Genomic DNA, 72089 nt, shown 5'->3' with positions numbered 1-72089 from the left:
TCAATTTCATTGAGGGCCACATCAGCATTGTGGTTGCCCTTGGGGGGCTGGGTGGGTGTGGCTGGGATGGGTGTGGCCTACTGGGTGGGCATGGCCAGCTCGACATCATTTGTTTCAGGGATGCCTGGGCAGGACTGGGGCAGATCTGAGGGTCTCCGGTGGAGGAGGATGGGACCAGGGCGTGTGCTGGGACATAGTCCCTCCCTTCCTTCCTCTGTTCCTTCCTTCCTCCCTCCCACCCTCCATTCCTTCCTCCCTCTGTTCCTTCCTTTCTCCCTTCCTTTCTCCCTTCCTTCCTCTGTTCCTTCCTTCTTCCCTTCCACCCTGCACTCCTTCCTCCCTGTTCCTTCTTTCCTTCCTCCCTTTCTCTCTCTTTCCTCCCACTCTCCCTTCCTTCCTTCTTCTCTCCCTCCCTTCCTTCCTCTCACCCTCTCTTCCTTTTTCCCTGTTCCTTCCTCTGTTTCTTCCTCCCTCCCTCCCTTTCCCCCTCCCTCCCTCCCTCCCACCCTCCCTTCCTTCCTCCCTCATTCCCACCCTCCCTCCCTCTCTCCGTTCCTTCCTTTGCCTTCTTTCCTTCCCCCGCACTCAGGAAGGGGTGCTGAGAGGGGGAGAGATTGCCAGCACTAATATGCTACTGCCGGCCATTTCTATACCATGTGGGCGGGCAGAGGTGGTCCCGTTGAAAGGGATGCCTTGTGGCTGCAAGGCTGCAGGTCCTGGTGGTAGTGGTATTGCTGATCTACAACCTGGTTGCGTCCATCAAAGCCAGTATGCGCTCAGCCTAAGATTCACTGGAACCAGTAAGGAGCTGCCTCGCCACCTCTGTCCTGCCCCCTGGATGTGTGCACAGGAGACAGCCAGCGCCAGCATCCTAGGTGAAGTCAGCCTGTGGGACAAGACAGCCAGCAGGGATGCCAGACTCCAATTATGCATGCACCCAGGGGGCGGGGCTGGGTTGCCCTGTGGATTTAACACTAAGCATGTTCTGGCTTTGATGGATGCAACCAGGTTGTAGATCAGTGCCCGGTCAGCCTGGGCTGGGCTGAGGCAGCCAAGGTGCGGCGGGCTAGTCCTTCGCTCTTTCCAGAGCAGGTCCCCAGACCAGACGGAACCACATATCGGGCCGCATCCGGCGCGTGGGCCTTGTGTTTGACTTGTCTGCCTTAGTACTATGCCCACCTCTGACATTCTGGAACCACCCATTAGCTGTCCCATTTCCCTTTTCTTATAAAAAACAATAAACATGTGACTTTCTGGAACAGTTCCTTCACTGATTCCCTTTTCTTGGAACTGACCACTGTGTTAATTCCCTGTCCTTGCTTTGTTACCTTGGCTACCAAGCCAGTTTCCTGTTTTTCCCTTTCCAACCACTACTTTCCTCACTACTGTTTTTACACGTGTCACTGCAAAAGGTTTATCCATGAACAAGGTTCAGTTCCTTAATTCTCATACTTTCTTGTTCCTTGTTCTGCTTATATTAAGAATTGTGTGCCAACCAAAATCTTTCACCATCTACTGCAAAGGTCACAGTTCTTTCTTTTGCTAAGTATTTCTCAGCAGACACTGGCCTGTATTCTAATTGACTATCAAAGAAATATGTTTAATTTATACAGAAAGAATTATTAAGATTTTTTTCCTTTCACAAAGCATAAAAAGTATTTCATTATCTGAGAAAACTTAATGTTAATATAATCTGTCTTCAAGAAACACATATTAAAAAACAAGATGAGAAATATCTCATAAACAAAAGACTAGGGAGGAATTTGTATCTGCTGGATCAAAAAAAGATCAATGGAGTGGTTTTATATATAAAACCCCCTTTTAAACCTAGGCCTCTTTTATCAGAGGAATATGGTAGATTTGTAATAGTGGAAATTGAATTTAAAGGAATAAAATCCTAGTGATTGATCTACATGTGCCAAATGAGGAAAAAAGGAAATTCTTTTGGTATCTTATGGACCCACTCCTGCCTTTTTCATATGAAAATTGGCTTATGCTGGGGGGTTGGATTGGAGTGACTTCACCACTGTGGGATAGAACATCTACTAAGGAGATCAAACCATCCTAAGGCAAACTATCAAAGTCATTTTTTGAAATGATGGACAATTTTTTCAGAAAGGCACAAAACTTTTTCCAGGATCAACATGATATGGATCTCTAAAAATGTACCAAACAGAATTTTGAAAGTTGATACCCTACCTAAATCTTTTTCTGACCATAATCCAGTTGTTTTGGTTTTTAGAAAAAAAGAGTTTGAGTTATAGATGGAGATTAAATGAATCTATTTACAAAAGGAAACAACTATAAAGGACTGCAAAAAGAAATTACAGGAATATTTTTATGTTAACTTAGACAAAGGCACAGACCTAACAATGGTCTGGGAGGCTAGTAAGTCAGTTATGAGGGGCTATTTTATAAAATATAATTGGTTAGACAAGAAAAAATCTTTGGAGAAGACCCAAAAGATACTTGATGCAATGAGACAGGAAAAAAATAGAATTGCAAAAGTCACCTATGGATCCCAAAATTTTACATCATTTTTTTATTTTATTGATTTTTTCCATACATTCAATAGTATTTGTTTAACAAATGTGCTGTCTGAGTTAACGTTTGCTAATATATATTTAGTTCCTAATCCTTTCTTCTTTCCTTTAGCCATCGATAAAAAAGTCCCAAGTGTACATTCCTATTTCATTTCTATCTATCCCCTCTGACCCAAAATCAAATCATACCTTTCCCTGGTTTCTGCCGTAATCCCAAGGGGGAGGGGGGATGTGCCCACGGGGTTATTGCCTTTGCTTCCTCTACCCGCTAAAATGTAACAATTTCCTTCCTGTGTTATCTCTCTCTCTGAACTTTATCTCCCTAAACTGTCAGCTAGAACAAGGGAGGAAATAAGGAACGTAACCTCAGTGCCTGGTTTATTTCTACACTCTCAGAGGAAGGTGTGAAGAAGCTGCTGACCATCGCTGCATGAACTGGAAATGGGCCGATGTTATCTCCCCTTTTCCCACGATGGACTTAACACCCGGGGAATGGCCGTCCCATACTGGGCGGGCAGACTATGGTGTGGGGTCTTGTTTGGGGATACTTTAATCTATCGCTCTGCATGGGAAATCTCAGATCCTGTCTATTATGCCTGCTATCAACTATTCTTAATAAAAGTTCCTGTTGGAAGAAATTGTTTCCAAGAGTTCTGCTTTCTTAAGATGTGGGATTGAAGTGGGTCCTGACACCAAGTTTGATAATATTTCATTTCTTCTTTTTCTTTCAGTCTCAGAGTCAGTCTATCCATCTCTGCACATTCTAATATTTTTTTAATTATTTCTTCATCTGATGGTATTCCTTCATTTTTCCAATACTGCGCAAATATAATTCTTGCCATTGTTATAACATGCAAAGTCAAATATATGCCTTGTTTACCAGTCTTTTCTAGCATTATACCTAATTAAGAAGTTCAGTTTTAAAATCTAGGTGTTCTCCCAACATCTTTTCTAGCCAGGGATTTTTTTTTCCAATAATTCTTTGCTTTGCACATGTCCACCAAACATGGTTGTTGTGTACTGGGTTTGTTGCTGGAGAGACGAGACGAGATGAGTGAGTTTAGTCAGGAACATTCTTTATTGGTTGCAGGAACTGAACTTGGAAACAGTAGTCATATTTGCAATTGGAATAACTTCCAGCCATTTAGAGTGGCTGTCGACCACTATAAAAAATAGCTGTCCCTGAAAGGACCCAGTGAAGTCAATGTGAATCCTTGACCAAGGAGTGTGTGGCATTTCAGGCCTGGACTGTTGACACGTGTAACATCCATGTACTTGAGCCTCGATAGCCTTATCTAACCCTGGCCACCATAGGTAGCTTCATGCCAATACCTTCATCCAGACAATGCCCGGGTGTCCCTCATGTAGTGATTGCAGTACCCTGTCTCTCTCTTTTTTTTTCTGCCCAAGATGGCGACGGTTGTTTTCTGAGCTCTGTGCTCTCCGTGACGAGCTCCAAATGTGATATTTGGGAAGCCCAACCATGGCGTGGTGACTCGATGGAGAATTGGAGATGCTAGCAGCAGCCGGGTGTTGCTTTCAGCAGCGCGGAGGCTCCCCTCTCCCCCCTCGGAAATCTCACCAGACTGAAGATCGGCCGAGGCGTGGCCGTGCCGTTCGGACTGCCACCGGTATTGCCGGGTGCTTTTTGCATTGCGGAGACATCAACAGCGGGCGGGCTCCACTCTGGAGTGGCATGGAGAGCTTGGCCGTTTGAACTGCTGCCGGATGCTTTTCTAGACCGCAGAGATATGAACAGCAGATGGGCGCCGTTTTTAGTGGCGTGGAGGCTTCCTTTTCCTCTTGGAAGGCCTGCCGGCCCAAAGATCGGCCAAGGCGTGGCCTTGCCGTTTGGATTGCTGCTGGGTGCTTTTCTGCACCACGGAGATATGAACAGCGGGTGTGTGCCATTTTTAGCGGCGTGGAGATTCCCTTCTCCTCTTGGAAGGCCTGCTGGCCCGAAGATTGGCCGAGGTGTGGCCTTGCCATTAGGACTGTGGCTGGGCGCTTTTCTGCTGATGATGGTGGTTTGATGGCTTTTGAACTCTCTGCGGCATGGCCTTCATGCTTTGTTGGGTTGGGGGGGCTGGTTTGAGCCCCCTAGATTGGCTGACTTACACTGTTTTGGCATGCAGGACTGTCTTCTTAACGCCCGGTTGGTTGGAGCAAGGCAGAATACGAACATTTGTCCCTGCTCCCATGGCTTCCCATTATCAGTCCGGTATGGTCCCGGGATCAGTCCGTGGTGAGAGGGCAGTCTGGATTGGTCATCAACCACCCACTGATGTGAGAGATCAGTGGGATGGGTCTTCCCTGTACTCTGGACCCAGTCCACCCTAGGTGGGTTTCCCTCAGCGGCGGTGAGAGGGTGGCTGCGGTTGCTCTACTTGGCTGACTCGGGTGAAAGCCGAGTTGAACTGAATTGGTGGACTGAGATATATTCTGGACTTAATTAACATCATTATTGTCATCTAACTATCCATTTGGTTTTATCGCCCTATGCGGTTTTTATTATGCTATGGCCCGTATTCGGTACTCTAGCACAGACTTGTATGCTCTCAGGGGAGCTCCTCCCTCCTGGATATGACCTGTTGCCATGTCCCTCACTTCCCTTAAGGACGGGCCCAATTGTTGGCACCCCGAGAGGTGGTTGGGCTTAGATAGGGGCCTCTGGTGGAAATGTATTAAGAGGCCCCTGGTATGTTTTTAGCCGGTTATTTTAAAGGGTTAGGGAGGGGGGTGAATGGTAGGGTGGGGAGGGAATCGGGCTGTGTTTCACCAACCAGCTGTCAGTCTGGGCCTATAACAGTTCCCGGTGAGATGGGGTTGGGGGTATGGACTTTTGGTTCCGCTTATACTGGGGTGGGGTTGCAAATCCCCACGATGATTGGGAATGGCAGCAGGTGGTTACACGGAGGGCCGTATCAACATTTGGGATTGCGCCCACACTGTCTTCGAGCAGTGGCGTGCTCCGACCCTTCGGTTGGCACCCTTTTTTTTTATTAAAAAGTTTTAACATACAATTTTTCCTTTAAAAATCCCCCCTCCCCCTCCCTTCTCCCTCCCCCCATACCTCTCCCCCCTCCCCCCTCCCCCCCGACTTCCCAAAGCTAAATACAAGGTATATAAAAAAAACAATCATAAACAACCATATACTAACAACCATAAACTCTAAAACCCATCACTCTCTAGCTTATATAGGATAAATATATATATATATATATTAAATATATATAGAAAAACAAAAATAAAAAAGAAGAAAAGAAAGAAGACTTATTCAAATGCTACATGAAACTTCTTAACCCTATACTTGTTCTGGATAAACTCAATCCATTTTCTCCATTCCATAATATTGCGTTCTTGCGAGTGATCTTTCAAATAGGCCGAAATCTTCGCCATCTCAGCCAGGTCGGAAACCTTTAAAGTCCACTCTTCTATGGTCGGCAATTCCTCTTTTTTCCAATATTGGCCTATCAAAAGTCTCGCTGCCGTAATTAAATTCAACATCAACTTAGTGTCCACAACTGTAGCATCTGTAATTATTCCCAACAAAAAAAGTTGCGGACAAAACTTTATCCTCTGTTTAGGGCACCCTTTTATCCGGGGGTGAGGGGGATCAGGACCCTGAGCTCAGGCTTGTGTATTTTAATGCCAGATCCGTTGTGAAAAAGGTTCCCCTCGTTCAGGATTTGATCGAGGAGGAACACGCGGATCTGGCATGCATTACAGAGACCTGGTTGGGCCCAGAGGGCAGTGTCCCTCTGATTGAGTTGTACCCTCTGGGTTTCTGTGTGCTGCACCGGCTGCGGGCTCAGGGTAGGGGCGGTGGGGTGGCAGTGGTTATTCAGGAGACCTTATGTCCGCAGGAGACCACCGTTGTACAGATAGGCGGGAGTGAGTACCTCCTCCTGAGATGTGGCCCTTGGGCTCAGTTGGGCCTGTTGCTAACATACCTGGCGCCCAGCTGTGTGGAACGGCCCTGCCCGAGCTGCTCGAAACCCTCTCAGGGTTGACGGTGGAGTTTCCCAGACTCATAGTTCTGGGCGACTTCAACCTGCCTTCCCTGGGAGGGTCGTCAGAGTTAGCTCAGGAGTTCATGGCCTCCATGACGGCCATGGACCTGACCCAAGTAATTCAGGGTCCGACTCATGGGGGGGTCACACTCTCGACCTGGTTTTCTTATCTGGACAATGGTTGGATGATCTGGGAGGGGGCTTATCAACTGTTGTCCCCCTGTCATGGTCCGATCATTATCTCCTGCGGCTGGTCTTCCGCTATGTCACGGCCCGCCACTGGGCTGTGGAGCCGACCAGGTGGTTCCGCCCCAGGCACCTAATGGACCTGGATAGGTTCCAGATGGCGATTGGGTCTATTCCTATCTCCCTCACTCACAGTTTGGCTGATGCCTTAGTGGATGCCTGGGAAAGGGCTACCACTGAGGCACTCGACCGTGTTGTCCCCTTGCGACCCCTAACCTGGTGCAGATCCCAGTGGGCTCCATGGTTTTCTCTGGAGCTCCAGGAGATGAAGCGTCGGAGACGGGGTCTAGAGAGCTGTTGGAGATCCAGCTGGTCTGAACCTGACCGATTGCAATTAAGAACCTTTATACGGTCTTATCTCGCTGCAATGAGGACGGCGAAGTCTAATTACTTCACTGCCCTCATTGCATCTGCAGATAATCGCCTGGCCACACTGTTTCGGGTGACTCGTTCCCTCCTTCATCGGGAGGAGAGGGAGGAGCCCTTGCAGGGGCAGGCCAAGGAGTTTAGTCATCATCTGGCAGATAAAATCGCTCAGATTCGTGCTGGCTTGGACTCTGACTGGACAGAGTCTGACGGAGAGGAATTGAGCAGTCTTTAGAGTGTTATCTGGACTGAGTTCAATCCTGTGACCCCCAATGAGGTGGACAGGATCATGAGGAGACTGAGCTCTACCACCTTTTTATTGGACCCGTGCCCCTCCTTGCTGGTTTATGCAGCCCGGGAGGAGACACGAGGCTGGTTCCAGGCAGTACTAACTGCTTCTTTGAGGGAGGGTGTTTTCCCTGCCACCTTGAAAGAGGCGGTGGTGAGGCCCCTCCTCAAGAAGCCTGCCCTGGACCCGGCGATTTTGAACAACTATCATCCTGACTCAAACCTTCGCTTTTTGGCGAAGGTTGTCAAGAGTGTGGTAGCGCATCAGCTCCCTCTGTTCCTGGAGGAAACTGATTATCTTGACCCGTACCAATTGGGTTTCAGGCCCGGGTATAGCACGGAGACAGCATTGGTCACGCTGGTGAATGATCTTTGGCGGGCTCGGGACAGGGGTTGTTCCTCTGTCCTAGTCCTATTAGACCTCTCAGCGACTTTTGATACCATCGACCATGGTATCCTACTGTGGTGTTTCAGGGGGTTGGGAGTGGGGGCACTGTTTTACAGTGGTTCTCCTCCTACCTCCTGGGCCGCTCGCAGTCGGTGTTGACGGGAGGGCAGAGGTCCGCCCCGAGATCTCTCATTTGTGGAGCCCCTCAGGGGTTGGTCCTCTCTCCCCTCCTGTTCAACATCTACATGAAGCCGCTGGGTGAGCTCATTTGTGGTTTCAGGGTGGGGTATCACCAGTACGCTGATCATACCCAACTTTTTCTTTCCACCCCGAACCAACCCAAATGCAAGGAAAGTGTATATACTTTTCTAAAATGTCAAACTACTTAAATATAACAATTCCATATGTATTCTTCAAATGGCTATAATTTTATTAGTACCTACTTCATCTGTAAAAGCAGAAGTCTTCAGCTGAAACAGGAATACAAATGTTTCCATTAAGTTTAATTCTCTGTGGACTTTCTAGTCATGTGTGTATATGTTTTTGTATTTACTGTACATTTGTGATGGTAGAAGGAAAGAATCTTTATTTATTTTTTAATAATAACTTTTATCAAGTATTATACTTATGCATATAAAAGAATACAAACTACTAAAAGAAGAAAAAAGTACAGAAAAATCTGTAATATAACTTTCATTTTTCTGTTGGAATAATATTGAAATACAACTATTTTGCTTATTTTACTTCATTTCTCCAACTCTTCTACAGTATATCTATCAGGGCTTTTTTTCAAAAAAAAAGGTGCCAGAACTCTCATCTTGTTAATCTTTTATTTATATATTTATATAATTAAACATATATTAAGTTCTTAACATAAATTTAATTTATTGTATTTAAGGCAAATGTTCATAGAAAATTCCAAACTTTTGTCCAATTCTCGTCTGGCAAATCTTCTTGACTTTTTTCCTTGCTCTTAGTATCTATGGCTGAATGTAATCCTCTGAGTAACCACAGATCAACATGCTTTGAAGGATCGAAAAGTCTCAGAGGTGGTCCAACAAGTTTGATGAATAAAAGTGCTGAAATTGTCTTAGTCTTTAACAAAGCTCTTGTTGGCATGGCAATTAGATTCATCTGTGAAAACCCATGTTCACATTCACTTGAAGAAATAGGATACAGAGTCCATATCAAATGCAACAGTTTTTCTGGATATGTCTTTTCGGGAATGTATTCACGGAATCCACAAATCATTTCTCTTTCATTTAGTTGCACTCTGATTGATAAGTTTATAATTTCCACTTTCCCAAATGTCAGTTGAGTATTAACATCTTCAGGCCAGTGTTTTTGATCAAGTACGCAAGACCAATACGCCAACTCATCATCTTTGCTATCAAGTAATCTTTTTTCAATTGACTCTTTCAATTTTGTATAAAATATACTTGGGTCAATGGGAGGATCCGTTTTTGAATCTCTTTTGTGAAGTAAAACTCCATGAAAGCAAAGATCACTTACAGCAGCAACAGCACATTTATAATAGGGCCCAAAGTTCTGTCTTCTTTCTTCAAAAACTTGTACCAATATTTTTATTTTCTTATTTGCCTTATACAAGTCGATGTTGCGGTCCTGTAGATCCAAACTTAAATCTAACAATTCTTGGAGAGCATCACACATCAATCCTAGGTCCAATAAAAAATCTGCAGATGTTATTTTTCTTTACAAGCCATCATAAGTGCATTTATTATTTTTATCTCTTGTAGGATCATGCATTGCTTGTTCAAAATGATACACAAGGGATTCAAAATTATTCCATACAGCCAAAACTGTACGCAAACTAGATGACACCCATTGGGTACTTAAAATTCTTCCAATTTTCAGCAGCTCAGTCCCCAATAATTCTTCACGTGAATGCAACTCTCTGCTGTTCTTTGGTGAAGCATGGTATATGACGTACAGTTTATCAATAAATGATTGGAATCTATTTATTCCTGAAGTTTCCTTGGCAGCATCACCTACTGATAATTCTAGTCTGTGATTAGCACAATGCCAAACTATAATAGAAGGAAAATGTTCTGACAGCAATTTTTTCACTCCACTTTTATATCCCATCATCACAGCGATGCCATCGCATGCCAGAGAAATCAAATATTTTTTTCAAATAATCTTCTGTCATCCTGTAAGAGTAAAGACATTGGAGTAAGGAATCAAATATTCCTTCTGCTGTTACTTTTTCAAGTTCTACCAAGTCAAAAAACAAATTTACTGGTGAATTCATTCCCATACCTTTGCCCTCGCCGTGATGTCCCATTGCCTGGAGGTGGTCTGATTTTGGATGGGGAGAAACAGGCTTCGACTCAATCCTGCCAACACTGAGTGGCTGTTCATACCGGCATCTTGGACTGACCAGCTTTTTCCATCATTAACAATAGGGGGTGAGGTGTTACCCCCCCGTTGATAGGGCTCACAACTTGGGCATCCTCCTGGATTCGCGGCTGAGTTTTGAAGATCATATAGGAGCCGTGACCAGGAGGGCTTTTGCCCAGGTTTGCCTGGTGCACCAGTTGCGGCCCTATCTGGACCGAGATGCCCTACGCACAGTCACTCATGTGCTCGTGACCTCCCCGTTAGACTACTGCAATGCCCTCTACATGGGGCTGCCCTTGAGGACCACTCAGAGGCTTCAACTGGTGCAGAATGCGGCCGCGCAAGTTGTGATGGGAACTTCCCAATACTCCTGTGTAATACCTCTTCTCTGCAAGCTGCATTGGCTTCCGGTTGCCTTCCGGGTGAGATTCAAGGTGACCTATAAAGACCTAAATGGCTTGGGTCCAGACTATCTAAAGGAACACCTGCTGGCGGCATCATCTTCCCATTGTCCTGTGCACTCCCACAGGGAGGGCCTTCTCAGGGTACTACCGGTTAATGAATGCCGGCGGGTTATTCCCAGGGGAAGGGCGTTCTCTGTGGGTGTGCCTGCCCTATGGAACCAACTACCTGCTGAACTTAGGACTGTCCCCAACCTTCACTCATTTCACTGGGACCTGAAAACTTGGCTCTTCGAGCTGTTTGGCCCAGACTGAGGGGTTTGTAATTTGAATTGGGTTTTAGATTTACTTTTGGGGCTTGAATTTAATTAATTGTTTTAATTGATCTTAATTTTTGTATTTCATGGTTTTAACTGCCCTGTAAACCGCCCTGAGTCCTACGGGAATAGGGCGGTATACAAATTCAATCAATCAATCAATCAATCAATCAATCAATAAATAAATGGGGACAATGATCCTGCTCCCCCATAGAATACAACTCTTGTGAGCTGAAAGCTCATGTATACGTTTGAAGTAGCTCTGGAACTCGAATCCAGGACTGTTTTCCAGCCACCCTGTGTGAATCCAGGATAGCACCCTGCTTTAAACCTTGTCTGCAGGAGTTTCTGCAGCCACATCCCCTGTGTGGAGGTGAAACTCAGGCAAATCCTGAATGGACAAAATGCAAGCCGCTGGAGCCAGATCTAGCTCTATCTGTGGCAATGGCAACCAGCTGAGGCCATCTCCATGACCCATGTCTTTGCCTGGTTTGTGAACCAGCCTGAAGCTGTAGGCTGACAAGAAGATGGACCATCATAACATTCTAGGGGACAAGATGTGGGGTGTCTGTCTGTCAGTAGTGAATAACCCCAATAGTGTCTTATGGTCTGTGAAGACCATGAATTCTCTGCCATACAAGTAATCGTGGAATTTTTTTACCCTGGCTACAGTGGCCAAGGCCTCTTTGTCAATTTGTGTGTAATTACACTCAGCAGAGGACAATGTCCTAGAGTAATAAGCAATTGGGACTTGAATCCCATCACTCTCCAAATGGCTTAAAACAGCCCCCACCCCATAAGGGGATGCATCACATGCAAGGCACACCAGCAAAGACTCTTTAAAGTGTGTGAGCACTGAACTGGAGGACAGTAGGTCCTTCAATGCCTTAAAACTGCTGTCATGGACCTTGGTCCATTTCCAAGGAATGTTTTTATCCAAGAGCTGGTGTAACGGCTCTACCACTGCGGCCTTGTTAGGAAGAAATGCATGGTAAAAATTTAGGAGGCCCAGGAATGCCTGAAGCTCTCCTTTTGTCTTGGGGCTAGGTGATAGATGAATGGCCTTCAGCTTGGACTCTGCAGGGTGGATGCCATCAGCATCGATGTGGAAAACCAAGAACTCAGTTGAGGGGACCCCTATACTACACTTGTTTTTCTTAAGGTTAAGGCCCGGTTCGCGGAGCCATTGAAGGACAGCTTTGAGCCTCCTTGCAAGCACCTCAGTGGACTCACCAGTGATGAGCACATTGTTGAAGTAAGGGCAGACCCCTGGAATGCCCTTGAGCGTGCGCTCCATAATGCTTTGAAGAATGCCAGGGGCTACACTAACCCCGAATTGGAGGTGTTTTACTTTAAAAGCCCCTCTAGGTGTTATAATAGTCTGTGCTGCGTCCAGAGGTAGCTGTTGGTAGGCCTGTGCCAAATCTAAATTTGCAAAAACTGTACCCCCAGTGATGCCAGGATATGGCTCACGACTGGCACCGGGTACGCATGCTGTTTAAGTGCACAATTAATCGTGCAGTTGTAATCAGCACAGATCCTGACCTCTCCATTGGCTTTTAGTGGTGTGACAATTGGGGTTTCCCATTCACCCCCTTCTACGGGCTGTAGTACCCCCTATTCAACTAACTTGTCAAATTCAGCATCTATCTTGTGTTTAAGAGCAAATGGCACTCTATGAGGCTTGATCCTGATAGGCATTATGACAGGATCAAGTTTAAAGGCTATCGGAGGGCCCTTGTGTGATCCCAGGCTTGTGTCAAAAACATCTGCAAACTCCTAGCATACTGACGGCTAGTTTGCGGCTAGTGTCTGGTTGATTCTGGTGACTTGGATGCCTAGTGCATCAAACCAATCAAGTCCTATCAGGTTCGTTCGCTGACCCTCTACTATAATAACGTCCAGAGGCCCAGAAAACCCCTTGAATTTGATGGCTAATGTGGCCTCGCCCTTGACAGCGACTCTAGCATTTTGAAAATCGGTCAGGATAATATCAGATGGCCTAAGCTTGGTCCACCTCTTGCTACGTTTGTAAACGAATCGGAATGTATCGAGTGAAATGATGGACACGGCTGACCCAGTGTACAGTTCCATCTTGCAAGGGACCCCTTGAAGCTCGACCTGAAGGCAAAATTTTGGCTTAATGGGATGGCAGGATCCCATGCAGCAAACACTCTGGCGGCTGGAGCAAAACCCTCACTAAATTGTCCTGGGGCCCTGGTACCGCTCCTGATTGGAATGTCCGATTGGCAGTTCGGTTGGTGGTCCCTCTGGCAACCTCTACAGACTGACACGATGTGGCCGGTCTTCCTACAGGCCTGACACATGACTGTTTGGAACCTGCAGTTTGAGCATTGGTGGCGGCCGCCACAACCTGGGCACCTCAGGAAGGGACCTGCCTTGTAAGTTGTTCCATGTTGATTGTTGCTGCGGCGCTGCTGGTCATCGTGCGATTGCAGCTTGTCCACTTCTTGGCTGCTGTCGGAGTCTTCAGCGTGTGCGGTGTCCTCATGGACGGCCTCCTCATGCTGTGTGTTTTTGGCGGGCCGCTTGGCTTTCACAGCTCCAGCGGCGGCTTTGTCTGCCATGATCTCCTTCAACGCATCTCGGAACGATACAGTCTCTTTGGTGAAGAGCTTCTGTTGCAGCTCTCGGTTTCGGAGGCCACAGAGGAGCCAGTCTCGAAGCCTCTCTTCTACATTGGAGAACTGGCACAGTTGTGCAGCCTGCCTCAAGGCCGCAATGAATTCAGAAGCCGTTTTACCCAGCTGCTGAACCCTCTCCATGATGTCGAATGTTGCTGAGCTGCAAACACACAGGAGCATTGTGGCCTTCAGGCCATCTTTGGCGACTTGATTGGCACAAAGATAGTTCTCAACCCTGGAGATGTACAAAGATCATCTTTCTGGTTGAGCTACATCAAATTCTTCCAGCTTTCTGACCTTCACCATTTCGGTGAAGTTTTCGCAGCTGGGGCTCGTCGTCTTCTTGTCCTGCTCCTCTGTAGGCCCAGGGACTGATCCACAGGGCTCATGGTCGCTAGCGTGGCTGTGCTAGGCCGACTATAGGGGGGAGAATCGCTTTCCCACCAGGTGCATTCAGGCCTCACCCCTAGTGACTCTCAGCTCTTCAGGAGGAGCAGGATCCCATCCTCGTTGCCAGTGTTGTGTACTGGGTTCGTTGCTTGAGAGATGAGGCGAGGCGAGTGAGTTCAGTCAGGAACATTATTTATTGGTTGCAGGAACTGAACTGGGAAACAGGGCTGCAAATGCAGCTATTTAAACCCTGGCCTTTAGGTGGCAGCCAATAGGTTTAAAGCAACCTATTGCCGCCCTAGAGGCAGCCATTGACAGGGCTGAAGATAGGTTGTCTGAGGAGCTGGGAGCCGTTAGCCAGATCCTTGCTTAAGCAACCTTCCAGCATTCAAACCCCACATGGTACACTCAGCAAAATAAGACCCAATAGATTACCATGGTAATAAGTACCTGACTTATGTTTACATTTCCAACATCTATCTGACATCTTTTTAAAGATTTTTGCTAGTCTTGCTGGTAGCAAGTGCCATCTATAAAACATTTTATATAAATTTTCTTTGTAGGAAGTTGACATTGTCAATTTATAATTTCTTTCCCACAAATTTTGCCATTTTTCTAATTCTATATTGTGTCCAAAAATTTTGCCCATCTTATCATTGTTTCTTTAACTTGTTCACTTACCACTTTCAAAGTTAATAAAAAATTATAAATTTTCTTGATTAGTTTCTCATCAGAAGTTAATATCTTATCAAACAAAGTTTGCTCCTTATAAAATCCATACAGTTTAACATCTTTATCATATCTAGCTTGCATTTGTAAATGTGCCCACCATGATAAATTGATACCCTGATTTTCCATTTCTTATTTAGTTATTAAATTCCCTTCAGAGTTTAGAATATCTCTATATGTCCGGACTTTTTCAACGTCAACTAAATTTGGGTGTACAAATGCTTCCATTGTTCACAACCACCCTGGAATTTTCAGATATATTTTACATTTTATTTTTTCCCATGTTGTTAATAATGCATTTCTTAAATAGTGATTTTGGAAATATTTATGAATTTTATTTTTCCCGTACCATAAGAAAGTGTGCCACCCCAATTGTAATTCATGCCCCTCCAAATATAACAACCTTTTGTTTCTAAGAATTATCCATTCTTTTACCCATGTTAATACAGATGCTTGATAATATAAAACTCACTCTGGTAAATCAAAACCTCCATTTTCCTTGGCATCTTGTAACATTTTCATCTTAATTCTAGCTTTCTTTCCTTGCCAAATAAATTTCAGAATTAATGAATTTAAATCTTCAAAGAATTTTTTCTCAGGTTTTATAGGTATTGTTTGGAATAAAAATAAAATTTTCAGTAATATATTCATTTTCACTGTAGCAATTCTTCCTAATATTGACAATTGCAAGTTTTTCCATTTTTCCAAATCCACTCTTATTTGATTAAATAGTTTTGTATAGTTATCTTCTTTTATTGTTGAACAACTTGCTGTTAAGTATATTCCCAGATATTTGAACTTTTTAACTATTTGTAGTTCTATTTTTTCTGACATTTGTTTTTTTTACCTGAAAGATTTTTAGTTTTTTGTATGTTTATTTTCAGTCCTGCTATTTCTCCATACTGTTCTATCTTTCCCAGTAGTTTAGGAATCATCTCCAAAGGTTTTTCTAAAATAAATACCAAGTCATCTGCAAATGCTTGTAATTTGTATGTTTCACCTTTTATTTCTAGTCCTTTATCTTGTCTTTATCTAGTCCTGTATCTCATCTAATATTTCTATTTAGAACTTCCAAGGTCAGAATAAATAACAATGGAGATAATGGAAATACTTGCCTTGTACCTTTTCTTATCTCAAAGTTCTCTGTATAATCTCCATTCACAATCACTTTCGCTGTTTGTTTATTGTATATTGTTTTAATCATATTTATAGTTCTGTCCAAAGTCCATTATTTTTAATTCCTGAATCATAAATTTCCAGGAAACATTATCAAATGCATTTTGGGCATCTAAAAATATTAGTCCCAATTGTTTCCCCAGATGTAATTCATAATATTCCAGTACATCCATTATCACTCTTAAATTATTTTTAATTTGTCTCTTTGGTAAAAAACCTTTTTTGTCTGAATGTATAAATTAAGTTAAAAATCTTTTCAGTCTCTACTATTACTGAGGTAAAATTTTTATAATCCACATTTAATAATGATATTGGTCTGTATTTTTTTATCTGTGTCAAGTCTGAGTCTTATTTTGGTATTAAGGTAATATTTGCTTCTGTCCATGTATTTGGGAATTCAGCCTCCAACAAAAGTGTCAATGCTGCTAACATCGGATGTTCTTGCTTGTTAACATAGGGAGATGTAGGCTTCCTTTAGCTCATATATTATATATTAGAGCTAGAATTAGGGGACGCCAGGTGGAGTAGGGAGAATGTATCTCAAGACTGTTTGTAATAAGAGAAGATAATAATTTGGCGGGTTGTTAAACAGGAGGGAAAGTTGCATTTTAAACTAATTGGAGAATGTGATTTATCACAGGTAAATTAAGGGAGGGAATTGTATTTGATAAGATGTGTTCAGAGAAAGAGAATTCAGATCTTGGCTTCCAATATGTACATGCCGAAGCTATGTGAGTATAATAAAAAATTCTTTAAGGTAAACAATGCCTTGAAGTTCTTTGAAGTACTACATTTGTCGGAACCACGACATTAAGCAAAGATCTAAAACTTTTCAAACTATTTAGGGGTCTTGAACCCCAGCCGCTCTCTCCAGACTTGAGGGGAGCTAGCAGAGATTCAAGAGAAGATTTCACCATAGGAAAAGAGATACTGCTTGAAGCTACCAACCCTCCAGCAGCTGCTATCCCATGGGATAGAGCAACAGATAACAAGCCGGGGAAAGAGAAACTTTGGCAGGTCTCCCAGCTAGGAGAGCTGATCTGGCCCTCAAAGCAAGCCCAGCTCAGTGGAGACTCCAGACACCTTGAGACTGCCTTGCCACCCTCAGAGGTTTCAAAAGCATACCAGATCATCTGCCACTGAAGGTTCAGGTGAGTCACTGGAAAGATTTGAAAAACTAGAGATGAGAAGCAGAAATCGACTCCTACTGAGAGGAGCCTACAGCCCCTCCACTGCAGATCAGACAGCCTTCCAGACCCTGTCTTCCCCTGCCAGGGCCTCCAGCCCTACAGAGAGAGAGAACCCTAGTCTGAGGCCTCTGCAGCAATGAGGAGTTTGGCAGCCCCTGCAGGTAGTCAGTCAGCAACCTCTGAGCTTGCCACAGCTAATAGAGGCCTTGCAACAGCTTGGGGTGGTGCAGAAGCCAGGAAATCAGCAACTGGTGGGAGGACGACCACAGCAAGGAGATTGGTCAATGCCCCCAAACATACAGCAACCAGTGAGGGGCCTGCAAATGAGGGAGAACCAGCAGCAATCCCCACCCATCCAGCAACAATTGAGGCATCTACAGCAGCAGAGGGAGCCACAACTCTATGCTAACCAACAGCAGGAAGTTCAACAACAGCCCCCACCCAGGCAGCTGTCTTTGGGAGACCCCTGGCAACCCAGGCGGTTGCAACTGCAGATATTACAACCACAGCAGGGGGCGGGCCCACAGCACCTGAATATGCAACCCAAGGGCATGCAGCAGCCAGTGTTTGATCCACTTTTCAGGGCAACATTTGAGGGGGACCAAGAGAAGCTGGTTTTCTTTCTCAGCCAAGTGAGCTCTCATTTGAACCGCTGTGCCTACCTCTACCCAGACCCAGCTGCTATGGTCGACGTGATTGCGTCCAGCCTAGAGGGAGAGGCATCTGAATGGCTGAATAATTTATACAATGAGCAAGCCTCTGAATTGGAGGACCCCCCACCTTTTCCTCCTAGGATTGAAAGAAAGATTTGAGTACCTGTCCATTGCCCTCAAAGCAGAAGAACAAATCCATAAGATAAAGCAAGCCGGCTGCCCTGCCCTGGAGTATGTATGAGAGTTTCGCAAGATAGCCGGTCGGCTAGAGAGGTGGCCTGAGCAGTCCATAGACCATCACTTCAGGGAAGGGTTGGACGACCACCTCTCTCAGGCCTGCATCTATCGAGTGGTACCTGATTAGCTGCAAGCATGGTACCAGGTGGTGGTAAAACTAGACATTCAGCTTGCTTGCTATAAGAAACCTCCCCCACCTGAAGTTGAGCTGAGGCCAGAGCAACCCAAACAGCAAACACCACCCTGAGGATCTACAACTGTTGCAGCTGCTGAAAGACCAAGGCCACCTGCAGGCCTGCCAATCAAGTGCTTCCGATGCAGACAGCAGGGACATTGAGCAGCGATCTACCCAGTCCCCTACCCCCAACAGCAGAGCAGACCGGGACCAGCAGCAAGAAAGAAACCTGCACATCAGCCAGTGAGAGAGAAATCCAAGCAGATCACACAGGAACCTGTTGCCCAAGTCACATCCTTCACACAGCAGGATGCAGGGACTCAGGCTGGATCTGCCCCCATTCTATCCTCTTTCGACAGTGACAACAGAGACCCGATGGTGAGCCGACATGTCCCACCTTTCTCACTACCTGTCAAGCTCATAATCCCTAAGTCGGGTACGCAGGTAGATTTAAAAGTGCTAGTTGATTCTGGATGCTCCCAATGCATCATTAGTTTGCCATTTGCCATAAAATTGGGATACGAGCAAAAATGCTCTCCAAACTTGTGAGGTTTCAGCAAGCCAGTGGCTCCCTGATGGGAGGGACTTTAGTCATGCAATTAATGGAGCCCCTACACCTAGAAATAGGTGAGCATTGGGAGTTCATTTGTTTCCTGGTGGCTCCAAAAATGACTGAGGCTGTGATTGTAGGATTAGCCTGGTTGGATAAATGGAAGCCCTTTATCTGGTGGGATAAAGAAATGAGAACTGTGAGACTACCTGTAGGGCCCAAGCCCCCCATTGATTCAACAGATGTTACAGGGAATTTCAGCCCATCCAATGAGCGAGCACACATGGCTGCCTCATGGCCACCAGGCGAGCCACTCATCCCCAGTGAGGCAGAGGCATTCAGTGAGAAAGAATGTGATACCTTGCCTCCTCACCAGCCCAATGATTGTTCCATTGAACTGTTGCCAGGGGCCAAACTTCCATGACCAAGAATGTACGCTATATCCCCCCTTGAAATGGAGAAGATGCAGTGGTACATGGATACAAACCTAGCGAGGGGATTCATTGATTGGGCCAAGTCTGCTGTGGGAGCCCCTGTGCTGTTTAAAGAAAAGAAAGATGGGTCTCTTCATTTATGCGTTGATTATAAAGGTCTGAACGAAGTGAGTATGGAAAATAAATACCCGCTTCCCCTCCTGAAGGACTTACTAACCCAGGGCTTTTCAACCTTTTCACCCATTGTACCACTTTTAGGATATGGCAACATCCGAGTATCACCAGTTGCCTAGCAAGGTGTCAAAAACTTGATGACCAAAAAAAAAAAGGAAAAAAGTGATGAGGTACAGGTAGTCCTCGACTTACAACAGTTTGGTTAGCCTGTTCGAAGTTGGCACTGAAAAAGTGCCCCCCAAGCCACAGCCAAGCAAGACACCTGCTTGCCCGCCCGGTGGCGCTCTTCCAAGGATTTCATTGTTGTGAGCATTTCTGTTGAGGATTGGCAGTATGGGGGGAGGGGTTGCTTTTTATTTCCCCCATCTGCTGGGTGGTTGCAGCAGGTTTGGGGCACTTCACATGACCATGGGACACTGTGACTGTCATAAATATGGATCAGTTGCCAAGCATCTGAATGTAAATCACAAGACCCTGGAGATGCTGCAACATTCCAGCTGATCAGGGCTTCTTCTGGGCTCAGCAGAAATGCCAGGATCAGCACCGAGCTCCAGCTGGAGCCTGGAGCTGATCATGACACTTCCACTGAGCCCTTACAGCCCTGAAGAAGCACTGATCCTGGCACTTCTGCTGAGCCCTGACAACTCTGCAGTTCCAGCCATCTCTCACTCAGGGTTGTGCAGTGCAGCCACCAGTTCAGCTCATTCCCTTCCCCCACTACCACTTTTCTAGGATGGTTGCGTACCACCTGCCAGGTGCCAATGTACCACAGCTGGTACCCATACCACTGGTTGAAAAGCCCTGTACTAAGCCCTGGCTAAGGGGAGTGTCTTCACTAAGTTAGACCTGAGAGAAGCATATTACCAGGTGAGAATAAAGGAGGGGGGTGAGTGGAAAACTGCCTTCAACTGCCCCTTGGGAAGCTACCAGTTCAAAGTCATGCCATTTGGACTGCAGGGGCCCCCAGCCGTATTTATGAAGTTGATTAATGAGGTCCTACATGATCATTTATACAAAGGGGTTCTGGTGTATCTTGATGACATCCTGATATACAGTAAGAATATGACTGACCATATAAGGCTGGTGAGAGAAGTGTTAAAGAAACTATTGAATGCCAAGCTTTATGTCAAATTGTCAAAATGTGAATTTCATCAAACCCGATTATATTATCTTTGCTATAGAATTTCAAATGAGGTCATTGAAATGGACCCAGCCAAAGTGAAAGCTATAATTGAATGGCAACCCTCAAAGACTCACAAACAGCTCCAGAGCTTTCTAGGTTTTGCCAACTTCTACCATCAATTCATCCCTTCCTTTGCCAAGATTGCCCTGCCCCTTACAGAACTACTAAAAACAGGCAAAGGAAAAGGGAAACCATGACCAAGCCAAACACTAGCATGGACTATGAGCTGCCAAACAGCTTTTGAGAATTTAAAAAGACTATTTGTGTCTGAACCTGTTCTAAAGCACCCCTGCCCAGGGGAGCCCTTTGTAATTCAAGCTGATGCCAGCAATGTGGCAGTTGGAGCTGTATTACTGCAAAAGAATAAAAGTGGGGTCCTGCAACCCTGTGCCTACACCTCTAAGAAATTTACTGAAAGTGAGAGGAGATGGGCAGTCTGGAAGAAGGAGGCCTTCACAATTAGGTGTGCTCCATTAAACTGGCAATACTATCTAGAAGGGAGCAAGGTGCTTTTGTAGTATGGACAGATTACAAAAATCTAGAGGCACTGAAATCTCCCTGCAAGTTGTCCCCAAAGCAACTGCAGTGGGCACAGTACTTTAACCCTTTCAACTTTACTCTAAAGTACATACCAGGAGGAAAAAAAACTTCCTGGCTGATGCATTATTGAGATTACTCCAGTACAAAAGGGAATGCAAAGAGGCTAACAAGGCAATCATCCCCAGTCCACAAACTGCTACTCAACTCATGCCTTGCAGGGCCCCTAACCCTGATGATCCTGGGGCAAAGAAAATAAAACAAAAGCTCCTCACTGATCAATGGTTCAAAGACAATAAAGCCTCCCTAACATGCAGGGATGGTTTGGCTTACAAGGGTGGGAAACTGTATTTGCCTGAATACCTCTGTCTTAATGCTCTCAAACACAGCCATGATATAAAAGAGGCTGGACACTTTGGATATTTAAAAACTCTACATCTCATCTGCCAGCAATTTTGGTGGCCAGGGCTAAAATGGGATGTGGAAAACTATGTCAGGAGTTGTGCTGTATGTGCCACCATGGAAAGAATTCCAGGGAAAACCCCTGGGTTACTGCAACCGGTGGCAGATCCTTCTCAACCATGGGAAGAAATAGCTATGGACTTTATAGTAGACCTACCTGAAAGTAGAGGAAATACTGTCATCTGGACTGTGATAGACCTATTCTTGAAGCAGGCTCATTTCATCGCTTGCAAAGGACTTCCATCAGCCCAACGACTCACTAATAATAAAAATAAATAATAAACCTTTATTGTCAAAGTACAACATGTGTACATTGAGATTAGCTGAGCCTCCCCCTGTGCTCCCTCCCCCCAACACACAGTGACAACAAACCCTCCATCCCACCACACTATGTGAACCAACTACACCACACACCGGCCTCCCAAGTCAACTCTGCATAAGATTATATCCCATTCAAAAGCCTAACAGCCCACGGATAAAAGCTGTTCTTCAGCCTGTTGGTACGGCTGGCTATATTCCTATATCTCCTACCGGATGGTAGGAGAGTAAAGAGATACCGTCCAGGGTGTGAGTCATCCCTGAGAATCTTCCTCACTCTTCCAAGGCAACGAGCCCTGGCGATGTCATCCAGTGGTGTCAGGGAACAGCCCACAATGTCTTGTGCTGTGCTCACTACCCTCTGTAATACTTTCCTATCCGCGGCTGTCAGACCAGCATACCAAACCACAATACCATATAAGAGGACGCTCTCTATGGTAGACCGGTAAAAGAGGGTCATTAGCTGTTGTTCTACCCTGTTCTTCCGCAAGATCCTAAGAAAGTGAAGCCTCTGTTGGGCCTTTCTAGCCACCTGGGTTGTGTTAACTTTCCAGGTCAGATCTTCACAGAGGTAGACTCCCAGAAATTTAAAGGAGGGAACTCTCTCTACTCAGTCCTCCCCGATGTAAAGTGGGGCAGGTTCCTCTTTTTTTCTCCGGAAGTCTAACACCATCTCTTTCGTCTTGCTGATGTTTAGGTGCAAGTTGTTGTTACTACACCATATGGATAGTTTTTGTACCTCCGCCCTATATGCTGTCTCATCCCCACCTGTAATAAGACCCACCACAGTTGTATCATCTGCGAACTTGATTATCGCAGTGGATGGGTCAGATGATACACAATCATAAGTGTATAAAGAGTACAGGTAGGGGCTAAGCACACAGCCCTGTGGTGTGCCGGTGCAAAGCTTCAGGGGGGTGGACAAAGCAGACCCGACCCTCACTGTTTGTACCCGATCCCTAAGAAAGTCTTGAATCCAAATGCAGATAGCGGGGGAGAATTTCAAGTCAGTCAGCTTCTCGATGAGAATGCTTGGCAAAATGGTGTTGAAAGCCGAGCTGTAGTCAACAAAAAGCATCCTGACGTAGCTTCCAGGTTTCTCGAGATGACTTGCTACAGAGTGTAAAGCAGTAGCTATGGCATCGTCTGTCGACCTATTTCCCCTGTAGGCAAATTGATGTTTATCAAAGTCCAGTGGGAGGCATGTCCTAAGATGTTGGAGAACCAATCTTTCGAAGCATTTCATGACTACAGACGTTAATGCAATAGGTCTGTAGTCATTCAGGCACTCAACTGCAGTTTTCTTGGGGACTGGGACAATGGTAGCTGCCTTCAAGCATGATGGTACACATGCCGTTTGCAAGGAGATGTTAAAAATCCTTGTCAGGACCCCTGCTAATTGATCGGCACAAAATTGTTCCTGAAACATATCTCCTGGCTGCAAGGTGCCCCTAAGCGAATAATTTCAGATACGGGGTGCAGTTCACAGCAAAGTTTTGGAGGAATTTTCTTAAATTAATTGGATCATCTCAAGGTCTATCATCTGCTTTCCACCCAGCTACCAATGGGGCTGCAGAATCCACTAACAAGATGATGGAGCAATATCTCAGATGTTATGTTTCATACAAACAAACAAACTAGGCAGACCTCCTCCCTTTCGCAGAGGTGGCTTACAATAATTCTGTTCACAGCAGCACCAGCTGCATGCATTTCAGGGTAGCCACAAGAAAAGAATTCAGCCCAATACCTAAATACCCTCACTTGCCCTCCGCTTCCCAGACACTTGATCAATGGGTGATGGGGTGGGAAGAAGTTTGGAGAAATACGAAAGCTGTTTTGAAAAAAACATCACTTCACATGACCATGGGACACTGTGACTGTCATAAATATGGATCAGTTGCCAAGCATCTGAATGTAAATCACAAGACCCTGGAGATGCTGTAACATTCCAGCTGATCAGGGCTTCTTCAGGGCTCAGCAGAAGCGCTAGGATCAGCACCGAGCTCCAGCTGGAGCCTGGAGCTGATTGTGGCACTTCCACTGAGTCCTGAAGAAGCGCTGATCCTGGCATTTCCACTGAGCCCTGACAGCCCTGCAGTTCCAGCCATCTCTCACTTAGGCTTGTGGTGTGTGGCCACCAGTTCAGCTCATTCCCTTCCCCCGCTACCACTTTTCTAGGATGGTTGCGTACCACCTGCCAGGTGCCAATGAACCACAGCTGGTACCCATACCACTGGTTGTAAAGCCCTGCTTTTGAAAGGTTTCTTTAGTCCATCTGAACTGACTGCCATCTGGTCCAGACTCCTGAAGCTTCCCTCCTTCTTTGTTGTCCCTCCAGGGCAACTTTCCAACCCCTTGGGATCACCGGACCGAATGAAATTGGGCTGAGAAGCCAGAGCCCTGGTTTCTTCCTGTCAGAGTGTCAGACCGCAAGTCCTAAATTTTATATCAAATTAATTATTCCACCAACAACTGTCTATATTAACAGTCCAAGAAATAGAAAATTGAATTATGTGAAGCAAAGACACTTTGAGTTTGCAAATAAACCAGAGAGATGGTTGACATATAGATTAAGAAAGGAGAGGGAAAAGAGAATGATTGAAAAAAAATTGTGAGGGCAACAAAGTAATAACGGATAATGAACAGATTAAAAAATCTTTTCACAATTTTTATTCTAATCTGTATAAAATGCAGGAGTTAGATGTTAAAAATAGATCAATATTTACTTAGACAAAACTTGCTGAAACTTCCACAAACTCAGAGACAATTTATGAATGAGCCAATAACTACCTTTGAAATATCAGAAGCTATAAGAAAAATGAAATTAGGCAAAGCTCCTGGCCCAGATGGGCTTACGAGTCACTATTATAAATGTTTTGAAGATGAACCTCTTCACTTGTAAAAGGATGTAATGAATGTTATATTACAGAGGGGAAAGATACCCACAACCTGGACAGAGGCTAATACTGTGCTACTTCTGAAGGAGGGTCAGGATACCATGATGATAAAGAATTATAGACCAATCTCATTATTAAATGAGGATTATAAACTATTCGCTGCAATTTGGGCAGAAAGACTAAAAATAGTTTTACAGCTATATATTCATGATGATCAAGCTGGCTTTCTGCCAAAAAGACAGCTAAGGAACAATGTGAGAATGGTTTTGAACATTGTTGAATATTTACGATATCACAATAAACAACAGAGAGCTTTAATATTCTTAGATGCTGAGAAGGCCTTTATCAACTTAAACTGGGTCTTTATGTTTAAAGTTCTGGAAGAAATGGACTTTCGTGGGAATTTTATTCAAGGGGTCAAAGCTGTTTATGCAACACAGCAAGCAAAAATTGTTATTAATGGTGATCTAACTAATCCATGTGAAATTAGAAAGGGTACTAGACAAGGATGTCCGCTGTTTCTACTTCTGTTTATCCTGGTGTTGGAAGTCCTGAATAGAGATATGAGAAAATAAAAGATGTAAACATTAAGAAGGAAGTTTATAAATTGAGGACCATTGCTGATGATTTGGTGATACTTCTGCAAGAACCAAAAAATAATATAGAACAGTTGATGAGGAAACTAAACAAATTTGGGTCCTTGGCTGGTTTTAAAAATAACAAGCAGAAAACATCAATGTTGATTAAGAATATGATCTCACAGCATGGTGATTTCTGACTAAAAAGTCTGGTTTTAGGGTTGAGAAAAAGGTTAAATATTTGGGGGTTATGTTAACAAACTCACAAACTTGTTCAAAAATAATTATGTGCCTCTCTTGAATGATATTAAAAAAAAGACTTACTAAGATGGGACAAATTGCATTTATTGGGCAGAATTTCTGTAATCAAGATTAATGTTTTATAAAGAAGCTTTTCCTGTTTCAAACATTACCAATACTTGCTGATATTCCATTTAAACAATGGCAGAGAGATATTTCAAAGTTTATATAGCAGGGGGTGGGGAAAAAGAATTACATATAAATTATTGCAAGATGCTAAGGAAAGAGGGGGTTTGGGTTTACCTGATTTGAAATTGTACACTCTGCAGGTCCCTATTTGACTTTCCACTAAGAGGAAAAAAACATCTTGAATTATGCTTATTAAATATAATTTTATGCAGAAAAGCTGGCTTATCTTTAGAATGGCCAGCAAAGAGCTAAAGAGTCTTATCAAATATCTCCCAACAAGTTCAGTGGCCATTGGAATTTGTTTAGAAACGCTGTCCAGGACCATTGAAATCTCCCCTAGTTCAATGCTGCGATTTTCTACTATACCAAGCAATCAAGAATGCTACTTCTACAGGAGCTCAGAGTTTGTCTCCAGAGGCCTGCATAGTTGACTGAAGCTGAAGGGACTGAAATGGTCATTTTATGAGGGTTTAAATGCTTTAATCTTGCCTGCTATTTTAGAGAGATCACCAGAATCACACATCAGAACTAAATGCTGATTCTAAAATTATCATGCTGCCAGCTCATCTAACCAGATAAATGCCCAAGTGTCAGAGGTCATGCACAATGTAAATTTATGGAATCCATGACTCACAAAGCAGTTCTGACAGTAGTTTTATACATAGTGATGAATACAAATAAAAGCTGTGAAAATGAACTGTCAGTGCTTAATTTACATTTTCCTTGCTTCTTCCTTCCTAACCATTTATTTGATATTCCAACTAGGGAACAATATTATGTGACAGGAGGCATTGTCAGTTGGGAAGGGAGAGCCAAATAGTTTCTTATGAAAGCTCTGAATTCAGGGAAGGACCTCTCCAAGCAATGACATTATTGATACAGGAAAGCTGCATAAATTTTATTGGCAATTCAGTAAAGTGACTAATTTTTGTGACCCTAAATGGAAAGTTAATTGAATGTCAAGTGTTCCCTTAGCAGATAGACCTTGTGATGGAAAAATACTGCAAAATGAAGTTGAATCCTGACAAGATAGAATCATTAGAGTCTCTTTATAGATCTGGAAGCTACATTTCCCCCTTAGAAAGTAAAAGTGTACTATGGGGAGAGGTACTCTTAGATCTTATTGGTAAGCTGATTATACAGTACCCCTTCACGACCTTCAGATGTTTCAGCAGATGTGGCCATTTCTAGACTTCTGAGCACTGGTGGGATTCAGCCAGTTCACACCACTTTGACAGAACTGGTAGCTATTTTTTGTTGCCCAGGCCCAAAATGTGTGAATGGTGTTCCAGAAACACCATCCACACAGAAAACTGGTTGTTCACATATTTGAATCCCACCACTGCTTCTGAGGTAATTTGGTCATAGTGATCACTGTTCTGATCACTTCCCCTATATATTAAATATTATATATTGGTTGCCTCCGGGGCTCCGGAGCAGGTCATGGGATTACCTATTCCCACGACATTAGGGAATGGCAGCAGGTGTATGAACAGAGGGCCGTATCGACATCTGGGAGTGTGTATCCGCTATCTCCAAGTGGTGAGGCACTCCGACCCTCTGGTTTTGTCCCGAGGCTCCGGGAGCTAGGATGAGCAGCCACCTGAGCTCTGGCTGGTGTACTTGAATGCCAGGTCCATAGTCAATAAGGCTCCTCTCATCTGGGATCTGGTTGGGGATGAGCATGTGGACCTGGCTTGCATTACGGAGACCTGGTTGGGCCCAGAGGGTGGTGTCCCTCTGGTTGATCTTTGCCCACCAGGTTTCTGGGTGCTACACCAGCCTCGGGCTCAGGGCAGGGGTGGGGGAGTGGCGGTAGTTATGAGGGAGACCCTTTGTCCGCAGGAGGCCACCGTTGTCCAAATAGCCGGGTGTGAGTCCCTCCTCCTGAGATGTGGCCCTAGGGCACAGTTGGGCTTGCTGCTGGTGTACCTTTCGCCTAGTTGCACAGCAGCAGCCCTGCCTGAGCTTCTCGATATCCTCTCAGGGCTGGTGATTGAGTTCCCCAAATTTATGGTTTTGGGTGACTTCAATCTACCATCCCTGGGAGGATCATCTGAGTTAGCTCGGGAGTTCATGGCTTCCATAACGGCCATGGACCTGACGAACGTAATTCAGGGCCCGACTCATGTGGGGGGCCACACGCTCAATTTGGTTTTTCTATCTGGACGGTGGTTAGATGATCTTGGTGGGGGTTCTCCAATTGTTATGCCCCTGTCATGGACCGATCATCATCTCCTGCGGCTGGTCTTCCGCTTTGCCATTCCCCATCGTGGGGCTGTTGAACCAATGAGATGGTTCCACCCCAGGCGCTTAATGGACCCTGAGAGGTTCCAGGCAGTGCTGGGGTCCCCATCTGCCTCCTTTGCTCACAGCTCGGCAGATGCCTTAGTTGAAGCCTGGGAAAAGGCAGCCATGGAGGCACTCGACCGAGTTGTACCCTTGCGGCCCCTGACCCGGTGCAGATCCCAGTGGGCTCCATGGTTTTCTGCGGAGCTCCGGGAGATGAAGCATCGGAGACGGGGCCTAGAGAGCTGTTGGAGATCCAGCCGGTCTGAATCTGACCGATCATGACTAAGGTCCTTTACAAGGTCTTATCTCGTGGCGATGAGGATGGCAAGGTTTAATTACTTTGCTACCCTCATCGCATCCGCAGATTACCGCCTGGCCGCCCTGTTTAGGGTGACCCATTCCCTCCTTAATCAGGAGGTGAGGGAGGAGCCCTTGCAGGGTTGTGCCGAGGAGTTTAGCCAACATCTGTCGGGCAAAATCGCTCAGATTCGGACCAGTTTGGACTCCGACTGGGAAGAGTCTGACGATCAGGACATGGGCGGTCTTGTCGATGTTATCTGGGAGGAGTTTGATCCTGTGACTCTGGAGGAAGTGGACAGGATCATGGGGAAGCTGAGCCCCACCACGTGTTTATTGGACCCGTGCCCTTCCTGGCTGGTTTATGTGGCTCGGGAGGGGACACGAGGCTGGCTCCACACGGTGATATCTGCTTCTTTGAGTGAGGGTAGTTTCCCTGCCGCCTTGAAGGAGGCGGTGGTGAGACCTCTCCTCAAGAAGCCTGCCTTGGACCCAGCTGTATTAAACAACTTTCATCCGGTCTCCAACCTTCGCTTTCTTGCGAAGGTTGTTGAGAACATGGTGGCGCATCAGCTCCCTTTGGTCCTGGAGGAAGCTGACTATCTGGACCCGTACCAATCGGGTTTCAGGCCCAGGCACAGCATGGAGACGGCATTGGTCGCTCTGGTGAATGATCTCTGGCGGGCTTGGGACAGGGGTTGTTCCTCTGTCCTAGTCCTATTAGACCTCTCAGCGGCTTTTGATACCATCGACCATGGTATCTTACTGCGGCGTCTCAGGGGATTGGGAGTGGGAGGCATGGTCCTTCATTGGTTCTCCTCCTACCTCCTGGGACGTTCACAGTCGGTGTTGGCAGGGGGACAGAGGTCGACCTCGAGGCCTCTCGTTTGCGGAGTTCCTCAGGGGTCGGTCCTCTCGCCTCTCCTGTCCAACATCTATATGAAACCTCTGGGTGAGATCATTCGTGTTTTTGGAGTTGGGTATCATCAGTATGCTGATGATACCCAGCTTTTCATTTCGACCCCAAACCACCCCAGTGATGCCCTCGACGTGATGTCCCGTTGCCTGGAGGCGGTCCAGGTCTGGATGGGGAGGAACAGGCTTCGGCTCAACCCTGACAAGACTGAGTGGCTGTGCGTACTGGCATCTTGGGAAACTCAGATCATTCCATCTCTTACTATGGGGGGTGAGTTACAACCCCCCATAGATAGGGCTCGCAACTTGGGAGTCCTCCTAGATTCACAGCTTTCTTTAGAAGATCATATAGTAACTGTGACTAGGGGGGGCTTTGCCCAGGTTCGCCTGGTGCGCCAGTTGCGGCCCTATCTAGACTGAGATTCCTTGCATACAGTCACTCATGCGCTCGTGACCTCTCGGTTAGACTACTGCAACGCTCTCTACATGGGGCTGCTTTTGAGGACCACTCGGAGGCTCCAACTGGTACAGAATGCAGCCGCGCGAGTTGTGTTGGGGGTCTCCCAATACTCCCATGTTACACCTCTGCTCTGTGAGCTGCATTGACTTCCAGTTGCCTTCCGGGTGAGATTCAAGGTGCTGGTAATGACCTACAAAGCCCTACATGGCATGGGTCCAGAGTACCTTAGGGAGCACCTGCAGCCGGCATCAACTTCCCTCCGCCCAGTGCGCTCCCACAGAGAGGGCCTCCTCAGGGTGCCACCGGTCAGAGAATGCCGACTGGTGGCCCCCACGTTCTCTGTGGGTGCGCCTGACCTTTGGAACCGTTTACCGGTTGAGCTCCGGATGGCTCCCGACCTTCGCTCCTTCCGACATGATCTAAAAACCTATTCTTTTGAACAAGCCAGCCTGGTCTGATGGGTTTGGGGTTTTAATTATTGTTTTTAAGTAATTTATTTATTGTATTTGGGCACTATGGTTTAATCTGTTTTTAATTTTTGTATTTTTGTATTTTGGTATTTATTGCCCTGTTCACCGCCCTGAGTCCTTTGGGAGAAGGGTGGTATACAAAATAAATAAATAAATAAATAAATAAATAAATAAATAAATAAATAAATAAATAAATAAATAGATTTGAAGCTTTGATCCACTTATGGCCCAAGAAAACATTACTCTGAAAATCTAAACTGCTCCTTAAAGTATCTGCTGGGGCACTTCTTCCCACAGCAATTTACCCATGAAAATCCTTGGTCAGAGGAAATTATATATTAAGAGATTAGAGTGTATTTGCATTCTGATTAGGAGAAACTCCTCCCATTAAACAGATTATCTGCTGCCTGTATCATACCTTTATGGTTCTAGCAAAGATATCCTTACATGTTCAGGTGTTTTAATTTGAGATACATGTTTGCATTTTAATATTTTATTGATTATTTCATTATTGTTTTTTATGCTTTGATAATCTGGTCATATATCTGTCTGAACTCCTAAATAAAACAAAATCGCTATTTGGTGAAGAGAATACTTAATCATTTACTTGTACTCTATCTGCAAACCAAGACAAAAGAGTAGAGATAGATTAGCTGCATACAGATCATCTGCTGTGTGAGAATGTTCTTTTATCTTGTTATTACCACAGAATTAGTGGAATTTTCACTTAAGATATTTTGAATCAATGAATTTGCTTCAAATATTTATACCATTCTTATATTTCAAATCATTCAGGAGTGCTGTAAAATCTATCAAGTCACTGTATCAGTCTTGTGAGTTGGCCTAACTGAGAATTAGGTAAGCATTTAATAGAATTGCATGGACAGTATGAATGGTTTCTGATAGATTTTCTGCCTCATTTTTTCAGTGTTAATGCAATCCAAAATACTGTACATAGTAAAGACATGTGAGGAAGAAAGGGATTATATCCAATTCTATGGGTTCCTATCCCCTAATTTATATATTTTGAATGCCTATATTTATATACTTTGAATGTCTATAGAATTTCCACAAATATAAACCATATTTATTTTCTCATTCTGTGAGTAATAGTGACGGTATGATTGCTATTGCTCTGCAAAAATGAAAAGAAACAGCTTTGTACACAACATGCATAATTAGTAAAATTAAACAACAGCACCCACTATTTATTGTAACTAGGGAAAGGCAAACAAAGGTCACTAATTACTTAGCCCTTAAATGCTGCTGAGGCTGTATCACCCACTGACATCAATGGGATATACAAGTTTATTGTACACTTCCCAGACCTGCCACCTAAAACATTCTGAATCTGATACTACAGACAGGTCAGTGACCCACTTTGGAACAGCACTTTCATTCAGTCTTGAATTTGAAACGTCTTGCCATTTTCTCTTGCTGACCTGATTTTCAGCATCTCTGTGAATCATGCTGAATGGGCCTATTCAACAAATCTAAAATGGTAAAACATTTGTGACCTGCTATCAAAACATGCTGATAGGACTATTATAGCTCTCTTTCTTTCTTTCTTTCTTTCTTTCTTTCTTTCTTTCTTTCTTTCTTTCTTTCTTTCTTTCTTTCTTTCTTTCTTTCTTTCTTTCTTTCTTTCTTTCTTTCTTTCTTTCTTTCTTTCTTTCTTTCTTTCTTTCTTTCTGTAAATACAAGAGGTATCTAGCAATATGATACAACAAGGTGATCACCATTATGCAGACAAATGTAATGTTATCTCAGGGTAACAGAAAGACACCTTAGAAGTAAGTAAAATAATGATAGTAATTATGTAAACTGTATTTTCTAAAGCTTTATAGAGGTTTACCAGTCCAGGTAGGACATATCATTATGCCCTTATAACCTAATCATTATTTAATAATAATAAATTATTGATGACACATTGCACTTATATTATGTGTCCTGTTGAATCTAAACAATGGTAGCTTGACCATCCTTGTCCAGGAAACATATATGTAAGATTATTCTCTGTCAACTAAAAGATACTAAAAGAAAATACTTCCAAGGATACCAGAACTATATTATATAGATTTATTGTAACAAAGTTAATAAAGGCATTATGAAAGGATTCTAGAGATTGCTGTGCTCAAAATGCAAGCCCTATTTATACTGAAACCAATGTTCAAATATTTGAATTCCTCTTTCTCCTGCCTACACATCTAATGGACTAGAAGCCATTTCCTTTGGGGCATAAGCAGTTATTTCTATGTGTCTCTTATTTTGCTGTTGGACTTATCTGCTGTCAGAGTTGCAATCATATCAAAACTTGTTCTCATAGAATAATTTGTAACCTGACTGAAGCTTGCAATTGGCATTCCTAGTAGAGAACAGAACATCAGGAACAGCATGCTTACAATGATTAAAATATGTCAAAACACCATTCTATGAACTACACAACATTTTTGTAGACTCCCAGCATGCATGTATTTATTGTTGGCAAAAAGGAATGATTGGTGCACAGAATGAGAAAAGATGTATCAAAGCTAAGCACCAGCAGGTTGATCTACACGGATAATTTTGCCCTTTTGTTATATTTAACATTTAATTCTGTGTATTTATATTAGTCATGAATACAAAACTGACAGCTCAAGAGGGTTATAAAGAGTCTAAAATGAGGAATGGAATAAAAAAAATACAACTAAAGTTCACTTTAAGAAGTGACTGTGAAAGAATCATATGATAATAACTCATGAGAAATGTAAAAAATAAATAAAATATATCCTACTAAAGTACAGTTGTTCTGAGCATCTATTAGACAGCCACAAAAATTTCTTTATTTTATACATTGGATATCATACAACAATTATGTATAGGAACAATAAAAAAATGAGCCTGTTAGAGACAAGCACCCTAGGTGACAGAACCAACCTCAGCCCAGACCACATATATGTGCCATGCTGGAGCTCTGCCTGGCCACTAGCTATTTTCAATGCAGTGAAGGTTTCTACAGACAAAAACACAGCTGTGCCATGGGCTCACCTGTGTCCCCCATTATGGCCAATCATTATGGCCAATCAGAAGGTCGGCAGTTTGGCGGGTCGAATCCTGAGTGCCGCGTAACAGAGTGAGCGCCTGTTACTCGTCCCAGCTTCTGCCAACCTAGCAGTTCGAAAGCACATAAAAATGCAAGTAGAAAAATAGGGACCACTACGGTGGGAACGTAACAGCGTTCCGTGCGCCTTTGGTGTCTAGTCATGCCGGCCACATGACCATGGAGATGTCCTTGGACAAGCGCTGGCTCTTCGGCTTTGAAACAGAGATGAGCACCGGCCCCTAGAGTTGGAAATGACTAGCACGCATGTGTGGGGGAACCTTTACCTTTTTTACATGGAAGAGGTAGAAATCAAAGCCCTAAACTCCTTCACAGGAATTCCATCAACTCACTGATATAGGTATGTGGACGATACTTGGGTCAAGATCAAAACACAGGAATTGGAAGCATTCACCAAACATATTAACTCAGTGGAGAGATACATCAAATTTACTCGTGAAGATGTTAAGGAAAATAGTCTGGCCTTCCTGGACTGTGCTGTATACATTAAGGAAGACCAAAGATTTAACACTGGAATTTACAGAAAACCCATACACAGAGATCAATATTTACATTTTGATTCACACCACCCACTGGAGCACAAAACAGGATTATAAGAACCCTGCTAAAGGCCTACTCACCAGCAAAGAAGGAAAAGAAAAAGAAATAAAACACATCAAGGAAGCCCTCAGAATGTGTGGCTATCCCAAGTGGGACTTCATCAAATCTCAAAAAAGACCTAGTAGGAGCTCGTCCATAACAGAGAAAGAAAACAATAAACAAAGCAACATAGTCATTCCATACATTGCAGGAATATCGGAAAAGCTCAGAAGGATCTTCAGCCAATACAATATACGTGCACACTTCAAACCTAAGAATACACTAAGGCAGAAGCTTGTCCACCCCAAGGATAGAACACCTAGAGACAAACTGAGCAACGTGGTATATCCAGTGCAATGCAGTGAGCTATGTGCAGATCTGTACATTGGGGAAACAAAACAACAATTTCATAAATGTATGGCACAACATAGAAGAACAAACCCATCAGGACAAGAGTCAGCAGTCCATCTGCACTTAAAAGATAAAGGCCACTCTTTCAAAGACAGCAAAGTCCACATTTTGGACAAAGAGGATCACTGGCTTGAAAGAGGGGTCAAAGAGGCCATCTATGTCAAAACTGAACAGCCATTTCTCAACAGAAGGGGAAGGATACAACATCATCTATCTCCAGTCTACAACACAGTCCTTTCAGCAGTTCCTAGAAGGCTCCACACCCATTTGTACTACTCAGGTGACCCTGAAGACACAGATAAGCCTCTACGTAGCATTAAAAAATCGCTAAAAGAATGCAAATGAACAGCTGTCTGCAGGAGTATAAATCTTTCCATTCCCCACCATCCAGTCACAGCTGAAAAAGCTTCTTGGATGAGAAGTGAAACGTCTTCAAAGAAAAACAAGAAAGTCCAGTCGCCTCATGAAAAAGCATCTTTGGGATAACCAGTAATAAAGTTTGCCTAAGTTTTTTTTTAAAAAAATAAAAAGCCTGAATTATAAAAAGTTTCAATTTACAATTACTGTACCACCATTTAAAGATTCAAAATGCTTTTTTCAAAACCCCATTAAACAAATAAAAATGACTTCTCTAAAGAAATACACAATATTTACAAAATAAATTCAGCATATGCAGCCAGAAGACAACTGCCAAGAGATGTTATGATCCAATTTATAAGAAAATCTATTAAAGAGCAAGTAATTGAGAAACATTACCACCAGAAATCTAATATTTTTGGAAAAGAGGTGCAAATATTCAGAGAAATTACAATTACAATATAAGGAAATGGAAAGAATATAACCCCTGGAGCAAAATAATATTCCCTTTCACTGGGATAAGCTGGAAGGGATTATCTGTACCTTTAGAAATCAACAGTATAGACTAAATTCAATCCTTATAGCATAAGGTTTTTTGGAAAACCATGGATCAGATCTATACTATTTTTCAAAATATATATCAGAAAGAAAAAGATAAAAAGAGGTTTGACACTTATGAAGGACAGGCTGTGGAGATGGGAGCCTCAGCTGGAATCCCTGGAACTTCCTCTTCATTAAGATGGATTACAAGATTTTGACATGGAATGTCAATGAGGGCGAATTCCCCACAAAAGAAAAAAAAGTTATTTCATTATTTGAAAAAAGTGAACCATGGTATACGTTTGCAAGAAACTCATATTAAAGAGACTGATAAAAACTTTAACGAATAACGTATTGGGTCTGGAATATTTTTTTTTGCTAATTCAAAGAAAAAAAATTAATGGGGTAATTTTGTATATAAAACCAACTACATCCACATTTATTGTTTGATGATGATCAAGGCAGGTATGTAATTGTGCAAACTGAATTACAAGGAATAAAATCTGGGATTATATACCCCACATCAACAAAAAACCAAGTTTTGGGACTTCCGGGTGGCAAGGCTCCGCCGCCGGCAGCCATTCTGGCTGTCAGCCCCGTCGTCTCCGTGGAGCCGCCAAAAACAGTGCCGATCAGCTGTTTTGACAACTCGGAAGCCTGCTCCTTGGGAGAAGAGGAGGGGGTGAGCGCCCAGGCAGGGGTAGAGCTCTCCCAGGCCGCCAGAGTTGAAACTCTGGTGGCTGAAGGATTGAGCCCCCCCCCAAAGCCTGAGTTTGCTCCGGATCTCGGGACGCCTCTGCTCCAGGGCTTTGGAGCAGAGCAGGGTGTAGCAACCATCCCTGCCAGCAAGAGTGAACTTCAGATAACTTGGATGCAGGCAGAGCGGTACAAGAGAATCAGGTGAAAGCAAGTTTATGATCTTTAACTCGGTGGAATTTGTGGAGTTTGATAAAAGTGAAAGTGTGTAACAGGCAATAGTGGGTGAAAATGGCTGCCAAATCTTCTAAAGTTCCTAGAAGTGCGGGGGCTTCTCCGGTGCATCAATCTTTGCTACAAGCTTTAATGCCCCCCCTGCACCTGCACCTGCACCTTTACCAACTTTTACAGTGAAAGATCTGCAGATCTGTTTTGCAAGAGGCTTTGAAAAAGTAATCTCAACAACTAGCTGAACTTATGGAGGAGAAGCTTACAGAAATGAGGGCGGACATCTTACTTGCATTTCAAGGCATGGCTCTATGTATAGAGCGCCTGGACGAGAGAGTGGAAGATCTCAGCCAAAATAATATCAGATTAGATGCAAAAATGACAGAGACTGAAAATATTGTGGATAAGATCGACGACGATTTGACCTTGGTACAGTACAGGGAGATGGAGTTCGCTGTGAGAATTAGAGGCTTAAAAGAGGATTCTAAAGAAAATTTGAAAAAAAAAATAGTTTCAGAGGCTTTGGAAGGTGTTTTGGAGCGACCAGCAGAAGGAATTATGGAGGATATAGACAAAATATTTCATGTTAATTCGTCGATTGCAAGACAAAGGAAATTACCCAGAGATGTGGTGGTTTACTTTACAAAGAGAGCAATTAGAAATGAGGTTATTCAAGCTTTCTACAATAATAAATTTGCAATTGCTGAACAAGAAGTTTTAATTTTAAAAGAGATCCCTCCAAGAATCTTAAGAAGAAGGAAGGAATTTGCTTTTCTGGCACAAGAATTAAGAAGACGGGATATTCAGTTCAGATGGGAGATACCAGTGGGCATGGTGGTGATGCATGCAGGCACGAGACATCGTCTTCTTACAGTGTTACAGGCACGTGATTTTTATACTAATGTTTTAAAAGCAGTCCCCATACCACTTTTGGAATCTAAAAAGAAGAATGGTGATGGAGTGTGTCAATCACAAAGTGAGAATGTACAAGGTTCTGAAGGAACTACGCAGATGAAAGATGGAGAATTCCAGAAAGTTACAGGAGTGGATCAAATTTCAGTATCATCGGAGGAGGTTAGAGACCAGAGAATGACACGTGCTGTTGCTAGATGAATGAGACGAAAGCAAGAACAAGAACAGCAGAGAGTTATGATGGCAACTCCAAAACTTACTTACAGTGAAGCAATGGGAGGAGCGCGACCTAAGAGAGTGCAGGTGATTTTGGAAGAAGCACTCCAAAAGCTTCAGGTCGCGAAAGATGGCGACAAAGTTTCTAACCTGGAATGTTAATGGTTTAAATTCACCACAGAAGAGAAAGAAAGTATTTCAATACTTAAAACAATTTAAGAATGATGTTATTTGTCTACAAGAAACACATATTAGAGCCACGGATCAAAAGTATTTGTTAAACTCAAGGTTGGGCACACAGTTTATTGCTTCTGCAACTGATAAGAAAAATGGAGTGGTTATTTATGTTAAGAATACTTTGACAGCAGCTTTAATTGAAGCAGATAAACAAGGAAGATATGTTATAATTGAACTGTTAATAGAAGGCAAGAAAACGCTTTTGGTTGGACTATATGCTCCTAATCAACAACAAGGAGATTTTTACAGTTTATTACACAGCAAGATTATTCGGTGGGATTATAAATCTTGTATTTTGATGGGAGACTGGAACGGTGTTTTGTATGTACAAATAGAGAAGGGTTTTTTTTTTAAAAAAGCACCCCAAGTCATGCTAAACTGCCTAAATCTTTTTTTGAGATGAAGGATGACTTGGAATTGCGAGGCATTTGGAGAGAAAGAAATTTGCAAGAAAAGGACTATACTTTTTTCTCCGACAGGCATCAATCTTTCTCCAGGATTGACTTTATATTAATCACTAATGACTTTTTTTCTAGGATTAAGAAGATTAAGATCTGTCCAAGAACTATGTCTGATCATAATCCAGTATGGTTAGAGATAGAAAAAGATAATAGGGATAGACGGTCCTGGCGCTTAAATGAAAATTTGTTTAGATATCAGGAAAATGTGGAAGAGTGTAAAAAACAGATGAAGGAATTTTTTAAAATTAATATGCATAAAGGTACTTCTATTGAGATGGTTTGGGATGCTAGTAAATCTTTTATGAGAGGTGTATTAATATATTTGAACAATAAATATAGACGTAACTTGGAATTTAGGAGGAAAGAATTAGAGGATGAAATTAAGGAAAAAGAAAAGGCTTTAATTTTGAATCCATCTGATGGGAAGATTAAAGAGGTAATTACTTTATTAAGGGGTCAGTTGGATAAGTTAATGGCAGATCAAGTGGCAACTAATTTACGGTATGCTAGACATAATATTTTTTGTAATGCTAATAAACCAGGTAGATGGTTAGCTTATTTGTTAAGAAAGAAGCAAAGGGCTTCTAATATAGATAGAATAGAACATAGGGGTAAGGTAGTGTACCAGCAGAGTCTTATCAAAAAGACTTTTGTTGATTTTTATTCTAACTTGTATGCTAGAGATAAGATTAGAGATGCAGATATAGATAATTACTTGACAAGAGCTAATATTCCTGTTCTTACGCAAGAACAAAAGGAAGGGATGAATCAATTGATAACTGATGAAGAAAATTTTTTAGCAATCAAACAACTGAAAGTGGGCAAAGCGCCGGGTACGGATGGATTGACTGCTGTGTATTATAAAAATTTACAGTTAGAGATAGTGAAGCCTTTAAGGGAACTGTTCCAGACAATTCAAATGGGAGGAGGGGTACCTCCGTCTTGGAAGACTGCTTTTATTTCTTTGATTCCGAAGGAAGATCAGGATGTCACCCAAGCAAAAAATTATAGGCCAATATCACTTTTGAATATGGACTACAAGATATTTGCCAAAGTTTTAGCTAATAGATTGATGAGGGTAATACAACAAGTAATTCATGGTGATCAAACTGGGTTTATTAGTGATAGACAAATGAAGAACAATGTGAGGCATATAGTAGATTTGTTGGAATTTTTGGAAACAAACAATCAGATCCCTGCAGCGTTGATCTTCTTGGATGCTGAAAAAGCCTTTGATCAATTGGATTGGCAATTTCTTACGAAAGTATTAGAGAAAATGGAATTTGGGGATAAATTTTTACAACCAATTAGGGCAATATATCAAAAGCATAATAGTTAATAATAGTCTGACTGAAGTATGTAATATTGAAAAAGGCACAAGGCAGGGGTGCCCTTTGTCACCTCTATTATTTGTCTTAACATTGGAAATATTACTGATTAAAATACGTGATTTGGATAAAATTAAGGGAATTCAAATTAGAGACCAGGATTATAGATTGAGGGCGTTCGCAGATGATCTGGTTGTTACAGTGACTCAGCCTGATTATTCAGTTGTAGAATTGATGGAGATAATAATGCAATATGGGAAAGTTTCTGGATTTAAGGTTAATATACAAAAAACTAAAATGTTGTCTAAAAACATGACAGTATCACAAAAGGCTGTTTTAGAAGAGCTAAGGGGATTTGAAATAGTTAAAAGGGTTAAATATTTGGGGATATATTTGTCACCCTCAAATGTGAAGTTATATAAAAATAATTATGAAAAGTTATGGGGAAAAGTACAAAAAGAATTAGATAGTTGGAAAAAATTACAATTATCCATATTGGGAAGAATTGCAGCTGTGAAAATGAATGTTTTGCCAAAATTTTTATTTTTATTTCAAATGATACCTATACTTAAAAAGGATTTAAATTTGGAGGAATGGCAAAAAGAAATTAATAAATTTGTTTGGGCAGGGAAAAAGCCACGAGTTAAATTTAAGATAATGCAAGTTACGCGTGAAAGAGGTGGTCTTAAAATGCCTAATTTCAAATTATATTATGAAGCTGCTGCTTTGTCAGCAATAAGTGACTGGTTTAATTTAACACAAGCGAGATTATTAAATCTTGAGGGTCATGATTTGTTATTTGGATGGCATGCATATTTATTGTATGATAAGAAGGTGGATAATGTGTTCAAGATACATATTTTGTTTATGTTTATGTTTATGTTTATGTTTATGTACCAAAATAAATAAAACAAACATTTTAAGGTATGCTTTGTTGCGAGTTTGGAAAAAGTATAGACATAAGTTAAATTATAAGATACCTATTTGGGCAATACCTAAACATGCAATAGAAAATATAAATGTTGGATTTAAACATGATGTGACTACATATAAGGAAATTTTAAGGTTTGAGAGGAATGTATGGCAATTAAAGTCATATAATATTTTAAAAGAAGAAAAGATTGTACAAACCTGGTTTCAGTATGGGCAATTACAGGCTAGGTAGAAAGAGGACCAGAAAACTGTTTTTTCAATGTTTGATGAAAATTTGGTAAAGCAAATTAGAGATCAAGGTCAAGCACATATAAAAAGGATATATCTTGGACTTCCGGTGGCGACGCGACGTCGAAAGACAGCCGTTTTCGGGCTGCCCGCTCCGCAGCTGTGTTTTTCCATCGTAAACAGCGTCTATCAGCTGTTTAGATGGATTTGAAGCCCCCTCCTCGGGAGAAGAGGAGGGGGTGAGGCCCCAGGTAGGGGTTGAGCTCTCTGGGGCCGCCTGAGCTGAGAGCTTGGGCAGCTGAAGGATGAGCCCCCCCGAAGCCTGGGTTGCTCCAAGCTGCGCAGCGCCTCTGCTCTGGGATTCTTGGAGCAGAGCCAGGCGTTAGCAACCACCCCTGCCAAAAGGAAATACTTTTGATTATCAAGATGCAGGCAGAGCGGTACAGGAGGTCAAGGTGAAGTGGACTCTTTATTTTTACTCTCTAGCTCAATGGATTTTATAGCTTTAAAGTGAAAGTGCGTAATAAGTGAAAGTGGGGGAAGATGGCGGCTAAAACTTCTAAAGCTCTTCGGAATGCGGGGTCTTCCCTGGTGCAAGAGACCTCACTGCAAGCTTTGCTTCCTCCTGCATCTCCTCCGGTATTGACGCTTAAGGATTTACAAGACGCTCTTGGAAAGCACGCACAACTGATGTCTGATATGATGGATGAAAAGTTGAAAAAGCTGGAGGAGAAATTGGAGGAGAAAATGGAGGAGAAAATGGAGAAATTGGAGAAGAAGATGGAAGAGAAGCTGAGAGCAATGAGGGTGGACATCTTGTCTAAGGTTGTATCCGTAGCTGAATGTGTGCAACAGCTGGATGTAAAAGTGGAGGATCTCAGTCAAAAGAACTCTATATTAGAAGCAAAGGTATTAGAAAATGAAAATATAAGGGATAAAATGGATGAAGAATTGAGCCGTGTTCAGTATAATCAGATGCAGAATGCTATTAGAATTAGGGGTTTAAAGGAGAATGGTAAAGAAGATTTAAAGCAGCTGATTTCTGAGGCTCTGGAAGGGGTACTGGGCCAGTCAGCATCTGAAATTGAGGGAAATATGGACAAAGTTTTTCGTGTAAATTCATGGATTGCAAGACAGAGGAAGTTACCCAGAGATGTGGTGGTCTATTTTACAAAGAGAGTAATTAGAGATGAAGTCATTCAAGCTGCTTATGATACTAATTTGGTAGTGGCTGAGCAAGAAGTTTTGGTTTTAAAAGAGATTCCTCCGAAGATCCTAAGGAGAAGGAAAGATTTCGCATTTCTAGTACAGGAACTTAAGAAACGTGATATTAAGTTCAGATGGGAGATTCCAGTTGGGTTGGTGACAACGCACGAAGGTAAAAGACATCGTTTGGTTACTGTGGCTCAGGCACGTGATTTTTATAGTAATGTGTTAAAAGCAACACCCCTATCATTTTTGGAAGCTGCAAAAGGACACGGTGTGGGAAAGTTTCAAGATGTTGCAGACAGACAGACAGAGGACAATGGTGGTGGAGGGGATCAAGCTACAGTCTCATCGGTTGCTGCAGGAGGCCAGAAGATGACGCGTGCCGCCCTAAGAAGAGTGAGACGAGAGCAAGAGCAAGACCAGCGGAAAGTTATGGAATCTTCAAAGTGTGCTTACAATGAAGATGTAGGAGGAGAGCGGTCTAAAGAAGTTTTGGGGGTCATGACAGAGGTGCTCCAAAAGTTTTGGGGCGTTAAGATTGCTGGTTAAATTTTTAGATTAGAATGTCAATGGAGTAAAATTATTATAGAGGAGAAAGAAAGTTTTTTTTTCTTTTTTTTAATATTTTATATAATTTAAGATTGATGTTATTTGCTTGCTAGAAAAGTATATTAGGGTTACGGACTTAAAGTATGTGTTGAACTAAGAGTGGGTATGTAAGCACCTAATTAATAACAAGTTGTCTTAGAGATTGCTTAAAAATTTTTTTTTATATATACTCTTTTTATTTGAACTTTTATTTGAACTTAAGGATGATTTGGAACTGTGAGACATTTGGCGTGATACACGCAAGAACTATTTTAGATTATAGTTTAGTTTGGTTGGAGATTATTAAGATTAACAGAGATAAGCGCTTTTGGTGCGTAACTGAGAATTTGTTTGGAAATTAGAGAAAGGTGGGAGAATGCAAATAGCAGGTGAAAGTTTTTTTTTTCTTTCGCCCTTTTTTTTTTGAAATTAATATGAATAAGGACTGGGATTAAGAAAATTTATTTTGAGTAAAGATCTTTTTTTGTTTTCCTCTTTTTCTTCTCTACTTTATTTGTAATATTAATATTGTTTGTATTCATTTTATATGAGCTAGAGAGAGATAGAATTTATACTTTATTGTTGATAATATAGGGGTGTTTATGTTTGTTTTTTGATTTTATGCCCTGTATTTAGCTCTGGGAAGTCGGGGGGGGGAGGAGGGAGTGGGGGGAGAGGGATAGGGGTGGGGGAGGGGGGGATTAAAGTCAAAATGTATTGTAAAACTTTTTAAATAAAAAAAAAGGATATATCTTGCATTGATAGAAATTGATTCAGAGACGGAACATGTCAAAGACTGTATGATAAAATGGGCTCAGAATTTTCAAGAAGTTATCACAATGGATACTTGGGAAAATATCTGGGTGAGAAATGTAAAATTTACACAGGCCCAAAATTTAAGAGAGAACTTTTATAAAATGTTTTATAGGTGGCACTTAGATCCTAAAAAATTAGCAAGTATGTATCCGAACTGCCAGCCCAAATGTTGGAGGTGTGGTTGTGAGGATGCAACATATTGTGTCTACCACTTATACCCTCTGGTCAGGGACAAGAGCCCTCAGTGCCTATAGAATTTGCTCTTCTGGCCAAGCATCCCCAGGAACATCATTACGCTTGACTTTACCTCACTATTCTGGTCCTCACACCACATAGTAACACTGGTGGAGTCCATTTTTCTCACTTGGCTCGTATCTCTGGATGGGACCACCTACTCCCCCTCTAAAGAGAGAGAGGGGCCAGGAAGGGAATCATGGGATGAACCCCCACTTGAAGCGCCACCCCCAAAGAGACTGCTGAAGTCCGGATTCTCCTGATCCTCTTGGTCTGGCTGCCAGTCCAAGGGGTCCCTTACTTGGACACCTCTGCTTGATAGAGACACACGGTGTGGTGGTGCTCTGTCTCTGTCAGTAGCAACTCATGTAGGTAATTATGATCAGTTTCTCAGCAGGCAGCTCATGTGAGATGATGATGGTCAGTCTCTGGCAGCAGCAGCTCACATGAGATGATTTTTATTTTTTATTTTTATTTTAATTCCATTTATATCCCACCCTTCTCCGAAGACTCATGGCGGCTTACAAGCTTAGCAGTAGCCTTCATTCTATGTATATGCCTGCTTATTAGGGCTTTCACACACACACCCCAAGCGGCATTATTCCAAAGTCAGCTTAATTGCCCCCAACAATCTGGGTCCTCATTTTACCTACCTCGGAAGGATGGAAGGCTGAGTCAACCTTGAGCCTGGTGGGATGTGAACCTGCTCTAATTGCAGGCAGCTGGTGTTACTTAAGGAGGCATTAGCCCACTTCTCCACCAAGGCTCTTTTTTTTTTTTTGGTCAGTCTCTGGCAGCAGCAGCTCATGTGAGGCGAAGATAGTGCTCAGTCTCTGTCAACAAACAGCTCCCATCTCTGGCAGTAGCAGCTCACATGAGATGATGATGGTCAGTCTCTCACAGGCAGTTCATGTGAGGTGATGATGGTGGTCAGTCTCTCTCAACAAGCAGCTCCCATCTCTGGCAGCAGCAGCTCACATGAGATGATGATGGTCAGTCTCTGGCAGCAGCAGCTCATGTGAGGTGGTCAGTCTTTGTCAACAAACAGCTCCCATCTCTGGCAGCAGCAGCTCATGTGAGGTGATGATGGTCAGTCTTTCTCAGCAGCTCATAGGAACCTCTCTTATTCTATCACCTCTCTCTTTGACCTTTCCTCATTGAATCCTCTCCTTCTCTCTTCCCTTCTCTCTTTAAAGCTTGCTCTAGAGAAACGTCTCTATCTCTATTCCCCCCTCTCCATCCGGCTTGCCTCACCAAAAAGAATAAAACAAAACCCAGCCAAACTCTTCTCTTGCTCTCCCTCTATCTGGCTTTGCCCCTCCAGAAAAAAATGGATAAAAGGCTTTTCACTAACCTCCTACCTTGTTCTCCCTTCGTGTAGCATTCCTTTCTGGAAAAAAAGATAAAAGCTTCTTCCTTCCCAGTCAATCTTCTCTTCCCCTTTAAAAATCTTTCCCCAAGGGCCACACCCCACCACCAGCCACTGCAGATGCAGCCAGAACTCCCGACCTCTTCATTGAATCCACAGAGCTCCAGCAAAGCCAGTGCCGATCCCACCCCAACTCCCCTCTCCGCTACAGGATTTTGCATGTGTATGGTGGAAGTATAAAAGAAGATTAGCTGATAAAGTGCCATTTTGGCTATCATCTCATGAAGCATTATATAGAACAGAGATGATTTCAGAATGTAAATGGATGACATATTGAGACTTATTGATATTTGAAAAAGAGAGATTTAAGATAAGAACAAGAGAACAACTAGTAAGTGAAGGATTTGCTTGTGGTTGGTTTAATTATTACAGAATTTTTGAAAGATTTAAATTTGATTTAAAAAGTTTTGTTTTTACAGGAACTAAATCTGAATTGGACGTTAATTTATGTTCTGGAGATGACCACTTGATTTCTAAAGTATTTAAAATGTTATTTAAGATGAACCTAGAAGATGAATACATTAAAAAGTGTATGGTAAAATGGGCAAAAAATGGGTATAATATAATAACACTAGCTAAATGAGAGAATGTATGGATGAATGGACTAAAATTCACATTAAACTATAGTTTGAAAGAAAACTTTTACAAAATGATGGAAATGTTGATACTTAACCCAGATAGATTAGTGAAAATGTATAAAGGAATTTCTAATAAATACTGGAAATGTAATCAAAATCCAAGCTCATTTTATCACATGTGACGGTCTTGCAAATATGTGAAAACATACTGGGTAAACATAACAATGACAATGCAAAAAACATTTCAGATACAAAACAAATAAAAATGGGAAAGTTGAAAGGATCATATTTTGTGGTAGGGAGGAGAAAGAAATAACCCTTGATATTATTATGGCAATGAGTCAGACCTTTGGTTGATTAGCTCAATATTATTCACACTAAGTCTCACCAGCTCTTTCAAATGCTTAAAAATCATATCGAGAGAGTCTCAGAACTGAACCAGAAATATTCCACATGCAAATAAGGTATTCTGTCCTTGAGCTATGATCTTTCTTCAAGGAAATTTCTATAGGAATCTTCTCACCTGTGAGGGTTAGGAACCCAAATACATGACTTTGGAGATGAAAAGCCATAAGATCTGTAATGTATTGGCCATTTCTGTTAAAATCACTTGCTTAATGTCTGATCACTTGCTTAATGTCTGACCTACTTTTCTGTGTTACGTAACAGTTGGTGTTACTAAGCCAGATTTGCTGTCTCCAGGCTGATAATTAGGTTTGGGGAGGGAAACTGCTACTTTAAACCTATTGGTCGCTGCCTAGAGGCCAACCGTATAAATAGCTGCACAGCAGCTATTAGCTTGCTTCTATTCTGAGTTAATAAACTTGTTGCTGTTTCAACACATCATCTTGCTTAATGGCTTCGAACCAAAAATATAACACTGGTGACGAAGGTGTGATGTGCTGCTTCATCAGAAGAGTCTGAAGTCACAAGGGGTGAGGCCAGCACAGAGCCTGGCATGAACCATGTCCCCCTCCTTGGTCTGCCAGCAAGACACACTGGAGATCACCTCGCCCTAAGGATCCATCCTAGGGCCTACACAGAAGCCAGCAGCACAAGGCAATGCGAGCAATGAGCAAAACAAGCAATTTACCATGGTGAAAGTGGGGAAACCTGAAGAGTTAGACATCACACACCTGGAGAGATAGGCATCCTACATTTCCCGTGTTGAAAAGTCTGTGGACTCCAGAACCAAGAGGTACCAGGGCCCCAAGGCAACACCGAGTAGGGTTCTGCTCCAGCCGGAGGAGCGTGTTCCACACTGGTGCCCACCACCCACTCAAACAGAAGCTGCGCAGCAGCTATTAGCTTGCTTCTGTTCTGTTCTGAGTTAATAAACTTGTTGCTGTTTCAACACATCATCTCACTTAATGCCTTTGAGCCAAAAATATAACAAGCTCCTTAATTAAATCTTGAAGCTATATGGTAAAACTAAGGCAAATATTTGTAAAATGCAGTATATTTGTTGCATAATATGTTGGTTGAGGCTTGTTTGTTCTTTCTTTTCTGGTTTTCTGGTTTTCTGAAACTGATATCATGGGCCAGATAAAAATAAATACTTATTTTGCTTTCTATTTACTATACTGGCCATATCTTTTGAACAATTTTTCTTTTCTTTCTAAAAATTAGTTTCAGACATAGTAGAGGGCATGAAAACTCAACAGAGATTACTTCAAAGCAGAACTTTAGAATGGGAAAGTCCTGGGTTGACATTACTCTTTTGGCAATTTTATCTCATTCTGACCTTACCAGTTTATTTTTGCAACCAATTAATTCACTGTTTCAGAGTTAAGCACTCTTTTTCTATGGCGTTGCTGTGAAAATAACTACAAGAGAAAGAGCTGAATGTGATTAATGATCAGAAAGGATGCCATGGTGGTCAGAAAGAACTGTGGTGGTGCAGTGGTTAGAATGCAACATTGCAGGCCAATAATTTGACCCTGACTGGCTCAAGGTTGACTCAGCCTTCCAACTTTCCAGGGCTGGTAAAATGGGGACCTAGATGGTTGGACCCAATATGGTGACTCTGAAAACTGCTTGAAAGGGCTGTAAAGCAGTATGAAGTGCTATAAAAGTCTGCTATTGCTATTGCTTTAATCTTTTTTTAAAAAAAATGCTAATTAAGATATCTTCCCAAGCTTAGGAATCATGCTGCTATGCAACCAAGAAGTGGGCAAAAGGAATGAATTGTTATTGCTGTCTCTATAGGAAATAAACTTGTGGAGTTATTGAGGTCCTGGAGCCTTAGAGCCATGCTTGAGAAATGTCAAGAGCAACATAAGTCAATTTGCTTTCGGTACTCTGCCAAGGATTCCAAATTCAGTTCCCAAAACTTTGTGTATATTGAGAAGATAAAGAATATAGAAATCCTGCAGGCAGTACTAAGCTAGATAGACTAGTATATCAGTTTTCTGAGTTCCAAAAGTAAGTTGAAGAACCAAAATGTACACTAAGAAACAGAAAACCTGCTAATCTCTAGAATGTGCTACTTTAATAAAGTTAAGATAAATTTTGTTTTGAACACAAGAAGAAGATTCTGAACAAAAGAAAAAGATTAAGCAAAGATGCAGACATGCTTAGGGCAATATGGAAAGTAACATGACACTCATATCTGATATCCCAGAAGAACCCAAAGACTCATTCTCAGGCAGACAGATTGGTTTCTTCAGTCCCAGAACATCTGCAAAGCATTCAGACCATCAGAACTTTTGTTATCTAATACTGCCCAATAAACTTTACCAGTTAACAGATTTGAGCCTGACTCCTTACATTGGGTAACTTCCCCTTTACTTGATGAATAATGATGTTGAGACTGTTTGTTTGCTTATTCTGAAATCAGATCATATTGATTCTGTGTTGCTTTCCAGTTCTGATATATAATTAATTGTTGGCAGATGTGGCAAATATTTGGGGTCTAGATATATTTATTTGCACAGTTCAGCCATAGCTGGTATCAGGCAGCTACAGCTGTTTTTTTTTATCAAAGTCCTGTATATGTTAGACATCCACCTGGCAAAACAAGATTCACTTGTGTGACCTTAGCTAAAAGCCTGAAATAAGTAATAAGTAATACTAGAAATAAATCCTGAAAATATATAATTAAATTAACAAATTGCCATGAAATGGTAATTGGTGTTTAGATATGCAAAAAGTACCCCATGGTTCATATAGAGAGATGTCCTAGGCTTATTTGTCAACTTTGATCTAAAACTTAAATTGCACAATGAGAACATTCATTTTTTGAGACTATTTGTAACTTGGGAAATACCCAGCATGCTTTTATTTTCTTGACCATTGTAAGTCATTGGACATCCCAAAAATAGGAAATAGTTTAATTTTATTCTGAAGATTTATTCATGTATGTCAACATTTTAAGAAAAGGAGTAAAGTATGATATGTAGACTCTGTATTTCTTTTCATTTATGTAAACCTAAGTTTATTTTTTAAAAAAAGACTTGAGTTTTCTTTTTTATTTTCTTCTTCCCCACCCTGATCTATGTTTATAAAATGATATGGTTCCTTTTAACAAAAAAATTCAAATTACTCAGTGAAGAAAATCCCATTAAATATGTTAGGACTTACACCCAAGTAAATAGACAGGATGAAATTATCAGGATTTTTTTTTCCATAGTGAATAACCTTGACTACACTTAACTCTGTGTTAAATTGTAGACTTAATTTACTTGACTGGAAATAAAATTTAGAAACTATTCAGATGGTAAAAATTAAGTCAGTGTTATTTGAATTGGAACATCTTCTGCTTTTAATTATAAAATTCAATTCTAGCTCAAGAGAATCTAAAACAATTTTTTTTTAATCCCATTTATATCCCGCCCTTCTCTGAAGACTCAGGGCGGCTTACAATCTAAGCACAAATCAATGTGCTTAGCAATTATTGGTTCCATCCCCTGAACAATTTTGTATACCAAACTGTCAGGAAAAAAGCACTGTCTTCCACATTGAACTTCACAGACATAGACCAATTTTAGCATAAATACCTCTAAATGTATAATAGATAAAAATAGACCTATAGCCCACAATTCACACTTTTTAAACAAGAAACACTTGTTTAAACAACAGGAAAAATGAATATGAGTTAACAGTACTGAAGACATAACATAATGTTAACATAACAATACTGAAAAGTATTGAATACAAAAAATGCTCCACATAAAATGATCCTATTTCATATTTTTTACAGATATAGGAACAAAATATTTGATATTACTATTTGAATAGTGACATTTAGAACACAGAGAGCAGCCTTTTACCTCAGTTTGATTAACTACAGAAGAATAATGTTATGGTTTTCCAGTGCTTTGAACTATAACTTCAATAAACACATCATAAATAATTATAGGTAATAGAAAGTGTTGTTCAAAACATCTGTATTCATTGAGACAATTTGAACATGTTTCCAGTTTCAGACATAATTCTGACATATCTTTATTTAGCCTAAAAAGTTTTAATCTGACTTATTTGTGTATCAATAAAGGAGAATGTATAGCTCAGGTTGGAAATGAGGGGTCCTTGGTGCTCTCTGAGCATGGATGTTTTCTTGCAGATGTTTCATTCCCAAACTAGGTAATATCATCATTGCTATTCTCCCTAATTTGGGTAATGAAATAAAAATCAGATACTGTGGAGAAGCTCAATTCCATGACAACACTAACTTCAGAACACTACATTGCTTTGCCCAGAAAATCTAGCAGATTACAATTCCCTGTTGTTTTTTTTCAGGATTTCCAAATACATGCAGGTGAAATAAGTAAAAGAATTGGGGAGGACTTTGTCCCTGTGGAATTATTGAAGGCTAAGAACAAATGGTGGTCCTCAATCCTGGCAAATATTTTTACTCAGATTGTATAGCTCATTTTTCCTAAAAATGGGGCAAATCTATTATTGTTCCACTACATAAAAATTAGCCCATCAAATTTCTGTCCAGTTAACCTGGGAATATAATCAAGCTATATGCTGGACATCTTAAACGTAAATTAGTTGACTGCTTGACTTAGAACAAAGTCATTGCAGAACAAACTGGCTTTAGAGAGGGTCAAAACTACACCAATAGGGCAACAATTATGTTTTTATCTAACTTTATGAATTTATAGATTTAAAGGCAGACTTTGACTCAATGCCCAGTGGCAAGCTATGAGTAAAATTGTCTATCTTATCCACTGATTAGTTTGTTTTCATGAAATCTTATGAAATTGCACAAGAGAAACACTACACCAGTTTGGATGTCTCTGTAGGTCACCCCTACTCAAGCCACCCACCCTGTATCAATTCAAAGGGAGTAAAATAGAAGTGTATCTTGATGCTGACTTTATTCAGCCTTTACATTTATTCTGTAAAATTTGCTCTATCAATAAAAGAACATCAACTACCTATGCTGGCTAAATGACCAGTTTCAATGTCTCCATCTTTCTCTCAAGTTAACAGGAGACTATTTGTTTGAACCATCACATTTTACTGTAAAAAGGACAATTTAACTATCAACTGTGAAAAAAAAGATATTTTCTAAAGTTCTTGGCCCTCACTGTCATTCATGGATATGAAGTCAATCAATATCAAAAGAACTACATCACAAGCAGAAGTCCAGAGGCTCATGTAGGAACCCCATACTATACTTGAGGAACAGAGTCCTGATCCACAGGTAAGGTATTCTTGAATATTAATTCCATTCCTTAGACTTGTTATTAAAGTTGCTAAAATACCTCAAAACACAGGAGGAACTCTGAAAGGCAAAATTACCACTCTTATCCAGGGCTTTTTTTTTTCTAAAAAAAGGTGCCGGAACTCTCATCTTGGTGGGCGCAGGAGGTGGGGTGGCGGAGGGGTGGCGCTGCTGTAGTTAAAGTGGCATAATGAGATTCAATGCCAGGGAGATAGGTAAGCCAAAAGAAGGAGGGTGACACAGAAAAATATCACTTGTATATGTTTAGACTAGCATCTATAAACAGGGCTTTTTCTAAAAAAAAGGTGCCGGAACTCTCATCATGGCGGGTGCAGGAGGCGGGGTGGCAGGGGGGTGGCGCTGCTGCAGTCACGGGTGTGAGCGGTGTTGGTGGCGGGCTTTCCCCTGGGGCTGGATACGGCATGGCTGGTGCTGTGGGAGCAGCAGGTCCCACTCTATATGGCGGGGCTGCGCGGGGTGTGCGGCGGAGGTGGTGCGGGCCAGACAATGCAGGGCGGCCACTTAGGCATGCACGGTGAGGCAATGGTGGTGCAGGTCCAGCACTGGGTAGGCCACCAGCCTGGCTGTCATGGGTGAGCACAAGGAAGGAGTGCACATGGACTCCACAGAATCCACCTCCCACTCCTTGTCCTCTCTTACTTATTTATTATTTATTATTTATTTTATTAATTTAATTTATATACCGCCCTTCTCTCAAGAGACTCAGGGCGGTGAACAGGGCAATACATAAAAGTTAAATACAAAAATTAAAATTAACATTATTAAAACATGATTAAACAATGCCCATAAATGATACAAATTTAAAATTGAAGTTATTAATAAAAATCCCAACCCGTCCCATCAGGCCAGGCCCGCTTGTTTAAAAAGATGGGTTTTAAGGTCGCGCCGGAAGGAGCGGAGATTGGGCGCCATCCGGAGCTCAACCGGAAGATGGTTCCATAAATCCGGTGCACCCACAGAGAACGCTCTCCCCCTGGGGGCCACCAGTCGGCATTCTTTGACCGGCGGCACCCTGAGGAGGCCCTCTCTGTGGGAGCGTACTGGGCGGAGGGAAGTTGACGCCGGCTGCAGGTGCTCCCCAAGGTATTCTGGACCCATGCCATGAAGGGCTTTGTAGGTCATTACCAACACCTTGAACCTCACCCGGAAGACAACTGGTAACCAATGCAGCTCGCGGAGCAAAGGTGTAACACGGGAGTATCGGGAAACTCCCAATACAACTCTCGCAGCTGCATTCTGTACCAGTTGGAGCCTCCGAGTTGTCTTCAAGGGTAGCCCCATGTAGAGAGTGTTGCAGTAATCAAGACGAGAGGTCACGAGCGCATGAGTGACCGTGCGCAAGGCATCCCAGTCGAGATAGGGCCGCAACTGGCGCACCAGGCGAACCTGGGCGAACGCCCCCCTAGTCACAGCTACAATATGATCTTCTAAGGAGAGTTGTGAATCTAGGAGGACTCCCAAGTTGCGAGCCCTATCTACAGGAGATAATGACTCACCCCCTATAATGAGGGGTGGGATATCCTGAATGTCCCGAGATGCCGGTATGCACAGCCACTCCGTCTTGTCAGGGTTGAGACGAAGCCTGTTCCTCCCCATCCAGACCCGGACCGCCTCCAGGCACCGGGACATCACGTCGAGGGCATCACTGGGGTGGTTTGGGGTCGAAATGAAAAGCTGGGTATCATCAGCATACTGATGATACCCAACTCCAAAAACACAAATGATCTCACCCAGAGGTTTCAGCAACTTTGCATCCCTCCCTGCTGCCCAACTACAGCATCTCAACTAGGTAAGTAAGAGAGGACAAGGAGTGGGAGGTGGATTCTGTGGAGTCCATGTGCACTCCTTCCTTGTGCTCACCCGTGACAGCCAGGCTGGTGGCCTACCCAGTGCTGGACCTGCACCACCATTGCCTCGCCCTGCATGCCTAAGTGGCTGCCCTGCATTGTCTGGCCCGCACCGCCTCCGCCGCACACCCCGCGCAGCCCCGCCATATAGAGTGGGCCCTGCTGCTCCCACAGCACCAGCCACGCTGTATCCAGCCCCGGGGGAAAGCCCGCCACCAACACCGCTCACACCCGTGACTGCAGCAGCGCCACCCCCCTACCACCCCGCCTCCTGCACCCGCCATGATGAGAGTTCCGGCACCTTTTTTTTTTTTAGAAAAAAAGCCCTGTTTATAGATGCTAGTCTAAACATATACAAGTGATATTTTTCTGTGTCACCCTCCTTCTTTTGGCTTACCTATCTCCCTGGCATTGAATCTCATTATGCCACTTTAACTTTGCACTCTGTTCCTGGTTTGGACTTACTCAGATTTTGATATTAAATGGGCAGCTTTATAAATATTTAAAACAGATATACAAACAAGCATGTAATATTACCAACAAGACACAACTGAGTCCTATAAGTCAGAGGTGCTTTTTAAAATTTCCATACGAAAAAAATCCAATACTGTACATACATCCAAGAAATATATGGATATGGTTGTACATGATAGAATCCTTTCTTGGAAGCTCTCAGCCTGTCAATAAATTAAGACAATCTTCTGTTTGCAAGCAAAATCCAGTGTTTGGTGGCAGTGAAGTTACAAAATCCCATAAGAGTAGATCAATGGTTGTGCTTCATTGTCATGCTAAGTTTTGCACTAAGAAAATTAAATGAAAAATTCATTGATTATAGTTCTTTAAAAAACCTTATTTTTTAAGATAAAATATGACATTTCCTTCTTTGGTTAACCAACATAACATAGGCTTTTGGCTGAATAGTTTGGTGTTACAGTGCTGTCATTTTGTCGCACCTATATCTCTGCCTTAAAAGCCTTGCCCCCCGCAAAAAAATAAACTTACAAAAATATAGTGGATACCCTTTATGATATCTGGCCAAAACTGAGCATCATGAATGTCCTCTAAAGGGTCTGCTAATCCACTTATTTTCATCCAGGCCTGCAAAAAAAATAAAGCAGCAACTTTCTCATTCTAATTTTTTGCTTTTTGCTTTTTCCAAATTGAAACTTTAAATAGTCCACATTGGATTCTTTAGTTCTCCAAACTCAGATTGAAACTTGAATTACATGGTATTTCTTTGGATTCAGAGTTCCAATTCTGAAGAATCAGGGCTGATCTGCACAGCTTTATGACAGAGGAAGAGAAATTGGGCACAGATTGAAAAAAATAGAGTAGTGGAAAGTAATTTTGTGCAGGAAGTATGTGGAATTGTGAATTGAAAATGGCAACATTGAAGTGTCTCTGTGTGTAAAGAAAGATAATTATAGACATGAATAATTAAACATTCATATCTGTTTGTTCAACTTGGTATCTGGCATCAGAAATTGGAGATGAATTGTCAAGACCTTGGGGTCAAGACCTTGTGGAATTTAGCTCTTCATCCTTTATCCAAAACCTAAAAATATCAGGGCATGTGGATTTCAACAAGCCTAGACTTGGGAAATGAGATAATTTTATCATAAGAAATGCATGCCTTTTTTAAATCAAGGATATGATTATATCCTTTCCTTAGGAGCCTGGTATTGTACCTTTGCACAATATTTATTCTAAGCTAGAAATATACACTCACAAATGTAATTAAAGATCATGAAGCAACTATACCTAGCCTATCCATGCCCAATCCTTAAAGTGATTTAAGAGCAATTCATTTTTCCTAGAGATTCCTGGGAAGTAAAGATAGCAAATAGAATTAAATTCCAGTTCCTGGGATTTTTAAGAAGTCAAATATTCAAGCATTCCAGTACTTGTGATGTATTGGTGTTTATCCCAAATACATATGGGATAAATGAGAATTTAAAATAATTTAAGTTTATAGAAAGTTCTGCATTCAGATTCTGTTTTTAAAAATCTACAAAAACAACATTTCTGTAGAAGGATGAAGTGGAATAGCAATAGTGGCAAGTGTAGATGGCATAACTCAACATCATACAGAAAGGAATTGTTGCATGGGCAATAATCACCTTTATGCCATACAAAAACAGTCTTCAACATGTATCTGAAAGATAGTTTATGGTACAAGCTTAAAACAACTCTTGTTTCAAATTAGACTTCTTAGCATGAGCTGTAATTGTGGAAGAAAGAAAAAAAATGACCCAGACCTTTCTAAAAATATCCCTTCCTATGAGAAAGTAATGAGTACTTTGAAGAGTTTAGTCCAATAATATCATTGGAAAATGGGGAGAAAAGGGGAAAGTGCTGGACTTTTTGAAAAGTGGCTCCAGGCAACAGGCATGCAATGTGCTATCTGGGTATAAATATAAATTCCATGTTATAGGAATAACACTAATATCAGTAGCATTTTTATAAATGTTATTAAGATCAATTTACTAGTTTTCCAAAGATATAGTGGGAAAATCTTAAAAGGATGTTGTTAGATACTAGGTTCCTTGAAGGGAATAAAATCCCTTTTCAGGTGTAGACAGACTACAAAAATCTGGAAGCATTGAAAACACCCAGGAAGCTCAACCCCAAGCAAGCCCGCTGGTCCCAACATTTTCACCAATTCTGCTTTACGCTCAAGCATTTGCCAGGGGAAAAGAATTTCCTGGCAGATGCACTATCTTGCATGCCCCAATATAACAGCACATGAGCCACCGATTCTAAACCACTTATGGCAGAATCACAACTGGCAGTGCCAGTAACTACCAGAGCCCAAACTAAATTAAAACCGCAACTGGATAGCCAAACCAGAATTGAATTCCGGAAAACTTTGGAAACAGATGAATGGTTCCAGAAAAATAAACATGTGTGCACAATGAAGGACGGACTACCTTGGGTGGGGGAAAAGTTATATATACCAACCACCCAGAGGGTCACATTCATGCAGCTTTGCCATGACACAAAATCAGCAGGGCATTTTGGATTTGTAAAAAAATTACACTTAATTAAAAGGCAGTTTTGGCGGCCATCCATGAAAAAGGACATAGAAAGTTACGTGGCCAGCTGCCTGACTTGCGCTACTGCAAAGAGGTTGCAAAACTGTTACAAATGGTGGCAAATCCGTCAAACCCCTGGAGGGAAATAGCCATGGATTTCATAGTGGAATTACCAGAAAGCAATGGGAATACTGTAATCTGGATGGTCACGGACTTGTTTTCCAAACAGGTGCACTTCATCCCTTGCCAAAAGATTCCCACCACAAAAGCCTTAGTGAAACTTTTCATGCAGCATATTTATAGATTGCATGGGGCACCACAACTTATCATATCTGATAGGGGAGTGCAATTTATGTCGGCATTTTGCAAGGAATTTTTATTCATTTTAGGGACCACTCAGGGACTGACATCTAGTCATCATCCTCAGGGGAATGGTCAAGCTGAAAAATCTAACTCAGTATTTGAGCAATATTTAAGATGCTTTATTAATTTCCAGCAAACAAATTAGACGGACCCATTCCCTTTCACAGAAGTTGCCTATAATAATGCAGTCCACTCCACCACAGGTTATACTCCTTTTCAAATAGCTACTGATCAAAGTTTAAACCCTATTCCAGAACTAACCCCAAATGAACAGGTAATCTCATCACTGAAAGACTGGATAGAACAATTACAAAACACCTGGCCAGTAGTTAGAAAAGCCCTAGACGAAGCTAGGCAAGCATATAAAGCACAAGCAGATAAAAAAGAATTGAACCCACACCATTCATTATAGGTGGAATGGTATATTTATCTACAAAATACCTACAGTAAAATCCTTACAACCCTGTAAAAAACTTGGACCAAAATATATAGGACCCTTTCCAATTAAAAGAGTCATAAACCCAGTAACAGTAGAATTAGAATTACCCAAAAATCGTAGACAAATACACCCAATTTTTCACTGCAGTTTGCTGAAAAGAGAACAACAGTCAACATTGCCAAAAATCCACCACCACCACCACCTTCAATCATGGTGGAAGGAGAACAACACTTTGAAATAAAGGAAATCCTAAACTCTAGAAGATAACATAGGACAACTCAATACCTAGTAGCATGGAAACACCTCCCCTCCTCACAAAATGTGTGTGTCCATGTGTGTGTGTCCATCATGTAAAAGCCCCAAAGCTATTAAAGAAGTTTCATTCAGAGTATCCTAACAAGCCAGACTAACTTTTATACCTGTTTTGTTTTCTTTACAGATGGATCTCTCTTATTTTTAAGGGGAGCAGGGTGTCAGAATCCAATTATATTTCATTTCTATCTATCTTGTCTGAGTTAAAAACCAGTCCTTACTATCTCCTGGATTCTGTAATGCTAAAAAAGGGGAGGGGTACGCATGGGGGTTTTATTACTTTCAATTCCAGTCTTCACTACAAAGTAACCTTTTGTTGATTCACTTCGAGTTGCTAACCATAACAATTTAGCCATCTGCCTTTCATCCTATGCCTCTCTGAAGCTCTTCTCTTCACCGAAAGCGAAGGAAAAGGAGAGGAGGAAATAGAAGAGGATTGAATGATTGTTCCAAGGGAGCCGGACTGATGTTATTTTTCCTGAAGTAACACCTAGAAATCTGCCAGTTTGGATTGCCTGGGAGAACTGTGGGTGGGTGGGTGCTGCTTGGGAACACTTTAAAACATTGAATGGGGGGGATTCCTCAGATCCTGTCTAGCATGCCTTCAGTCAGTCTCTCTTAATAAAGATTCTTCTTGGAAGAAACTGCTTCCAAGAGTTCTGTTTTCTTTTTTTTCTTTTTTTTCCTCTTTTTTATTGAAAAGTTTTAAAATACATTTTTAAAAGATATACCCCATCCACCCCACCCCTCTCCCCATCCCTCCCATCCCAACACACACACACACCGACTTCCCAGAGCCTAATACAGGGTATTACATCATACAATCTTACTCTAAAATAATTTAATTACTATAATTCACTTTGAACCCTATCGCACTTTAATTCTCTTTAACCATAGAAAAAAAATAATATAGCCTCTAATTACAATAACTAATAACTATTCAAATGCTAAATGATACTTTGTAGTCCCATATTTGTTCTGAATAAAATCAATCCATCTTTTCCATTCCATTATATATCTCTGTTGCGAATGATCTTTCATGTATGCCAAGATTTTAGCCATTTCTGCCAAGTTTGAAACTTTCAAAGTCCATTCTTCAATAGTAGGTAGGTCCTCCTTCTTCCAGTATTGTGCTACCAAAAGTCTTGCAGCTGTTATTAAATTCAACATCAATTTGGTTTCTATAGCAGTACAATCAGTGATAATACCCAACAAAAACAATTGTGGTAAAAATCTTAACTTTTTCTTAAAAATCTTCTGCATATTCCACCAAATTTTAATACAAAAAGCTTTAACTTTTTTACAAGTCCACCATACATGATAATACGTTGCATCATCACAACCACATCTCCAACATTTTGGCTGACAATTTGGATACATACATGCTAATTTTTTGGGATCTAAATGCCATCTATAAAACATTTTGTAAAAATTCTCCCTTAAATTTTGTGCCTGTGTGAATTTGACATTCCTAACCCATGTTGTTGTTGTTAGTTGCGAAGTCGTGTCCGACCCATCGCGACCCTATGGACAATGTTCCTCCAGGCTTTCCTGTCCTCTGCCATCTTCTGGGCTCCATTTAAGCTCATGCCTACTGCTTCAGTGACTCCATCCAGCCACCTCATTCTCTGTCGTCCCCTTCTTCTATTGCCCTCAATCTTTCCCAGCATTAGGCTCTTCTCCAGTGAGTCCTTCCTCCTCATTAGGTGGCCAAAGTATTTGAGTTTTAGCTTCAGGATCTGGCCTTCTAAAGAGCAGTCAGGGTTGATCTCCTCTAGGACTGACCGGTTTGATCGCCTTGCAGTCCAAGGGACTCGCAGGAGTCTTCTCCAGCACCAGAGTTCAAAGGCCTCAATTCTTTTGCGCTCAGCCTTTCTTATGGTCCAACTTTCACTGCCATACATTGCAACTGGGAAGACCATAGCCTTGACTATACGCACTTTTGTTGACAGGGTGATGTCTCTGCTTTTTAGTGTGCTGTCTAGATTTGCCATGGCTTTCCTCCCCAGGAGCAAGCGTCTTTTAATTTCTTGGCTGCAGTCCCCATCTGCAGTGATCTTGGAGCCCAGGAAAATAAAATCTGTCACTACCTCCATTTCTTCCCCATCTATTTGCCAGGAATTGAGAGGGCCGGATGCCATGATCTTGGTTTTCTTAATATTTAGTTTCAACCCAACTTTTGCACTCTCCTTCTTCACTCGCAACAAGAGACTCTTCAGTTCCTCTTCACTTTCTGCCATTAGAGTGGTATCATCTGCGTATCTTAGGTTGTTGATATTTCTTCCAGCAATCTTAATTCCAACTTTTGATTCATCTAGCCCTGCCTTTCTCATGATGTGCTCTGCATATAAGTCAAATAGGCAAGGCGACAGTATACAGCCTTGCCGGACTCCTTTCCCAATTTGGAACCAATCAGTGGTTCCGTGTCCAGTTCTCACTGTTGCTTCTTGGCCCGCATATAGGTTTCTCAAGAGACAAATAAGATGTTCTGGTACTCCCATCTCTTTAAGAACTTGCCACAGTTTGTTATGATCCACACAATCAAAGGCTTTAGCATAGTCAATGAAGCAGAAGTAGATGTTTTTCTGGAACTCTCTAGCTTTCTCCATGATCCAGAGTATGTTGGCTATTTGATCTCTAGTTCCTCTGCCTCTTCGAAATCCTGCCTGTACTTCTGGTAGTTCTCGATCCACATACTGCTGGAGTCTAGCTTGTAGGATTTTAAGTATAACTTTACTAGCATGAGAAATGAGTGCAATGGTGCGATAGTTTGAACATTCTTTGGCACTGCCTTTCTTTGGAATTGGAATGTAAACTGATCTTTTCCAATCCTGTGGCCACTGTTGAGTTTTCCAAATTTGCTGGCAAATTGAGTGTAGCACTTTTACTGCATCGTCTTTTAAGATTTTGAATAGCTCAGCTGGAATACTGTCACCTCCACTAGCTTTGTTGTTGCTCAGCTTTTCTAAGGCCCACTTCACTTCACATTCTAGGATGTCTGGCTCGAGGTCAGTGACCACCTCATTGTGATTATCAGGGACGTTAAGCTCATTCTTGTATAGTTCTTCTGTGTAATTTTGCCATCTCTTCTTAATCTCTTCTGCCTCTGTTAGGTCCCTGCCATTTTGGTCCTTTATCATGCCCATTTTTGCATTGAACGTTCCCTTCATCTCTCCAATTTTCTTGAAAAGATCTCTGGTCCTCCCTATTCTATTGTTTTCTTCTATTTCTTTGCACTGTTCATTTAAGAAGGCATTCTTATCTCTTCTAGCTATTCTCTGGAATTCTGCATTCAATTGGGCGTATCTTTCTTTTTCTCCCTTGCCTTTTGCTTCCCTCCTTTCCTCAGCTATTTGCAAAGCTTCCTCAGACAGCCATTTTGCTTTCTTGCATTTCTTTTTCTTTGGGATGGTTTTGGTTGCTACCTCTTGTACAATGTTGCGAACCTCTGTCCATAGTTCTTCAGGCACCCTGTCTATCAGATCTAATTCCTTAAATCTATTTGTCACCTCTACTGTATATTCAACGGGGATATGATTTAATTCATACCTGACTGGCCTGGTGCTTTTCCCTACTTTCTTCAGTTTAAGCCTAAACTTTGCAACAAGAAGCTCATGGTCTGAGCCACAGTCAGCTCCTGGTCTTGTTTTTACTGACTGTATAGAGCTTCTCCATCTTTGGCTGCAGAGCATATAGTCAATCTGATTTCTGTGTTGACCGTCTGGTGATGTCCATGTGTAGAGCCGTCTCTTGGGTTGTTGGAAAAGAGTGTTTGCTATGACCATCGTATTCTCTTGACAAAATTCTATCAGCCTGTGCCCTGCTTCATTTTGTACTCCAAGGCCAAACTTGCCTGTTATTCCGGTTATCTTTTGGCTTCCTACTTTAGCATTCCAATCCCCCATGATGATAAGGACATCATTTTTGGGTGTTTGTTCTATAAGGTGCTGTAGGGCTTCATAGAACCGGTCAATTTCATCCTCTTCAGCACCGGTGGTTGGGGCATAGACTTGGACTACTGTGATATTGAATGGTTTGCCTTGGATTCGAACTGAGATCATTCTGTCATTTTGAGGATTGTATCCCAGTATTGCTTTTCCTACTCTTTTATTGACTATGAAGGCTACTCCATTTCTTCTGAGGGATTCTTGCCCGCAGTAGTATACCTGATGGTCATCTGAATTAAATTCACCCATTCCTGTCCATTTTAGTTCACTGATACCTAAGATGTCAATGTTCAGTCTTGTCATCTCTTGTTTGACCACGTCCAGCTTGCCTTGATTCATGGATCTTACATTCCAGGTTCCTATGGAGAAAAAATCTTTACAGCATCGGACTTTCCTTTCACCACCAGACATATCCACAGCTGAGCGTCCTTTCGGCTTTGGCCCAGTCGCTTCATTCTTTCTGGCGCTACTAGTACTAGCCCTCTGCTCTTCCCCAGTAGCATATTGGACGCCTTCCGACCTGAGGGGCTCATCTTCCAGCGTCATATCGTTTTGCCTTTTGGTACTGTCCATAGGGTTTTCATGGCAAAGATACTGGAGTGGGTTGCCATTTCCTTCTCCAGTGGATCACGTTTTGTCAGAACTCTCTGCTATGACCTGTCCGTCTTGGGTGGCCCTGCACGGCATAGCTCATAGCTTCATTGAATTACGCAAGCCCCTTCGCCACGACAAGGCAGTAATCCATGAAGGGGTCCTAACCCATATTTTCTCCCAAGTGTCCATTATTATTGGTTCTTGAAAGTTCTGGGCCCATTTTATCATACAATCCTTAACCAATTCCGCTTCTGAATCAATTTCTATCAATGCATTATATATCCTTCTTATATGCGCTCGACTTTGATCTCTAATTTGCTTTACCAAATTCCCATCTGATATTGAAATACCAATTTTCTGATCTTCTTTCCATCTAGCCTGTAACTGCCCATACTGAAACCAAGTTTGTACTATTTTTTCTTCTTTTAAAATATTAAAAGACTTCAGTTGCCATTCATTCTTTTCCAATCTAAGAATTTCTTTATATGTTATCACATCATGTTTAAATCCCACCTTTATATTTTCTATTGCATGTTTAGGTATTGCCCAAATAGGAATTTTATAATTCAGCTTGTATCGATATTTTTTCCAAACTCTCAACAAGGCAGACCTTAATATATGTGTTTTAAAGACTTTATCCACTTTTTTATCATACAATAAATAAGCATGCCAACCATATAACAAATCCCACCCTTCAATATTCAATAGACTCCTCTGTGTTAAATTAAACCAATCACTAATTGACGATAATGCTGCCGCCTCATAAAATAATTTAAGATTGGGCACTTTGAGACCACCTCTTTCACGTACATCTTGCATTATCTTAAATTTAACTCTCGGTCTCTTCCCTGCCCAGATAAATTTATTAATACCTCTCTGCCATTCCTCCAAATTTGAATCTTTTTTAAAATATAGGTATCATTTCAAATAAAAATAAAAATTTTGTTAAAACATTCATTTTCACAGCTACAATTCTTCCCAATAAAGACAGTTGTAATTTTTTCCAACTATCAAGCTCTTTTTATATTTTTGACCATAAAAATTCATAATTATTCTTGTATAATTTAGTATTTGAAGCTGAAAGATATGCCCCCAAATATTTAACCTTTTTAACTATTTCAAATCCCGTTAATTTTTCTAAAGCAACCTTTTGTTCTATAGTCATATTTTTAGACAATATCTTAGTTTTTTTATTTACCTTAAATCCAAAAACTTGTCCATATTTTAAAATTATTTCCATTAAATCCAAAACTCATTGAATTGGTTGACTTAACGTAATAACCAAGTCATCTGCAAACGCCCTCAGTCTATAATCATGATCTCTAATTTTAATTCCCTGTATTTTCTTTGAATCACGTATTTTAATCAATAATATTTAATAATAATATTAAGTAACACCAGCTGCCTGCAATTAGTGCAGGTTCGCATCCCACCAGGCTCAAGGTTGACTCAGCCTTCCATCCTTCCAAGGTAGGTAAAATGAGGACCCAGATTGTTGGGGGCAATTAAGCTGACTTTGTAATAATGCCGCTTGGGGTGTGTGTGTGAAAGCCCTAATAAGCAGGCATATACATAGAATGAAGGCTACTGCTAAGCTTGTAAGCCGCCCTGAGTCTTCGGAGAAGGGCGGGATATAAATGGAATTAAAATAAAAATAAAAATAAATATTTCCAATGTTAAAGCAAACAACAATGGTGATAATGGACATCCCTGTCTTGTACCCTTTTCAATTTTACAAGCTTCTGATAAGCTACCATTAATTATTATTTGAGCTGTTTGTTTGTGATATATAGCCCTGATAGGTTGTAGAAACTTATCCCCAAACTTCATCTTCTCTAACACCTTAAATAAAAATTGCCAATTCAATTGATCAAAAGCTTTTTCAGCGTCCAAAAAAATCAGCGCTGCAGGGACTTGGTTATTTCTTTCTAAATATTCTAATACATTTACAATGTGTCTCATGTTATTTTTCATTTGCCTACCACTTATAAATCCTGTTTGATCAGTATAAATCATTTGTTGCATAACCTTCATCAATCTAGTTGCTAAATTTTTTGCAAATATCTTATAATGAGGACCCAGATTGTTGGGGGCAATTAAGCTGACTTTGTAATAATGCCGCTTGGGGTGTGTGTGAAAGCCCTAATAAGCAGGCATATACATAGAATGAAGGCTACTGCTAAGTTTGTAAGCCACCCTGAGTCTTCGGAAAAGGGCGGGATATAAATGGAATTAAAATAAAAAATAAAAAAATAATCAGTATTTAACAACGATATAGGTCTGTAATTTTTGGTTTATACAGGATCATGATCTTCCTTTGGAATCAACATTATAAATGCTGTTTTCCATGATGGGGGTACCTCCCCTCCAGATTGAATCATTCTAAACAGTTCTTTTAAAGGTTCCACCATATCAAATTGTAAATTTTTATAATAAGTAGCAGTCAATCCATCTGTCCCAGGTGCCTTTCCTACTTTTAATTGTTTAATTGCTAAAATAATTTCTTCAGTGGTTATCAATTGATTCATCTCTTCCCGTTGCTCTTGTGTGAGAGCCGGGATCTTCACTCCTTGCAGATAACTATCTATATCTACACCTTGACTTTTATCCCTTGCATACAACTTCGAATAAAATTCAACAAAGGCCTTTTTAATAAGATTTTGCTGAAATACTTCTTTACCCCTATATTCTATCTTGTCTATATGACGAGATCTTTGTTTTTTCCTTAATAAATAAGCTAACCACCTGCCAGGTTTATTTGCATTATTAAAAATATGATGTTTAGCATATCTTAAATTAGTTGCCACCTGGTCCGCCATTAACATATCAAACTGATATGTTTAATTGATTCTTAATTGATTCTTTTAGCCTCTTATCAGATGGATCCATAGTAAAGGCTTTCTCTTTCCTCTTTATTTCCTCCTCTATTTCTTTATGCTTAAATTCCATTCTACGTCTATATTTATTATAGCTTTATTATTTATTATTCAAATATATCAAGACACCTCTCATGTAAGCTTTACTTGCATCCCATACCATTTCAATAGAGGTGCCTTTGTGCATATTCATAATAAAAAATTCTTTCATATGCTTTTTACATTCTTCCACATTTTCTACATATCTAAATAAATTTTCATTTAATCTCCATGATCTTCTATCACCATTACCCTTATCCAATTCCATCCAAACTAGACTATGATCCGATAAAGTTCTTGGACATATCTTGATCTTCTTAATCCTAGAAAAAAATCATTAGTAATTAGTATAAAATCAATCCTAGAAAAGGATTGATGTCTGTCTGAGAAAAAAGTAAAATCCTTTTCATCCACGTTTCTTTCTCTCCAAATGTCTCTCAATTCCAAATCATCTTTCAAATCAAAAAAAGATCTAGGCAATCTAGCATGATTAGGAGTATTTTTTAAAAAAAACCTTTCTTGTCCTTCTGCGTGTCCATCACACCATTCCAGTCTCCCATTAAAATACAAGACTTGTAGTCCCATTGAATTATTTTGTTATGAAGCAATTTATAAAATTCTTCTTGTTGTTGGTTGGGAGCACATATTCCAATTAAAAGTATTTTCTTCCCTTCAATCAAAAGTTCAATAATAATATATCTTCCTTGTATATCTGCTTCTATTAATTTGGCTATCAAACCCTTCTTCACATATATTACTACACCATTTTTCTTCTATGGAGCGGATGCAATAAATTGTGTACCCAGTCTCAGATTTATCAAATATTTCTGATCAGATATGGAAATATGTGTCTCTTGCAAGCATACAACATCATTTTTAAAATGTTTCAAATACTGAAATATTTTCTTCCTCTTTTGTGGTGAATTCAAGCCATTAACATTCCAGGTCAGGAATTTTGTCGCCATCCTTTGCGACTTGAAGCCTCCGGTGCGCTGCCTGAAGATCTTCAGAAATCTGCCTCTTCGGCCTCGCTCCTCCCACTGCTTCACTTGATTCTTGAGTTGTAATCATCAAACATTGATCCTGTTGCCGTTGTTGTTGTTGTTGTGCCTTACGTCTAGATGCAGCCCATGTTATTCTTTGAGTTGAAGTTTCTTCTGCTAAAGCCAAGGGTTGCACAATTTCTGAAGATTGCTGTTTTTCTTGTAACTGTTGCACTCCTTCATCCTTTCCTCCTTTATCTTCTGTAGAGGGCGGTGAACCTGCTTTCAATACATTAGTATAAAAATCTCATGCCTTCAAAACTGTATTAAGATGATATCTTATTCCAGCAAAATTCACCACAATCCCCATTGGAATCTCCCATCTGAACTGAAGCTGTTGTTTTTTCAATTCTTTTGCCAAAAAAGCAAATTCTTTCCTTTTTCTCAAAACTTTTGGGGGAATCTTTTTCAGAATCAACACCTCTTGACCAGCAATTGTAAATCTCTTATTATAAAAAATTTAGATAATCTCATTTCTTATCCTCCTCTTCGAAAAATACACCACCACATCTCTTGGCAATTTCCTCTGCCTGGCAATCCAAGAGTTAACTCTGAAGACTTTATCTATCTCCCCAAAGAATTCTTCGGGTTTAAACCCCAAAACAGGTGCCAAAGCATCCACCAGCATCTCTTGCAAGTTCTCCTGAGAATTCTCTTTCAAGCCTCTGATCCTTAGGGCAATCTCCATATCTCTATACTGTAACATCAGAACCTCTTCCTCCGTTTTGTCCATTTTAAATTCAGCTTCACCCATTTTAGCCTCCAACAAAATATTATTTTGTTTCACTTCTTCCACCCGTTCATTCAAAGTCTCAATACATCCTGCCAGCCCCTGAAGTGCTAAGAGAATGTCCTCCTGTGTTTCCTTGTTCTTCTCCTCAATAAGCTCAGCCACCCGTTCAGTTATTTTTTCAGTTATTTTTTCAGACTGAGTGGCTAAAGCCGCTTTTAAGGCATCTTGCAGGTCATTCAACGTTACAGGTGGAGAAGCTGCAGGGGATGATGTCAAAGACTGCAGTCCAGATTGCTGAACAGGTGATGTCCCTGCACTTTTAGTAACAGGGATTCTAGGAGGCTTAGAAGCTATTTTAAAGGCACTTAACTCTCCATTCACACTTTCACTTCTCTTCTCCTTTAAGAACTAAAACCACATCTTGTAAGTTCAGGCAGAGCAAATTTAAAGTCCAATTCCTCCTCAATCTCCCAGCAAACACTTTCACTATATAAAAAAAGGTGAGAGAGGGGAAAAAAGAAAAACTCCTTCACCTCTTATAAAAAAGGAAAAAAAGTTCTTCCCCTCTCTCCTCCCTAAGAGTTCTGTTTTCTTGAGATGAAGATTGAAGTGGGTCTTTACAGTCATTCAGAAGTTCTTTATCAGGATTGTTCTGTTTTGGGTGGTGGTCGCAAGAAAACAGTAGCTAAAACCAAAGTCTCCAGCAAGAATTCAGATTCAAATTTATGTTTACGTTTGGAGAATAAATTTCAATTGTTTAGAAATGTGTGCTAGAAATCCAAGCCCAATCATAATAATAAAGAATTCTATATAATTGAACAATAATTATTATTCAATCTGGGTAACTTAATCCAGGAAGCCTTTGTAATCAAATGGATCTTTCTAGAATCTCTGCTACAATATGTTGGAGTTTTTACACTCTGAAGTTCAATACAACTAGACTCTATGTCCCAGGAAGTTTTCTACTTTGAAAGATAGGTACTTTAATGTCAATGATAATACATTTATTTCTTAACCTAAATTTGGAAGTATAAGATAAATATTTTTATATAGATTCCAACGAAAGATTTTGTAATGATGGAAAAGTTTTTAAAGCTAGCATGACCAGGCATCATAGGATCCTTACTCTGCATATTAAAGCTTCTGGGTATGTTAAAGTTGAGTTTATCAAGGGGAAACATGGCCATATTGAGCCCAGCAAGTCTGGTTGCAACTCTACACATTTGCAATATTTAGACTGATATGTGTCCAAGCTATTCTGAAATGATGTTTCACTACCTTTGTGCAAAAATTCTTTAGCAGATGAACTAGATTTCTATTATTACAAATAATTTATATTATAGGTTTGATCTGTAACACAAAGTACATGTGAAAGAGGTGAGTGGAAAGCACATATGGAAGAGATGAACTTTGTAAGAGTTGTGATTTGCATTCCCAATATGTAGAAAATTAGAAAATAAAATCAGGGAATATTTTTTACTTTAGTGTTATTTGTTCATGGCAGAACAACCTCTTGTAACTTGCAGAGGTATTATTAAGATCTAACAGATTCCTGACAAACCTAGCAGACAACTTTCTCTCCCAAAAAGTAGAGAAGAGAACTAGGGGATTAGCCATATTGGATTTAATTCTCACTAACAGAGATGAAATGATAGAAAGTGTCAAAGCCACAGGAACCTTGGGGGAAAAGTGATCATGCAGTATTGGAATTCAACATTATGAAAGAACAAGCAATAGAATACAGCCAAACTAGAGTCTTGGACTTTAAAAGAGCTAATTTCAATAAACTTAGAGAGACCTTGGGAAGAATTCCATGGATGAAAATCCTAAAGGGGAAAACAACTCAAGAAGCTTGGGAAATTTTGAAAAGTGAGATAATAAAGGCCCAGTCTAGCACAATACCAACAAAGAAGAAAAATAAAAGCTTTCAAAAGAAACCAGCATGGCTGCATAAAGAACTCTCTGATAAACTGAAAGATAAAAAGGACAAGTACAAGAAGTGGAAAGAGGGGCACATAACTATCAGCAAACAGCCCGTGCCTGCAAAGATGAAGTGAGGGAAGCTAAGGCTCAAAATGAACTAAGGCTTGCAACCAAAGTCAAAAATAACAAAAAAAAGCTTCTTTCAACATATAAGAAACAAGAAAAAAGTTAAGGAAATGATTGGTCCATTAGTGGGGGAAAGTGGCAAGAAGGTGACAAGCAACAGGGAGAAAGCAGAACTATTTAATTCAATTTTTGCATCTGTCTTTACACAAAGGGAAAAAACAGTCCAACCTACCAAAACCAGTGCCATAAAAAACAGAATAGAAACGCAAGTTAAGATAGGCAAGAAAATGGTAACTGAGCACCTGTCCAGCCTAGACGAGTTCAAATCACCAGGACCAGATGGATTACACCCCAAGGTTCTCAAGGAACTGGCAGACGTAATCTCAGAACCACTGAACTATATTTTTCAAAGATCCTGGAGCACTGGGAAACTACCAGAGAACTGGAAGAGAGCTGATGTAGTTCCCATATTCAAAAAAGGGAAAAAAATAGATCCAGGAAACTACAGACCTATCAGCCTGACCTCAATACCTGGGAAGATTCTGGAAAAGATAATCAAACAACTAATCAGTGAACACCTTGATGCAAACAAAGTTATCACTAAAAGCCAACATGGGTTTGTGAAAAACAGATCATGCCAGACAAACCATATTGCATTCTTTGACCAAGTGACAAAACTAGTGGACCAGAGGAATGTTGTAGATATAATTTACTTGGACTTCAGTAAGGCATTTGATAAAGTAGATCACAACCTACTACTTGATAAGATAGAAAAATGTGGGTTAGATAGCATCACCACCAGATGGATTCGTAGCTGGCTGACAGGCCGTACTCAGCGTGTGGTCCTCAATGGAACTGCATCTACATGGAAGGAAGTATGTAGTGGGGTGCCCCAGGGCTCTGTTCTGGGCCCAGTGCTCTTCAACATCTTCATCAACGATTTGGATGAGGGGATAGATGGGGAACTCATCAAATTTGCAGATGACACCAAGCTGGCAGGAATAGCCAATACTCCAGAAGATAGGCTTAAGATACAGGAGGATCTGGACAGACTCAAACACTGGGCACTATCTAACAAAATGAAATTCAGTGGTGAAAAAAGTAAGGTTCTACATTTAGGCAGGAAAAATCAAATGCACAGGTATAGTATAGGTGGTACCTTGCTCGATAGTAGTAACTGTGAGAGAGATCTCGGAGTCCTAGTGGACAATCACTTAAATATGAGCCAGCAGTGTGCTGCAGCTGCCAAAAAAGCCAACACAGTGCTAGGCTGCATTAACAGAGGGATAGAATCAAGATCACGTGAAGTACTAATACCACTTTACAATGCCTTGGTAAGGCCACACCTGGAATACTGCATCCAGTTTTGGTCACCATGATGTAAAAAAGATGTCGAGACTCTAGAAAGAGTACAGAGAAGAGCAACAAAGATGATTGGGGGACTGGAGGCTAAAACATATAGGGAATGGTTGCTGGAATTGGGTATGTGTAGTTTAATGAAGAGAAGGGTGAGGGGTGACATGATAGCAGTGTTCCAATATCTCAGGGGCTGCCACAAAGAAGAGGGAGTCAAGCTATTCTCCAAAGCACCTGAAAGCAGGACAAGAAGCAATGGATGGAAACTAGTCAAGGAGAGAAGCAACCTAGAACTAAGGAGAAACTTCCTGACAGTTAGAACAACTAACCAGTGGAACAACCTGCCTCCATAAGTGGTGAATGCTCCAACACTGGAAGTTTTTAAGAAGAGACTGGACAGCCATTTGTCTGAAATGGTATAGGGTTTCCTGCCTGAGCAGGGGGTTGGACTAGATGACCTCCAAGGTCCCTTCCAACTTATTATTATTGTTACGTTACAAAGCACATGTGTCTTTTGATGCATAAACTTCCCAGAATATAGCCTTCTCCATATAGTAGGTGGATTCTGTTGTTGTTGTTGTTGTTGTTGTTAATTGTGAAGTCGTGTCCGACCCATCACAACCCCATGGACAACGTTCCTCCAGGCCTTCCTGTCCTCTACCATCTTCTGGAGTCCTTTTAAGCTCATGCCTACTGCTTCAGTGGATTCTAGATACCTTTGGGGGTTGGCCCAAAGTGACCTGAAAACTTTCCATGGGTTTGAAATCCTAAGATGTTATGTTTTAAATATCTAAGTCAATGTTGCTATTACTGCCATTATGTTCCTGAGTGCATAAAAATATAACCACCATTATTGCAAGGTCTTCCATCCACCACTAATACCTCAGCATTATGGAACACTAAGATCTCTTTGCTCTAAACAGTAAATACTGTGCCTCACTTTGATGTTAGGGTATATGTGGAAAACAAACACCCTCAAAGTCAATATATTATTTGGCCAAATGATTAATGTCTACTATCTGCCTTAAAAGGATTGTCATACTTTCTACCTGGTCCTTATTTATTTAAGTTTTGGGTCCCAATAGCATTGCATCTGCCTGCCATTCACACTTCTGCTTGGTCACCCTCAGTGGTCTGGTTGAGTGGCCATTATTTCATATTTCCCTGATTTAGTGCTTGAGTCCTTGTTAATGGAGATGGAACAGGAAGAGATAGCCCAAAGCTCTGGCTGAAGCCCACTGGATTACTAGCTTGCTTGACCTACTTTTGACCCTCAACTGTTATTGGAACTCTCTAAATGGACTCTATAAAAAAAAGGTTGAATCACCACTCAGAAAATAGATTGACTTATTGCAGAATGATTTAATGATAAGCAAGGGCATGAAGACACACCTAAATTACCTTACTTCTTCTGGGTGAAGAGAATAATGGGATCAATTCCTTTCATTTCCATTTTTTTCCAGAACATAAAAAAAACCTTTGCCACAGGAAACTTTGAAATATATCATACCATTGAATTTTCAGTATGCTTGCTAGTTGTAACTCATTGCAGCCTAACTTATTTTCTTTAACATGACAGCAATAGCATACAAAGAGTTAAAAGGAGTGTGAAGGTGGGGTGTAGACATAACATTTTTGTTTTTCCAGATTATGGAATAGACAATTACACTAGAATTCAAAAGAAGCTTCATTTCAAGTGAAGTAAAATACAAAAAGTCCATATCTTATATGGCTTTAGTGTAACAGGGAAAGGTTGAACATGATTTTTTTCTTATTAAATTCTTACTACAATTGTCTTTAAAAAATGCTAAAAATATCCACAGGAAAATCAGGGAGATCTCTGTGTCCAGCTATATGGTCAAAATGATATTTGGCATGATCAGGATGCAATAATTAGAAACTTGGCAAGTATTAATGTTAATTGAAAATGAGTTTAAGAAGGGAGCACACGTCTGTTTAGAGAGGAAGAGAGACAAAGAATGTTTTCAGAGGACATGTTCAAAATAAACTACTTACAAGAAAATTATTGTGCCACTCTATGAGTTTTTATTGATAGGAGGAATATGTTTAAGACACACTGACACAAAAAAATAAATCAGCGCTGACTTTGGTTATTGTGCTAAAAGTAGCATTTCACTGATAGAAAAAAATAGGGTGGGTTTCCTGCTTTTAAATGATAAATATGTATGAAAAAGAAAAGTGTCACCATGGAAACCAAAGTCTTTCCAGAGTTTTTCAGGCAGGCAAGTGTTATAATAGAAACTTGCAATCATTGTAAAAACAAATAGCGGGAGACTAAAAAAGGAGACCGTAGTTCATTTGGGCCCATTTTGTACTTAAAGTGGCACTATTCTTTGTGACATTCTCATTTTCAACTGCACCTCATAACATGGGGTTTGGGATTTTTTTTTCTTAAATAGGGAGCAATTTAAAAAATTGCAAAAGGATGGGGAAAATCTTCAGATTTTAATAAATATCAGAAAAGACTTTTGACAGAAATCAAGTTTTTTTAAAAAAATCTTATGACTTGCTTTGTAGCATTTCAGTTTTACCTTAATTTATTG

This window comes from Vipera ursinii (assembly GCF_947247035.1).
Source record: "Vipera ursinii genome assembly, chromosome: 6".
Classification (NCBI taxonomy): domain Eukaryota; kingdom Metazoa; phylum Chordata; class Lepidosauria; order Squamata; family Viperidae; genus Vipera; species Vipera ursinii.
This window is presented reverse-complemented; position numbering follows the sequence as displayed.